At 43.0% G+C, this 60,948-nt stretch overlaps 1 protein-coding gene across 1 annotated transcript; it reads left to right on the plus strand.

Moving 5' to 3' along the window:
- Positions 1 to 18,196: 18,196 nt before the first annotated feature.
- Positions 18,197 to 60,397, plus strand: LOC116904573 (ovostatin homolog). Its single transcript, XM_032907372.1, has 35 exons — positions 18,197 to 18,261; positions 18,586 to 18,769; positions 19,248 to 19,404; positions 20,860 to 20,912; positions 21,514 to 21,534; positions 23,468 to 23,636; positions 24,278 to 24,362; positions 28,107 to 28,224; positions 29,214 to 29,325; positions 29,586 to 29,695; positions 29,997 to 30,155; positions 31,068 to 31,295; positions 32,114 to 32,168; positions 32,907 to 33,052; positions 33,599 to 33,748; positions 38,236 to 38,406; positions 39,108 to 39,261; positions 40,358 to 40,460; positions 40,923 to 41,151; positions 41,794 to 41,923; positions 44,206 to 44,324; positions 45,004 to 45,055; positions 46,030 to 46,113; positions 47,017 to 47,193; positions 48,734 to 48,815; positions 49,572 to 49,728; positions 52,178 to 52,252; positions 53,572 to 53,737; positions 54,450 to 54,661; positions 55,768 to 55,977; positions 56,905 to 57,029; positions 57,618 to 57,708; positions 58,042 to 58,110; positions 59,414 to 59,513; positions 60,345 to 60,397. The coding sequence occupies exons 1-35, from the start codon at positions 18,197 to 18,199 to the stop codon at positions 60,395 to 60,397; spliced, it is 4,371 nt and encodes a 1,456-aa protein (XP_032763263.1).
- Positions 60,398 to 60,948: the final 551 nt, after the last annotated feature.

Raw genomic sequence — 60,948 nt, forward strand, 5'->3', positions numbered from 1 at the left:
TCGAGGTCTTCAACCGTACCCCCAAATTCACCGTTAGGATGTCTTTTAGAGAATTTCAAAACTTCAAAATTAACACCTCACCTGAGGACATCAAAATTGATACACCTATGCAGTAATGTCTGGTCCCAGTATTCATTAGATAATGTTCAAAATGGCCTCATAATGGCACGCCTTTTTCACTGAATGAACTTTCTCAAATAGAAAGCAGACTGGGTTCCTATACCTCTAATTCATCCACTTTTATTAAAGAGTTCCACTACATTACCCAATCTTACAGTTTGACCTTTCATGATGTGCATATGGTCCTTACTAATAATTTACTTCCCGAGGAACACCGGCGAGTTTGGGAGCAGGACAGTCTTAAAACCAATGAATTTTGAAAAAACTACAAGAGGTCATCAAGGAAGAAACAGGAAAACCCATCCCAATCTTTACAACGCCTTACAAAGGCTTTATTGCAATACACTAATCTAGACTTGGAAAACCCAGAAGGTAAACAACTTCTGATGACCTATTTCTTTTCCCAAAGCTACCCCGACATAAGGGACAAACTTAAAAAGCTGGAGAGGGGGTCGATAACCCCGAAGGCAGAAATTTTGGTGCTGATCTTCAAGGTGTACCATAGGAGAGATGGGAAGGTTTGCAGACAAAAGCACCATATGCTGGTAACGGCTGTCTGACCAGTCTCAGCCACTGCCCGGAACTCCTGGTCTTCTAAGGCTAAGGGACCACCAGGCTCCTGCCAAAAATGTGGTCAAGAAGGTCACTGGGCGAGGGCTTGCCCTAACTTCTGAAAACCAAGGGGTCCATGTCCTAGATGCTATCAAGAGGGACACTGGGCTGTCGATTGCCCTCATGTTGTGCAGGACAGGGAGACATCATGCCCAGATAACCCTCCAGAGGATCTTCTAGGCTTGGCTATGGATGACTGAAGGGGCCTGAGTTCCCCGGACCTGACCACTGCCATCACCAGCAGGGAGCCATCATGGTATGTGGGTAGCCCATCTCCTTCCTCTTGGACACCGGGGCCACTTACTCCTAACGGCGTTTTGGGGACCCATTTCTTTCTCCCCTTTCCCCATTGTCAGGGTAAGGGGCAACCTAACCTTTCTCACCAAACCTTACTGCTTATTACATTTTTAGGGGTTCACCTCTCACCCATTCCTTTTTGGTGGTGCCGACATGCCCTGTCCCCTTATTGGGAAGGGATCTTCTAGCTAAGTTGGAAGCCTTTATTTCCTCTGCTCCACCCATTTGCCTAAACCCAAGCTCGCCTGCACTCCTCTGCTTCTAGCCAGCCAACCTACTAACACAGACATGCTGCTTCCTTTACCAGCTTCTCAGGTAGACCTCCCTGAGTCTGGGAGGTCCAGAACCCTCTGTTGCTAAACAGTCTTTCCAAATAGGATCTGGAAACTGTCTTATCTGTCTTTTTTGTGGTGACATCCAGGACACTTTCTACAGGACAAATTCTTCCTTCTGCTCCACAAGATGCTAATCTTAAAGAATGTTCATGTTGTTAACTCATGTTGTTATCTCTCTTGTAAACTTATAAGTTACAGGAAACCCTCTCAGACCTACTGTTGTCGTTAAAATCTCCTTGTTGTTAAATATGGGCCCTCGCCTGTCCAGATAGAGCATACCAAACCAACACAGTTCCACGTGAAGAGATTTAATGGGAGAACGAGACAAGGAGAAGGAGCGAGAGAAAGAGGAGAAAGAGAAGGAGGGCAGAAGAAGTCTGCCTTTTATTTGGAATGTGAGATAGTTACTCCCAGGTGGAGGTGGGAATTAAACTAAAGGAATACTGGGAACGTACGGCTGTTGCCGTGGCAACAGTGACCAACTGGTGTCGCTGTTGGAGGTAAAGACAATTCATGATACCAACATACTTCCCTTTTTCTTAGCATAAAAAGAAGTGGGGGAAGGGAAGGGGAAGCTGATGGTGAAAGGGAGATAGGGGCACCGTGTCTCTTAGGCTACTTCCTACTGTCTTGGGGTGTCATCAATGTCGGGGTACAGCTGACTTTCACCATCAGGCTCCTCTTGGTAAATGTTCGCATCCGGCCCCTCAGTGGACAGCAGCTGGTAATCCTGTAACAGGAACTGATTAGTAGTTTGATTAGAAATGTTTTGGGGGGGGGGATTTAGCTCAGGGGGAGGGGCTTACCAAGGAAGCGCAAAGGCCCTGGGTTCGGGCCCCAACACCAAAAAAAAAAAAAAAAAAAAAAAAAAAAAAAAAAAAAAGAAATGTTTTGTATCTGTCGTTGAAGGAATGTAGAGACAAGATTAATGTGGCAGGGAGTGAATAGTAACTCCAGAAAGATGACTAGAAAGGGTGTTACAAAAGGGAGTCTCCACTTCCATATAGGGTTTTCGAAAGTCCAGGAACTGGAGGCCTCACGTTCCTTGAAATTCTGCATGTCCGATTGAAGCTCATGGGTTTTATTTCTCACTATCCCTAATTGGTTGCCGTAGAAACAGCATTCTTCTTGGAGGAACAGGCAAAGACCACTTTCCTTGGCTGTCAGGACATCCAACCCCCATCAGTTCTGAAGCATCACAGCTGCTAAAGAATCAATCTGTTTCTGTATGTAAGCATGGTTTCAGACACTTTCTGAAAACCGTTGTCAAGCTCGTAAGTGAACTTATCATATTGGGTCATGGAAGTAGTTATCCCTGCAACCCCAGTGCCAGCAGCACCTATGGCTATTCCTGCGGTGACCAAGAGTGGCACGACCTGAACTGCCCTCTTATGTTGGGCAGCTATCATACCTACTACTGGGATTGGCAGGGCTCGTTTCCCTGGGTTACCCCTAGTTCAGGGAAAAGGAACACCAACGTGCAAACTCTTGACCAGGTAGGCAATGATATACCTGGGTGCCACGGAGGATTGACGTGTTTTGGACTGCAGGGCATTGTGGCAGAAATGGGGCATCAAGGGTTATGGTTCTATTGCAGTCTAGGGAGCCTAGCGCTCCTACAGAATGTGTCCCAGAGGTTTTAAAGCAGTTTGCCACACCAAAAAGAGAAATAGAGGAAAGGTATGGAGTTGTGGTGACATCAGAGTCAGGGCAGCTGACAAAGGGGGAGGTAAAGTTATCGGGTTGTATCACTGGAAAAGCTGTAAGTGGCCACTGTGAGTTAGTTCCTCGGAGACACATAGCCAGCAATCTTTGAAGCTACCGTGTCAGGTGACATTAAAGAGTTGGTATGCCGAGGTCAAGGTCTGGAGCAAAAGGTGGAATGACAGGTTGGTGTCATTTATGCGGGGGGGAGGATGTTAAAGAGGTAAGAACTTCAGAGGAGTGTTTGATTACCTCCCATACCTTCCTGATATCTAGAGGTTGGACAGTTGAGACATATTTTCTCTGAATGTGGATAGTGCTTATTGGAGTCCCTGCTTGATTTTTCTGGTAGAGCTTACCAACAACTCCTGTCTCCCACCTGGGATTCCATGGATCTCCTAGGTAGAAGAAAAGTGTCTTGCGTCGTTGATAGAAGTGATTGGTCCGTGATCTTAGCATATGTATTTGATAAGACCAATGGGGCAGCCCCCGTATGTGTCTGGCCATGTTTTACAATCATCTTTTGTCTGGTCAAAGAGAAAGCAAGACAAGAGATCATAATATTTAGATGGGATAACTGATACAGGGATGACAGCAATGTGGATCGGTTCCTGGCACCCGACCATGGAGCAGTTTCCAGACCCTATTTGGAAGACTGTTTGTTATCTGTGGGAGTTTCTTGAACCTCAAATTTCCAGATGTATGGCCTACTCTGGATAGAAACAAGCAGCAAGGAGAGGATGAGAAGCCCATGTCTAGTCCAGTGGTGTTGAACACAGCTGGTGAAGTAGAGTCTCATTTTCTGGAGTTGGGGACAAGGTGGGTCTCAATGTCTTCTGGAGCTTAACAGAGCATGGTCCTTTAGGTTCGATGTGTATGAAGAATGTTTAGGAGAAGGGGTAAAAGGTTTGAGATGGGAAAGGTGGACCCAATGAGGGAGTCCCTCCAATTTGGCAGCTGTAGATGTCACGAGAATCACCTTAAAAGGGCCCTGCCATTTAGGGGAGAGGGGTGAGGGCTGATGATGGGGGGGATAGCAGAACTTGATCTCCAATGTTGATAAGCAGTGGACAAGGGACAGCATGTGGCCAAGGTAGATGGTAGTCAGCAAAGTTCCATAGGAGAGAACGAAGGTGGCAAAGCAATGGGGAAAGTAGATGATCTGGGAGGGGAGAGCATTTAGGTGAAAAGCCAGGGGTTAGGACTGGGAGTCCATACATGAGTTCAAAAAGTGAGACTTGGAGAGGTCACTTAGGGAGAGCTCTTTGTCTGAAGAGAGCCAGAGGTAAGAGTTTTACCAAGTCTAGATGGAGATCCTGTGACAGCTTGACAAGAGTAGTTTTTAAAGAGCGGCTAGTTCTTTCTACCTTTCCTGATGATTGAGGGTGCTAGGGAATGTGGAAATGCCGGGAGGTGTCTAGGGCTTTAGCCAGAATTTGAGAGATTTGGGAGGTAGACTCAGGACCATTGTCTCATAGGAGGGAGGCTGGGATACCAAATCGGGGGATGATCTCTTGGAGGAGGAGATCAGAAACTGTCTGAGCCCTTTTGTTAGTTGTGGGAAATGCCTCTACGCACCCCGAGATGGTGTCTACCAAGACCAGGAGGTACTTGGTACATTTGACAGTGGGCATGTGGGTGAAGTCAAGTTGCCAGTAGGTTCCAGGAAAGGAGCCTCTGTCCTGGTGGGTAGAGAAGGGGACACTATGATACCTTGAGTTGGAGTCTGACACCTGACAGAATTTGCAAGAAGCAGTGATCGATTTTAAGAAACTTAAGTCCTCAGGAGTAGGCTGTAGGTGGGTCTTAACAAAATAGGACAGCGCTCGGCTGTTAGGATGAAAGTGTTGGCGAAGACAGGACAGAGATTAGCCAGTGTTGGGGGGTGAAAGTGGGGTTGTCAGTTGTAGTGTAAGAATTCCCTGGGAAGGATGAGACGAGTCTAGGCCCCTAAGGGCTGTAGCTCTAACTGCCTCATCGGCTCAGTTGTTTCCCTTGGAGACAACAGAGTCATCCGTCTGGTGGGATCTGCAGTGAACGATCCCAATAGCTGTGGGGAGGTGGAAGGCCTTTAGCATGGCCATAATTTGGTTCACATTAGTTACTGATCCTCCTTTACTGTAAGTAACCCACGCTCCTTCCAGATAGCCGCATGGGACAGGAAGATATGGAAAGCATATTTGGAATCTGTGTAGATGTTAAGGGGTTGTCCCTGTGCCAGTTGAAAGGCACGGGTAAGGGCCTAATAGTTCAGCCTGTTGATTGGTAGTGTGAGCAGAGAGGGCCTGCGCCTCTACCACCTCTGAGTCTGACACTATGGTGTAGCCAGCTTTTCTGCCCCCCACCCCCACCTCTCATGGACCAAATAGATTCCACCCAGATAAGTACATCTGCCTAAAGTTCCCACTTATGACCTATTCCAAATGGTGGGATTCCTCTGGGTTTCAAATGTACATCTAAGAAAAGAAAAATTGTCTTTCTCCCAAATGCTACCTATAATAATTGTGTGTGTGTGTGTGTGTGTGTGTGTGTGTGTGTGTGTGTGTGTGTTCCAGCATCTTGTCAAGTCCAGGCGCTTACTACACCCAGGACAGCTCCAGAGAAGCGACCTCAGATGATCCAATCTCCTCTCACAGACACAGATGCTTCTATTGGACCTGTCCCTTCTGACCTATCCTCAGATGGTTCCACAGACCCTGGACAACAAGGAAACAGCCAACTCTAAGACCAGACAAACATCCCATACCCACTTCTCTTGGTTCCTTAGAGACATGTCGCCCTAAAGTAAGCAGGAAGTAGTCAGAGATCACAACGACCCTATTCCTGCTCCACCATCGCCTTTCTAATTCTTTTTTCTTTTTTTTTTTAATTAAAAAAAATGAGGAAATGTTGGTATTCTGTCTAAGCTCCACCCCCACAGCTATCTGGCAATAGCCAGGTATGTTCCGCCCCACAGTTGCCTGGCAACAGCCAGCTGTGCCTGACTATATAAGGGGCTGCTTGCCCAGTCCTCATTCTCTTTGTTCTTCTCTTCCCTGCTCTTGTCCTCTTCCCTGTCCCATCTCTTCACATCCCCCACTTTCCTCCACATGCCCATGGCTGGCCTCTTTACTTCTCCCCCTTCTACTCTTCTTCTCTCATTAAGCCTTTCCACGTGGAACCATGTCGGTTTGGTGTTTTTTGTCCAGGTGTGGGCCGAGATTTAAACCCCAACAGTGAGTGATTACTAAATGAATGTATTCCAGTATAGAAATCTAGTGTTTTCTAAAGCAAATTATGTATCTTCCAATACACACATGGATGATAAGATACTGATAGGAATTTGAAATGTCCCAGCTATACAAGATGGACCCAAGCTCAGAGTCCCTGCAGTGCACTGGGCCAAACATCCTTCTTACTTGCAGTATCCAAATGTAATGCGTGGAGAGCTGGTGAAACCCTCTGTGAACATGTATGGTTGATACAGGCACAGCCATGCCAAGGACGTCAATGCCTCAGGCATGGGAATGGCAAGGGTTTCCCCTGGTCCCTGTGCCAGTGTTGCCAGTGTATACAGAAACTGTGGCTGACGGCTCTCTTTTCCAGAAGTTTTACAGTCTGAATCTGCTCCCCTACAGAGACTCCCCTACAGAGACCTCCTACAGAGATTAATTAAACCCGCTCCTTCAGCTGTAGACAAGAAAGCCACTTCCTCCTCCACTCAAATGCACAAGATACTGAGTTTCCAGGTCACTGCTTATTGCATGTCCAACAGGTCACATGCTACATGATCTCAGCCTTTTAGCACGTGTGTGTGTGTGTGTGTGTGTGTGTGTGTGTGTGTGTGTGTGTGTGTGTGTGTATCTGTGTGTCTGTGTGTCTATCTATCCTTTCTTTATTCCTTTATTACCCCAATCATGTCAATCCCTAAAGCCATGCCTGCAAGTACTGCTTGGATCACGGGAGAAGGGAACTCTATGGTCAATTTAACAAGTGCAGTCCCAGAGAATGAGAAGCAGGGCAAGGCTGTATGGTAACCTAAAGAAACGCCAAGTCAAATAGAAAACGGCAACTGGGTTACGTAGTTAGTGAATCATTTCCTACGGAAATCATTTTGAACTTTTCTCTACTTGTGCTTCTTCTTCCAAATTGTAAAATTCTTAAATTGCTTCTTAAACTTTTTTAAGAAGATGTCTTTAATTTTTGCATATGTGACTGTTTTACCTGCGTGTGTGTGCCTGGCACCCTAAGAGGACAGAAAAGGCCTTGGAACCCCTGGGAATGTAGCGACAGACAATTGTATGCCACCATGCAGGTGCTGAGGCTCGAAGCTCGGCCCTCTGGAAGGAGACAATCAGTACTCGTAACCCATCTGTCCAGCTCCTGCCTCCTGTCTCAGAGTGACTTGAAATTTATGCTGTATTAGCAAATTTACTTTGGCAATGACTTTCAGGACTCAGATCGGAAGTCGCCTTGTCTAATACAGACTCGAGGGCTGGAAGCTTCAGTAGTTTTGTTTGTCAGCAGTGAGCACAGGGAAGAGAACTTAAATGGCCTTAGTTGTCTATCCAGTCCTTTCCTCAGCGCACACACATCCCCTGAGGCTTTCGGCAAACACTGATTTCAAAGCTGCAAAGAGGCCTGAGGCCTGAGGCAGCCAGCTTCTCACCGCCCAGACTGCAGGACTGGGAACTACAATTTTAATAGAGACTTTATAGCCCATCCAACTAGTGTAAACTAGATAACACTAAAAATCCTGACAGGGACAAGTGGCTCTTTTAGTCTTTGGTGTTGGTCCGTGGAATTAAGTCACATAACAACAGGCTGTTGTTGTCTCTGAAATGTAGAAGAGAAGTCGAGGACCCCAGACACACGAGAGACTGATCTTGAATGTAATACTCAAAAGGTGAGGTTTATTACGGAGATCTCCGGACCAACACGTATCTCACACAGGAGACAGAGGTGTCTACCCCGAGTGGCTGGGAGAAGGGCTTTTTAAAGGAAGAGGCTGTGAGCCCCAGGCGATGGGGGACATCAAAGGGAAATGCCAAAGATACCACAAGTTACAGGATTGTCCCGTGGTTTTATGGCCCCAGGAGATGAGGGGACACCAAAAGGTTTTATGGCCCCCTGGTTCCTGGAACAGAGCTACTAAATCAAGAGAAAGGTCAGGTCCTCAGGTCCTCATTGTTCTGAGAGCAAAGCTTAACTCCTGTCCTTTTGTCAGAGTTGATGAAGCATCTGCATCTGAAACACATCTGGTTAGGCTTCGGCCAGCCAGTGGTTTCCTGGAATGCTCTCTGCAGGACACAAAGGCTGGAGGGCACAATGGGGGCTTGAACAAACATCACAGGGGCAGAACAGAACCCATTACTCATTTACTCACGAAACGTCAGTGAGTCTATATCAGTTCTCCTGTATTTTTAACAATCTATCTTCCTGAGTCAGATCCTATTGCTGAGTTTTGAGCTAGTTTATTTTTAGCTAATTTAAAACCCTATCTCTCAAGAGCAGTGAGGTCCCAAAGTCACTGGGTCTGGGGGCTTAACAGAATTATCAAGACAGAAGGGAAGTCACACATTTCTTGACTGTATTTACCTTGATCCTTGTATTAGCCCAAGTGTGAATATTCTTATCTGAGCCCACTTCCTTGAGTCCAATGACAGGCACTTGCCAAACTGTCTATGAGCGGCACCAAAAGCTCTCCACAATCTATTATAGCACAAATAAACAGAACAGAACATAAAAGACTTAAAAAGGAAACCATCTTCTTGCATTGAAAAAACTTGTTTAGTAAATAATAAATAGAAATACTAAACGCTACATTTAGAAACACTGAACTTGTGTGCATGGGTGCGTGCATGTAGGTGGGATGCTGGGGCTCAAACCCAGGGCCTTGGGTGTGCACAACAAACCTACCACTGAGTTATACCTCTATTCTGGTTTGTTAAAACTGTCTCCCTGTGAAACAGAGGCTGGTCTCGAACTCCTGTGCCTTCTGGCTTTGCCTTCCACTAGGACTGGAGCTTCAAGCCTCACACATACTAGACAGGCGCCTACCACTTGGCTCCATCCCCCAATCTTGACCGGATTGTAGGTACATATACTCAGGCCTGGCCTTAATCAATGTGTCATTTATGGAAAATGTGGACATTGAAACCAATGCTAGGAGGGCATTTAAAACACCAAGGAGAGAAAAGTAAACTTGCACTTGTTATTAAATAAAATAAATTGACCCAAAGGCCCAGAACTCTGCCCCCGCTTCCCAGAACAGGTGATATACTTTGGCATTAATATCCCAGGAAGAAAAGATTCTTTCTTCATAAGGAGTTAAGCAACAGCCTTGACTTCGGGAACCTCCCAAAGAGCGCTCCCTGGGCTCGTGATGGTCACATTTACAACTTGGCTATGTTATTAGAACAAAGAGCCCTTCTTCTCAAAGTCCCCATTCTTGCCCGTGTGTCGAACGATCATTGTGCTTTTGAAGCCTCTTTTGAGCTGTGTAATGAAACCACTCTTCACTCTGAGGGAATTGTCAAGAGGCCCCAGAACAAGTGTGTCCTCCCTGAGCAAACAACAGCTTTTCCAAGGTGTCAATCCAAGGAACAGGCAAAGCTCTGTACAGTGAAGGGATCGCAAGGAGAAACTGAGCATGTGAACAGAAGAGGGGACAATGAAGCCATGGCCCCACCAGACAGGCCAAGAACAGTACTTCCATGCTTTCTCCGGGTTCCGCCCTAGTGTATGTGTGGCAGGTTGACACTGGCCAGACTCCTTCACGTGGCTGAGCCCTGCTGTCCACGTTCTGTAGTGCGTTAGAACACCAGCTGATTCAAGAACCAGTGTATTCTGTGAGCTTTGTTTTGAATTGTATTGGAAACTATTAGAGGCTGATACTCTAATAAAAAAAAACAACAACAACAACAAAAAAAAACCAACCAATGTTGGAGAGTATGAACCAGGCTGTGGTGGTGCCATATTTAATCTCAGCATTGGAAGTCAGAGCAGGCATCTCTGTGAGTTTGAGGCCAGCCTGGTTGGTAGAGCAAGTTCCTGAAAAGTCAGGGTTACTTGGAGAAACCTTGTCTTGATAGATATAGATAGAGATAGATAGATAGATAGATAGATAGATAGATAGATAGATAGATAGATAGATAGATAGATGGATGGATGGATGGATGGATGGATGGATGGATGGATGGATGGACGGATGGATGGACGGACGGACGGACGGACAGACGGACATATGGACAGACAGACAGACTGATAGATGATAGAGAGAGATTGAAAGCCACAAGGTATTCATTTACTGAGCAGATGTACTAAGTTGTCTTTTTAGGTTTTTACAGAAATTATATCACTCCATAGTTTTCTCTTTAAAAGAAAGTTAGTATAACTCAGTGTTGTTCTGATATGAAATAACCCCGTTTACTGTGCCTGAACCCTTACTGCCAGAAACTCTGACTTCCGGGTACTTTCAGTAATTATTTTCTGTTAAAATGCATTTAACTCTCAGAGAGCTGACACTTTGGCCACTACGATCAGGTCCATTTATAAATGACAGAATGAGATTCTTTACAGGGCGCAGAACGGAATCTATGCGGTCCTAGGCCTAACACCACTATGTCCCACCTAACCAGAATTAGCCAGGTATTTCTTTGAACATGTAAGGGTGTTTCTCTTTTGGAGAGATAGCTGCGAACTTATCTCTAAGATAACTACACAATACAATAATATAACATAAATCTTGGAAAATCGACAAAAGATGCCTAACTTGTAACTTCCCCAAGTTAAGAAAAAAGACATCTTTTAAAGAAAGGCCAGGAGGAGGGCTGAGTGGATAAAGGGCTTATTGGTGGGACACAGGGAGAGAAGATGGCGCTTCTCTGAAGGACATGTGAGTTCTTCCTCATTCTTTTTTTTTTTTTTTTTTTTTCCGAGCTGGGGACCGATACCAGGGCCTTGTGCTTCCTAGTCAAGCGCTCTACCACTGAGCTAAATTCCCAACCCCCTCGTTCTCAACGAGGAAACATTTTAATTGGTGTCCGAACAAAGCTGCCTGTCCCTCCTTCCACTTGGGCCAACTCCAATCAACTGGAGACCACAGAGAGCAAAAAGGCCAAGTTCTGCGTGACTTTGGAGCTAAGACCTCAGGTTTTGTCTGCCTTGCTCTCGAATAAAAGCATTGCTAGTGTTGGGTCTGAGCAGAAATTACACCATTGGCCACCATGCTCCTCCTCCGCCCACTGAGCCCAGAATGGGACAGGGTACCAGCCCTTGGGATTCCATCTCTTCACTGCGGGTCTTGGGATTACCCCTCTTCTTCCTTCAAATAAGTCACCAACCAAGCAAACAAACAAAATCACACCAACAGAGAGGGCGTGGCTGCTACTCTCTTACCTCAAACGACTTCAGCGGAGTCAAGTTGCTGTTGGTGAAAAGAAAACCAACGTGAGGTTGCCATTTTGTGTCTCAGTTTGCTCCCTGCCTCCTGCTTCTTGTACACGCTAGCCATTTAGCTGTCTGGATTCCTTGCACCTGCAAGATTTGCTCATGAGAGTCTGAACACGCGTTCACCTCCGCTGTCTTTCCTCCCTGCCGCTGACCTCGCCGGAACCACTCTGCATCCACCCTGCTCCACACCTTGCGTTTAAAATGCCTCAGGCTAGGTTGAAAAGTCTCAAAGAGGAAACGATATACGTTTATTAATTAATGATCGCATACTCGCAGCCTTCGACAACGAACGGCAGATTATTTTACAGGAATTATCCCGCTAGGCTTTACCCTTGCCCAGTAAATTACCTGGAGGACTTTCAAGGCAATATTAATGGGTTAGGCACTGGTAAGAAGCCAAAGATAAGAGGAACTAGCGGCTCTGTGTTAATCAGAACTTTACGATCAACAGCAAAAGGATTGTAGAGCCACTGAATCTGATGGTAAATGATGTCTTATCTTGTCATCAGCTGTCATGGCGGTGTGACTATACATACTTATATTTACCTTCACAGAAATAATGTCAGAATCAGGTGGAAATTACGATGAGGCAAACCGGATGTAAGGAAACACCTTGAAAATCCATCTGGGGCGGAACAACAAAGCTTCGCTCCCTTACACACACCAGTGCTGTGGCGCGGGGATAGAACAGTGTGGTGGAAAGACCGGTGTGTACAACACAAGTCACGGTTAAATATAACCTTCCAGATATCACCACAGAAATCACAGTGAACTCGGCAACCCGCCCAAGGGGTTGCCCGGCCGATTTGACATTGCCCAGTCCTTCGAGGATAGGCCTGACCTACCCAGCTAAGGATATTACAATTAATTTTAGGGTTTTTTTTTTTTTTTATGTTGCAAGAAAGAGAAACGATATTCACAAAATAGGGCACAACTTCTCAGTACCTCTCTCATCCTTCAAAGTATTAAAACTTAGATTTATAATCGGGGAGCTGATTGTAGACATAGGAAGAGTCTAATTCGGGGGAGGGGACCCCTCTCATCTTTTATTACAGAGCGGAGAGAGGAAAGTTGCACCTTCAAATTTAACACTCGGGCTCCAAGTTGGGCTTGTTTGTGGCCTATCAACTCCGTTATATTATTTTCCTTATTTCCACCCAATCTCAATTCCTGGAGTTCATACCTCTAATTAATTTTGAGCCCACAAATAAATCCACGCTCCGTGGGTGGCTGAGGTTCCTAGTTCTGCTGAGTCTGTGTTTCCTCCAGTTTAAGTCCTCAGCTTCTTGCGGAAGGAGGATGGTTTAACTGCTCGCTACGTTTTTATGACTCACCCACATCATCTCTCCAACTTGTGTCTCCATCGCTCCAAGTGCTCGGTATTTCCTCCAGCGTAAAGCCAGAAGTTAAAATGTCTCCACTGGTGGTGGCGGGGGAGGGCGGAGGGACGGGGAGGTTGGGGGTGTCTCCCTTCTCAGAGGAGAAGGGGAAGGGTAGAGAGAGGAGCTGTGTGTGAGGGGGGGACTGGGAGGGGGGCTGGGATGGGAATGCAATGTGAATAAATAAATTAATAGAGAAAATATGTCTCCACTGATGGATTGTTGGTCATCTTCAATAAAGAGTCCATTTCACATTTGTTTGTCTGCCTGGGTGGGGTGACATTTAAGGATAGTGGACCCTTGTCAAGTGGAAAGATTAGAAATGAGCTTTTGTGTATGGAAGCTGGCCCGTACTTGGCTCTGCAGACTAGCCAGGTGGAGGTATTGACTTGACCTTCTTAGGAACACCCGTTTCTCCCCCCCACTTACCTCTTTTCAATCACTTGTCCACCGTCGCACATTGTACCTGGAAAAATTCTTGGCCAACAATGGTGAAGTGACACAAGAATTAAGTATCTGAGAACAGAGGGGCACCTCGACTTGTAAAACAACTTATTGTTCAAGGAGGAAAAGACAAGTTCCCTTTCAAAGGATTGCCACATCCGGACTGAGTAATTTCGTTTAGTTCAAGGCATAATTAGCTGAATATAGGTTACTGGTCTTGAGTAATCTTTGAGTTGTGTTGACTTTACCATTTCAGAAAGGCAAACTTGAAGTTCAAGATGTTCTCAGAAATGCCAGAATAAACCTAACATCTATTCTCCCTCTTAAAATGGACCATGATTAATTATGGTCTTAAAGCAGGTCATGCCAGGACCACTCGTGGTGCTCTGCTCACATTCAGAGTGGCCAGGGAAACAAGCACATGCTGCCCCGGGCCTGCGCAGCAGTTGGCAGCACAGACTTCCCCATTCAGAAACTGAATGGCTGCACCTTGCAACCCCATCGATGCCCACAAGGCTAACATCACCCGCATGCTGTGCAGGTCCTGAACCTTTGTCTAGCTGTTCTCACAGCACATGCCTTGTTGTTCAGGAGGCCTTCTGACAATAACGCCACCTCCCACTTCCTCTATACAGACCCTCAATCCCGCCTTCATACCAGTCGGACTTTCTTCCCTCTTCAAATCTGAATCAGAGCAGCTTCAAGTCTAAGATTTGGGGTAAGATCCAAAGTCACCGCCCAGGCCCTTCTCTTTATAACTGTTGTCGAGCAGTTCCTGTGGTTTTTGAGTGTGTTCCCCCCACCATTCTAAGTCCACCTCCCTAGTCTGTGTGGAACGCAGGGCTTGTTTTCCTTATGACTTTCCTTCCTTGTCTCCTCTAACAAGGCCTCACCGTGTGTAACCCGACTTGGCCTTGATTTTTCTCTCCTACCTGCAACATTCCTAGTCACGTTATCACTTCCAATCCCTGAGGCCTCAAAACCTCCTTAGGCTCCTTTGTAGTCCTCTCGTTCACAGAGCTAACTCGATTCCACAGAACACCAATCGCAGCTCCAAAATAAACTGTCTGTTGTGTCCACTGGCATTGGTGTCTATATTTGTGTCTTCCTCTGAGCAGACTGCAAGCTATTCTTAGGAAGCATTGGATACTGTTCACTGGGTTGTCACCGTACAATGGCGTGTCCCCGAGACCCTTAGAACACACATTCTCCACACCCTGGACTTATTTCTCTGCTTCATTGCTTATGCTGGGATAGTAATAGTATTGTTACTGCATATGTTACTGCATAGTAATCATATAGTATTATTATGATAGCATTATTCTGATATAGTATTGTTACTGCATATGTTACTGCATAATAATCATATAGTATTATTATTATGATAGCATTCTGTGATAGTATTGATACTGCATAGTAATCATATAGTATTATTATTACGATAGTATTATGCTGTGATATCACAATAGTAGTCTGTCTGATTAGCCATTAAATCTTGGTCTTTCTGGTAAGATGATTGCTTCAGCCACTTACATTTACCTCTTCCTGTCTACCACCTACCATAACGCTAGTAGTAGTTATGCATTCAGTTAAGCACCCTGGGTAAGTATACTGATGAACACCAATGACCTGCATGGTACTGAATCTATCAAGGGACAGAAATTCCTGTTACTGTCCTCAGTAATTATGGACTCATGGCCAATACTTCTAAAACAAAAGACAGGCTGGGAAGAGACCCATAAAACAGATTTACTGGATAGAAGTTTTAGAAACGTCAACACAACGGCCCTGACCTATTCATTTTCGTGCAAAATTGTGATTGGTCCAATTGTATGTGACCTTGTGATAATGGAAGAGAGGATCCCAGCTAAGCCTGTCTGTTGTAGTTCTACTTTTGTCTCTGGGTGGTGTTCCTGGCCTCTGAGAACGAAGCAGGGCCCCTAGAATGAGATCCTTAGATCTACTATCAGCTGAGGAGGATCAGGGAAGTTTTGTTTTTGTTTTTAATAAGCAATGATTAGTCAGTGTTGCATTGCTACCAAAAAATGCCAGGGGCAGCTAATTTTGTAAAGAGAATGGACCTATTTAGTTCTGAACTTAAGAGTTTCAAAGTCCGTTGGTTTAACCATTGGTGATATTCGGCACACAAAGGCTCAAGTGCTTGTGTGTGAACGATCTTAGATCTCCAAACAGGAAATCAAAGAGAGAAACTTCAGAGTCTCCCACTAGGCCTTACCCTGCAAAGGGTCCTCCATCTCCCAACAGCACCATCTTGTGGACCAAGCATTTGTTACAACAGACCCTTGGGGGACGCTGCTAAGATTCAAGCCACCTCTGAGGAAATGTCTCAGGCTGTAGGGTGGTCTTTGGGGAAGAGGGACTCATTTCTATGACTTCCTTCAAGAGACAGGAATCCCTAATTTTTATGGCCCTCCTTGGTGAGAAAATAGAAGGCAGGAGACAGTCCTTCAGGAAGACATCTTAGGGCCTGAGAAGTCCAGAGTGCGGTCCTTCAGAACATAGACTGTTGAGACTCAACATGATATCTGGTTTTGTTCCTTTTCTTGCTCAGCTTCTAGCTCAACAGAACCCACTGAGAATACAAGCAGATGGTGTATCGCTCTCTCCTGTGTTTATTGTAGGTAGAATAAAGGCCAGGTAGAACTACCTCTCTCCCTCTTCTTTCTCTCCTTCCTTCCTTATGCTCTTTCTTGGTTCTCTCCGGCTTTCTCTACTCTTTCCTTCTATCTTTATTTCTTCCTTAGTATTTTATTTATTATGCCCCTACATTCAGAAACTTGAACCCTATTTATAAGTGGCTTTCTTCTATAATGGATAATGGCTGCTTCCACAATGTGTGATGGTTATGGCTTTAGAACTTATTTCCACCAAAGTATTATATTCAATTAATGTAGTTCTGATACGTATTTAGCATTATACTTTAATATATGTGTATTTACACATTATTCAGTCAAGTTAATTAACATTACCATCTCTGTGGCTGAATAATATCACATTATATGTCAATATATAAATAGGTAGACAGACCAATCCAACACCAATGGATTCTTTGACTTCACATGTCTTGATGTCTGTGAAAGGGGTTGTAATAAACATGAGATATAATTATCTCTTTGTTATAACCCCTTCGTTCCCTTTACATATATGCCCAGTATTAGAGTTGTTAGGTCATGTGATAATTCTATTTTCATATTTTCAAGAAAACGAAAGGACAATTTCCATAATGATGATGTCATTCTGCATGTACCTCTAATCTCTCTCTCTCTCTCTCTCTCTCTCTCTCTCTCTCTCTCTCTCTCTGTGTGTGTGTGTGTGTGTGTGTGTGTGTGTGTGTGTGTGTGTGTGCATGTTGATCGTAGCTGCCATGGTTGGAGCAGATTTCTCATCATGGTTTTATTTTATTTTACTGGTATGTATATAGGTGTTTTTCTTCATGCGTGTCTGTGCCTGATGGCTTCAGAGGCAGGAAGAAGGCACTGGGTCTTCTGACGGTTGTCAGCCTCCATGCGGTTGCTGGAATCAAACCGGGTTCTCTAGAAGAGCTTCCATTTGAGCTTTTCTATATACTTAGCCACAATTTACACATGTACCCCTAGGGAATGCTAGTCAGATAACTTTCCATTTTAAAATCCAATTGTCATTTTTTACTACTCAATAAAGTTCCCTATATATTTTCAGTATCAACTCCCGCCCCATCAGATAAGTAGTTTCTACAGATTGAAGCCAGTTTCTGCCTTTCCTACCCAGTCTAACATTCCTCGGTGCCCATGAACTCGCCTTTTCACTACTCGAAGTTAAAAAAAAAACTAAGAAAAACAAAAACAAAAAAACAAAGGAAAGTCATTGAAAATGGGAGAGTTGCCATACTGGAGAGCTGATGGATATCTACCAGATTCAACTGGGTGTGGTGGCTCTTGTCAGCAATTTCAGCACTGGGAAGATCACTCTGGGTTCAAGGGTAGCCTGTGCTTCACAGGGAGTTCCAGAATATCAGCAGGTGCTACAGAGTGAGACCCTGTCTATTATGACCCTGTCATTATGATGATGATGATGATGATGACGACGACAACAGCAGCAACAATAGAAAAAAAGCTGATTTCAGCATTTAGTTGGCATGAACTTACAATTAGGTTGTTGTACTTTACGGCTGATAATTATTTTATTGCCAGTGGCGCTTGTGTTTTTACATTTTCTCTAAATTTCTCATGATATTGGAAGAGACAGTGAACACGGTGTATGAACCTCACTAAGAAAGCCATGCTAAATATTGACTACAAACCAACATTTTAACATTGAATTCTATATCATAAAATTATAAAAGAAAAACAACACACTTAACTACCCAGAGAATGAGTCTGTATTGCAAGGCGTGATCCCCTGAACACAGTTTTCTTCTGAGAATCGCTATCAAGAAAGGTTTTACAGAGATATCCTCTTCCGAGAGTCACTCCCTCAGCACGCTGCACTGCTGTTACCGTCAGCCCTGTGTAGAGAATCCAAATCAGATGGACTCCTACGTGTCACCCAACTACTTTCTTTGTTTTTCTCTTCTTCCTGTCCGACTTGCACTGCCGACTCCAGCCAGGCCAGCATCCAGCAAACTTTAGCAGGAAGTTACACATAAATCGATACCCCCTGGCGAGGTAACCCGAGAGGCGATCTGAAGTGATCACTCTCAGGATCCTTGCTCCAAAAGGTAATTGATCTTCCATTCCGTGAGACTATAAAAGCAACGTCAGGCAGACTAAGCAAGAGGAGGGGAAGAGCGAGGAACACCTAGGTAGCTGACTTCTAGTGAGAGGAGGGAAAAGGCAGATTCTTCTGAAGTTACCCTCCAGGCGCTGAGACGACATGGTGCCTACCATCTTGCTCAGTGCCCTCCTGCTTCATCTCACTGACGTTGTGGCTTCAGAACCGTAAGGGAATTCCAAACTCTCTGTATCGAAGTACTGACAATATCATTTTGTTAAATGGATTCCACCTTAAAAATCTACTTGGTTCGTTATTCTATTTCACCCTCAGCAGCCGAGTGCTGGGCTAACCTCTAAGTGTTGAGAAAATGCCAGAGTGGTTACTATTTTGTTAAGTCACCATGGTGTGCATCCAGTTTACGGTTATCCTGCCTGTAAAAAAAAAAAATGCACAGTTGGGGGAATCCTTCAATAGCTCAAGCTGCTGTGGGTGGGTGTAAAGAAGTCTCTAGACTTGTTTGCAAAGTGCCGGCTCTTCTCTCTGTGCAGGCGATACCTCCTGTGGGTTTCTGCTGTGGTACAGCGGTTTTCCTCAGAAAAAGCCTGCCTTCACCTTGTAAACCTCAACGAGTCTGTGTCCTTGAGCATCATCCTAGAGTATGCCGGAGTCAACACTACTATTTTTGACCAGCGTGTGAAAGAGGGGGACTTCTATGCTTGTGCAAATTTCAAAGTGAGGCACCAAACTCAATGCCGCAGGAATATGAACCTGTTCTCTTAAGGTTTCTTTTCAATGATAAATCTTAATTTTGTGTGATTCGCAAAATCTACGGGGTCTGTGAAAATTTTCAAGAGAAGCAAGAAACAAAGGGGAAACTTCTGATGTGCAGCATACCTTGCCGCTGTTGTTGGCAATTTTCTGCTATAGGAAATGAGACGACTGCTGTTTTAGACAGTGAACATGCCTCACAGAGCCTAAAAGGAAATGGGGTTGGGGGGGTTAAAGGGTAGAGGGCTCTGGCTCAGGGAGACATAAAAGAAATAGACACCAGGAAGATCAACCTGAGTCTATTAGAAAAGACTCATCTACGGAGCTAGCAATCGCAGCAGAGAGCCTTTGCTGGGAAGTGATGGGCACACAAGGCTTTGTCTGTCTCTCCGTCTAAATGAAGACACACAGTCTTCCCCTCTCTGCTCTTCATCACAAACAGGTGTCTCACGTGTCCCCGGAGCAGCTGGCCTTTGTGACACTACTTGTTCAGCAAAACACTCTTATAATCTCTGAGAGAAGAGCTGTAGCAGTCGCTGCCGAGGAGAACGCCACTTTTGTGCAGACAGACACACCGGTCCACAAACCTGGAGACACGGGTAAGTCACTTTAAAAAATGCTTCCTACGAGGTGACGTGCAAAACAGAATAAAGCTTGTCTTTAACACCACTGACTGCTGCATTCTCATAATTCCTATAGTCACAGTGCCATTAGATCCGGGAGCTTGTGTCTGGCTTCATAAGACTGTGCGTTCTTTGATTGCACACAAGTCCTACTGACGAGGCTTCACGGTACAGTGGTTGGCAGAATGCAAAGTTGTAATTGTTTGATCTAAACCAGTGATCCATTACATACCCATTGGACAAGCTCATTAATTCTCCTTTTCAAGCCAATTCTTTGAGTGAAGGTAATGAAAGTTTCTTTGGACTTTCAGGGAAGCAATGAGAGTCATTGTTAAAAAAAAAAAGAAAAGAAAAGAAAATAGTGCCAATAACAGCAAAGACCTCACCAGCAACATTTAGGAATTCTACTGTTCTATTTTTATGTCGATTGTTATTACACAAGAAAGTCAGCCAGAGCCTTTCTGCTTTCTTAATTATTGTTCTAAGCAGAATGTAGCACAAAGAATACCAAGCTATAATTCAAAGACTCTTGCTTCAAAGCTTAGCTCTGTTGAGCAGTGATTGACTTTTTGAGATATACTTTCTTCATTTGCAAAACAAAAGGGTTAGAGATGAAACCACCTGTCCCTGTATCCTGATTCATATTGCATATTTCTAAGATTTAATAAAAAACAGAACTGAACGTGGAGTTTATTTTGGCTTACACAATAGACATTTATTTCTGGCAGCTGAAGCACTCACAGATGTGAAAGTGCCGGGGCTGGTTTCCTCCAAGGATTCTCTGCCGTGCTCTGACTGATGTGACTGTGTCTGGGGCAGGGGAGTTCCTCCAAGGAGTCTCTACTGTACTCTAAACAGCAGGCTTATATAGGCTTCTTTCCTTTTTCTTTTATAATTAATTTTAAGTCAGCCCACAAGGCAGTGCATTTCATTATGCTATTTTCCCATTTAATATTACAAAGATAATGCCTAATATTCCCTTTCCTGATATTACTAAGGTATTAGAATACGCTGTACATTTTAAAGAGCTAACATTTGTCTTTTGTAGTTCTGCTAAAATACTTTAATTTTGCTAGTACCATTTTCAAGGAAAATTATACTTATCCATTCCCACAAATGTCTTACATTTATGTCTTTATGGATAAGTCTTCACTAATTCTATTCCAAGATATCTCAGTTTTATAGGGTAAAAGCTTCTAATGTCAGCTTGGGGGACAACAAGAATCATCAACAGAGGGATAACAAGTACAAAAATAGATTTTTCCCCAGTGGACTCCTAACCTGAAAGGGTCAGATCAGAGGTTGGGGGAAAGGAATGTGGTATCCTGTGATGGACAGGCAATTACTTAGGAATATATCTTAAAGTGATCATCCCCATAAGGTGGGGCTCACAAGAAAAACCACTTTACAGCTGTCCTCTCTTTTCCTTAGTTCACTTTCGCGTTGTGACACTGAACACCTGGCTGAAGCCTGTTGATGACTTGGTGAGTCCATAACTTCTAAAGGTACAACGAGATTGAAATCTAGTCATCAAATCCATTGCTGTACAGAGCACCTTCCCGGAATGTAAGCCAGCATCCGTCAGATACCTGCACACCCATACTTATTCCTGTGCTAGTCACGATCACCGAGGTATGGAGCCAGCCTGATGTCCATCGGCAGATAGGTGGACAAAGCAAATGTGGTGTGCATAATGGAGTTTTATTTGACCATAAAGAATGAAAGTTTTCCAGTTGCAGAAAAAAAATAAATGGAACTAGAGGTCATGGTATTAGATCAAATTAGTCAAACCCAAAAGATAAAGACCATGTTTTCTTTCATATTTAGGAACACACACACACACACACACACACACACACACACACACACACACACGGAAGCAAAAGGAGAGGTGGGGTGGACAGGAGAGGGTACTATGAAGTGAAAATGAGCACGACACAATGATATATATGTATGGAAGTATCATAACAAAGACCATTGCTTTATACACTAGCTAAAAGAATTAATTAAAAATAAATCTTGGAACTGATACTATTTAGCGAAAGAATGTCTCACTAAAATATTAATCTGTGTTTTTCCTTTCAGTACCCTTTGATCACCGTTCAGGTAAGGCATCTACTTTCTGTATCCAGTTTAAAAAAAAAACATTCAGATTAGGAATGGGGTGCTTCTAATTTTCAGTTTTATATAAGTGAAAATTAAGATGATTAAAGCAAACAGAACAGAAATCTGCATCTGAAGACAATTAGATGTATGATTAAAATGTAATTTGGAGAGCTCTGAAGATACCTGGGAATCCTGATTTCTTGTCCATGAATCCTTAAGAATAATGTGCTGACAATTGCAGACTCCTTTGTTTTTCCCACTGTATGTTATAATTGTAGATCATACCATTCTACGTCAAATCAAACACTCATCATTTTTTTTTTTTGCCAAACTAAAGTCGTCTTTATTGTGAAATCTAAGGTAGCTGAAACCATAGAAACAAATGCTTGCCGGGGGTGAGCAGTGGAGGAAGTGGTATTGCGGTCAAGATGTCCAGAACACTCATCATTTAATTGGTTGTATTTACAGCTTACTTGTAAATAACAACAGATCTCAGCACCTGTAGTTTTGCCTCTATATACAGTGTGGGCTACCAATATTAGCTAATTTTAGGGGTATGGGAGCCAGGTTCATAATTCACAGTCAGATGGGCAAACACAAGGTACTCATAAACTTCCTGCTGTCCTACGGTGTGGGTGCTTTAAACTTTTCATATTGAAGTGAACCGCTCACCCCTAGTGACATGAATTTCAGGTGAGCTGTCTCAGGTTCTCTACCTTACCCAATAGTTTGCTTTCACATCTGACCCAGGTAACATTGTGTTCTCACAAAGCTTCACTCTGGCTTAGACGAATAAAAGTTGACCATTCCCAAGTCACAATGTGTCCGTGTGGGCACTCTGAACAGCATCAGTACAGGGTGAAGTGTTTTTAGCCACCTTGTAAAACGGCTCTTTGGGGAAGAATTTATTCTGCCCTGTGACATCCACTCACGCCTAAGCCAGCGTGGGGTCTCATGAGCAGCTTAACAGAAAGGAGGTCCAGGATATTAGGTTTTCTAAACATTATAGGAGAGTAAAACAAAGCACCTTAAAACTTTTGAAATGGCAGTAAGTAACTATTTTGTTTCCTTACACAATCTGTTAAACAAGATCTTTTGAATCAAATCTTTTAAACACCATCTCTTTAATCGGAGTGTAAAATATTTAAGTGAACTTGTGTGTGTGGCAATGGGCTGAAAGCAAATGAAGGTTACCTTCTGACAGCTGTGCCTGCTTTTTAAAAATCACAGAAATCCCACTTAGGTGCTATTGCATAACCCATGATCAACATAGAAAGGGACCAAGTGGAAATCTGTGACAACCATTTTTAATTAAATGACATATTGCTTTAATTACATCATACATGGGTGCATGGGTATTTTGCCTGCATGTACGTATTTGCACCATATGCATGCAGGGCCTGCAGAGGCCAGAAGAAGGCCTCAGATTCCCTGGAACTAGAGTTACATATAGTTGGGAGCCACCATGAAGGTGCAGGGAATAGAACCTAGGTCTTCTAGAAGGATAACAAGTGTTCTTAACCTCTGAGCCATCTCTCAGGCTGCCCCACTGTGACAATCACTTTAAATGTTTGTTAGAATGAGTGTTCTCTTGTACACTCATTAGTCTGAATCTACTCTGCTTTGGGGAACACTATTTTGAAGTAATTATGTTGAATTTTTAATTCTTTGATTGTGCTACTCTGCTCTGGAAAGATAAAAACCAAAGGTATCAGTTATAAATTATTTTTCCATGAATAATAGTTTTAAGAATGTATCGATTGGACTTGAACAATGTTGCAGTAGTTACACTGTTTCAGTGTTGAGGTCATTAGTTAAGTATTATAACAGTTCACTCTATTTCCGGTAATTATGGAGAATACCCAGAATAAAATGGAAAGGGGAATTTTCACAGACAACCTCTGACTGTCATTCTTCATTCACTGTTTTCAAGAATCCCCAAGGCAATGTGATTTTTCAATGGATAAACGTGACCACTTTCAGAAACATCACCCAGCTCTCATTCCAACTGACTCCAGAGCCAGTATTGGGGGATTACATGATCGTCATAAAAAAACAATCAGGAATGACGGTGGTGGATCATTTCACCGTTAACCAAGATGGTAACCAAGTACTGTTTCTGATTCTCCTACACACAAGTTCAAAGTAACAGAACACAACGCTTTAGACACAGGTGTAGGAACTGAGCTCCAGTTGGGTCTCTGCTGTCTGCCCTTCTGTTTCATCCTGGGTCCTCTCTATGCCTCATTCTGGGCCCAGGTCTTACTCTGATCCTTGCCCACTCCTTCCCTCACCTAAGAAATTATCTCATTTTCTGAAATTCCGGTAGTCTCCTAGAAAAGATCTAAGAGATTAAAATATAACAATGGGTGATTTTTTTAGGCTAAATAAATAAATACACCAGCTACTACCACCACTATCACCATCACCACCACCACCACCACCACCACCACCACCACCACCACCACCAACACCACCACCACCACCACTACCACCACCACTACCACCACCACCACCACCACAACCACCACCACTACCACCACTACCACCACCACCACCAGCAGCAGCAGCAACAACAACAACAACAGAAACAATAAACTGACCTTTAATGAGGGACTTTCACAGATACATGGAAACAGTTTGCTACAGTTGCTGTAGCTTTGCTTTCCAACTTTGTCAGCTGACCTGTGGGTTTTTTGTTGGTTTGTTTGTTTGTTTGTTTGTTTGTATGTTTTGTTTTCAGTATTGCCCAGATTTGAAGTTGAGCTTACTGCACCAGGGACCATAACTATCGCAGACAATCAGTTTCCAGTGGTTATGTGTGCAAAGTAAGTGGATATTCATTTATCCCCCCAGGGTAAAATCACCTTAAGCTTCACCATAGAACTTTATTTATACACCTATATTAAAATTATTGTAGATATTTTGAAATGTTAGAAAATTATAAAGAAAAACATAGTAACAAAACTCCAGTGCGTTCTACCAATCGCTAACACATTGTAGCTGATTTCCACCTTGTGCTTTCTGAAATTTTTCTCTGGTTATATTTATTCTTTTCTGCCCATTCTATCTAATATTTAAAAATGTGTGACTCCACATTTTTCTAGCCTTTCTATCAATTCCAATTCCATACCTTGTAAGTGAATCTTCTTAGGAAAATAGGGGTTTTACTTACTGTTCTATGATATAACATGTAATCTATCACATTGTGCTTCTAGTAATTGGTACATTTGTAGTAGAGCTCTTCTGTCAAACTGTATAGTAGCCTGATTTAGAACTGGATTGTTTACTTAAGAAACATTTCCCTAAGGGGAATTGCCAAGTCAAAACATAGATTCTTTTAGTCTTTAAAATGCCATGTTGCTCCCCCTAACTCCAGACACTGTTATGAAGGGACTGGCTTCATTAGACCATCATCTAGTGTTCTCACTTAAAACCAGAAAATATATTATAATATATTGTGTTATAATATATTATATAATTATATAAATTATAACATTATAATTTAGTTTGAATTTATCTGAGTCCCTTAACATAAAAACATCCTACCTGATCTCGGCAGCATTTATCTTCTATTTGGAAAATTATTTCTGATGCCCTTTATCCTTTTTGTGAAATCTTTTCCTTTTTTGTGTTTTTTTCTTTTTTTTATTGGATATATTTCTTTATTTACATTTCAAATGTTATTCCCTGTCCCAGTTTCCTGCCCATAAGCCCCCATCCACTCCTCCTTTCTCGTAAGAGTGTCCCATGCATACCACTTACCACCCATGCACACCCTTTACCACCACTACCCCCGACATTCCCCTGCACTGGGGGTCCAGCCTTGGCAGGACCAAGGGCTTCCCCTTCCACTGGTGCCCAACAAGGCTATTCTCTGCTACATATGCAGCTGGAGCCCTGCATCAATCCATGTATAGTCTCTTGGTAGTGGTTTAGTCCCTGGAAGCTCTGGTTGGTTGGCATTGTTGTTCTTATGGAGTTGCAGGCCCCTTCAGCTCTTTCAATCCTTGCTCTAATTCCTCCAATGGGGGTCCTGTTCTCAGTTCAGTGGTTTGCTGCTAGCATTGACCTCTGCATTGGACATGCTCTGGTTGTATGTCTCAGGAGAGATCTATATCTGGTTCCTGTCAGCATGCACTTCTTAGCTTCATCAATCTTATCTAGTTTTGGTGGTTGTATATATATGGGCCACATGTGGAGCAGGCTCTGAATGGCCTTGTGATATCTTTCCAAAAATGTGTAACAATAATTTGAAACAGATACTATTTACTAGGGGACAGCTACAAAAATTATTCTCACGATGCCATGAGATAGGAGCTGTTATCATCTCAGTTTTATAGAGAACGATCAGCTGTAAGAACTGGGACAACACCAGGCGTGTGGGTCTTCTGAGTGGACAGTTATTCCTGGGCAGCTTGGTGCCGTCCTTGACAAACAACTGTTGAGAGCTGTGGGATGCCTTAACAGACGACATTAAAACACTGACCTTTGAATATTTCTTAATATACGGAAGCAGCAGTCTGTAAAGGGTTACCTGGGAAACGTGACCGGAGGCGGGGGGGGGGTCTTCATGATCTCCCTGAGAATCTTGAAATCAGTCTGTCTCTCTTAGAGAAGGATCAGACATTTCTCTGAGTTTCAGCGTAGAGTAGCTGAATGTGTCCAATATATTTGAGATCATAGATAATCTGTGTTGAAACGCTGGGATAGATAATATAAAGATGAAGAAATCCAAGATCCAAAACTGGTTTCATTAGAGAACATTTCTACAAACCAAGAACCCACATTATCATTAAATGCACTAAAAAAAAAAAAAAAAAAAAAAAAAGCAACCAAACTGAACACTGGAGAGCCCACTGTCTTTTCTTGGGTTATCCTGAAAACACATGCAGACCAAATGCTAACACAGTCTATTCTGACTTCTTGAAACCTCCTTAACATAGGTGCCAGAGGGATGAATAAGAAGCCAGCACCTTAACTGGACAGATGGCTCAGTGGTTAAGAGCACTGGCTGTTCTTCCAGAGGTCCTGAGTTCAATTCCCAGCAACCACATGGTGGCTCACAGCCATCCATAGTGGAATCTGATGCCCTCTTCTGGTATTCAGGTGTACATGCAGACAGAGCACCTGTACATAATATGTGACGTTATGTGGCGTTAGTAGTTTTGATGTGGTCTGAGTGTCTGACAGTGCAACCGCTGAGGTGAAGAGTGCTAGGTCAGCTGCCCACACTTTCCTCTCGCCTGCAGATTTAGTTTGGAACCGTTAGAAAAAGAAAAAGCAGTGGCAAGCCAGATTATATCAGCAATCTCAGGAATGAGTAGGTTTTTAAGAGTGAAGACAGGGGGTTGGGGATTTGGCTCAGTGGTAGAGTGCTTGCCTAGGGAAGCGCAAGGCCCTGGGTTCGGTCCCCAGCTCCAAAAAAAAAAAGAATTAAAAAAAAAAGAGTGAAGACAGAATATTGACACATAATTATCTCATCATCTACTAAAAGTCACCCAGATCACAAGAGAAGGACATTCTGTCTCAAACAAAGATGGTGACCTACACTCCAAAGCCGTATGCTAACCTGTAAAGAATCTTACTTTATAAACAAAAGCCATTGGGAAGAGCACTGTTAGCCCAGCATTGGTCTGGCCTCTATTTCACCTGTGTTAAAAATCAAAACTTGTGGATGGTTTTAGTGACATAGGCTGGTTTGAAATCTCACAAACACAGAGCACGTTAGCAGAACGGATGGCGCAAACATGGCGGAAGTGAATGACTTTGACCTTCGCTTCCCGGAAATGCAATGTGGAGAAGTGAGTTACTTCTCAGTTTTGTAACCAAAATTACTAGAGGAAAAAAATGAGTTAAATGTTGCATTAAGCATAGGACCAACACCAGTGCTGGACAGTTATTGAAAGAGCATTGTACTCTTCGAGCTTAAAACACTCCATTTTATTATACGCAAATTTTGCACTTGTCCCTAACTTTATAAATAAAGTCAAAATAATCCTCAAATTATAAAAACAAACGAAGAACATAATGCCTGGTTTTGCCTTTGGACTTTAAGAAAAAAAGGTAGTGTGCTTTAGCAGGAGAAAAACTGTGAATGCAATGTTGGCGCCTGCATACACTCTTGATGTCAACACATCTAATGCGTTTTTATGTTAGATGGCAGTAAAATAAGAATAAGTTTTAAAATACTGGTCTGGAAAGACTTCAACATCCAGAATCATCAAGTTTTACCTATGTACACATGCATTTACTAACAAAACCAGCTCATTTTCCAACACTTGTAACAAATTACGTATATCTCAAAGTTTTGCTCATTAAGTTTTTCTCCACTGATATATTGATCATCTAAAATTGAATGAAACTGAACTTCGTTTTCTTTTTTAAACCAGCCAGATCCTCTTCATAAATTAAATGTCTAATTTCACCTGAACTCTGTGGGAGAAAATAGCCCTAAAGGCAGTTAGATGGAAACACCCGGTTTCCAGACTTCATATACGATTTCTGGTGAGGCCGGTAATTGTCACTACGATGTTGCCCATCTGTAATCACAGTGCTCCTTTTCCCACTAGGTACATCTATGGCCAACCTGTGCGTGGAAAAGCCCAGATCAAAGTGTGCAGAGAGCTCTTCTCCCCGGGGTATTGTGAGAGCAACGAGAATGAAATCTGCGAGCAGTTCACTCTGCAGGTGCAGACCACGGGCTTACTCCAGAGGGAACTCCTCACTGGCACTTAAGGCCATCTCTAAAAAGGACTCCCAGCACTGTTATTGTGTGGCTAGTGGGGGTGAGAGCTAAGTCAGGGGAAGAACATGAAGATCATGTTTCACCCAGTTCCTCGACTTCTGGGTGCTTTTGCCCGTAGGAGTTTAGACCTGCAGAGTTGCTCATCGGCTTCCTAAGTTCTGTACTATCTGGGTGGTCTCCACAGTCTTTCCTTGGAGAATCCTTCCTCACACAGCTCATTCAGAGACACCGCAACCCAGAATGCTCTGTGTTCGTTGTTCCAGACTTCCGGTCTCCTTCATTCTAAATCCCAGCTATGAACGCCTCACCTAGTCTACTGGGCTTTATCTTTATGAATATTTTTTCTGTGTCTATAAGTCACTGGTTTTAATTTTATCTTTTTAAATTCTCTTTTAAGGGTTTTTTTTTAATTCACACATATGCCTTCATGATACCTAGTGCAAGTCATAGCTTCGAGGTCCAAAGGAATGAGCGTGTCCTTGCGATGTTTAAAATTTGAAGTTAGTGCATCTTTCTTATTTTAAATATAACTAAATCTACAGATTTCTAGTTATTGTTGTAAGTAGCGAAAACGTACTTTTTCCCTATTTCAAATAGCAGATCTTAACAGCTGCAGACTTCAACGTGCTTCGTCTAAGAGCGTTGGTCCGTCTGTTGTTAGTGTTTCTCCAAGGGCTTAAATTCTTATTCTCAGGATATCGTTAGTTTTGTCCGCAGCCTTTAACTGTTTCATGCCTACCCTGCTTTCAGGAGAAGCATAGATATCCCCTTCTCTGATGGAAGTCTCCCGGCTTTAACTCTTTTTTTTTCTTCCATTCAATAACTCAGCGAGGGGAAATCTGGGTACACAGGGGCGGAAGGTACCGGTGCTAAAGTCCCATGAGCCTCTTGGGTCCCTAACTTTTCCATTCCACCTCTGCTTATTTTTCAGCTGAAAGATGGCTGTGCTTCTTACATTGTGAGTACGAAAGTCTTCCAGCTGTACCGCTCTGGGTTGTTCATGACGTTGAATATTAACGGAGTGATTACAGAATCTGGAACAGGTAACGATGGTATCTTACGGGCAACTTCCTCCCACTGAGGGGAAAAATATGAGGTTAGCAACATCAATTATTAATTACGAATTAGTTGTCCGTCACTATGGTAAAATGAAGCCTCTTTAAAGGTGGCCTTTGTGGGGAGTGGAGGGACTGAATCCGTGTCCTCACAGATCTTGAGGATACCAGGATGCATGCCCCGCCCTGAGGGTGTTGGTTCAAATAGTGAATTTCTTCCTGACGCTCTGTTTCATCATTTCTTACAGGTGTGCAGATCAGTAAGACACACTCAGTTTTTATCACCTCAGTGCTTGGCACTGTCAGCTTTGAGAACATGGACTCTTTCTACAGGAGAGGGATCCCTTATTTTGGAACTGTAGGTTTGATGGGTACTTTTAAAGAAACGTCTCTGGTTTTCTCCGTTCATCCCTTGAAGTCTTCTAGACACTTTCATTCTAGGGTCGCAAGCCAATTTTAATATCATTATGATGTCTGGTTGGTATGCTTGGAAAGTTCTAGGGCTAACAGAAACCAATGTGTAAGGCAGCAGCTTCTCCTGCTTTATGTGTAAACACATATGTGAAATTTCTGTTAAATCGCTATCATGAATTAAAAATTCCTTGTAGAAATTCAGAGTTTCATGTTCTAAGAATATTAACACTTCTGCTTTTCTACAGCTTAAATTTTCTGGCCCCAATAACACACCGATGGTGAACAAGCTTTTGCAACTGGAGCTCGATGGCAAACCTCTAGGGAATTACACCACAGATGAGAAGGGGGAAGCTCAATTTTCCATTAACACTTCAGAGATATTCGAGGCACAGATGAGCTTAAAAGTAAGACATCCAAGGGCTGGCAGAGACTGTCAAGAATCCCATTGTAGCCCCAATGCTAGGGACCTGGAACATAGAAGGATCTTAGATAGTAGCATCTTTTCTGTGACTTGCTTGCCCATTCAGTAGTCAGTGAGAGCAGAGTTCAGAAGATGAGATGCTACCACTCTCTCACAGCGACTATCGTGACCAGTATGTCTTCTGTGGAAGTAGACATAGAATGTAAGAAAATCCGGCCTTCTCCCTTACATCACCCTGTACATAGAGATTTCTTTTCTGAGCCTTCCACAGAAGTTCGCAGTTAGACAGTTTGTCATGGCTTGCGTGCAGGTGAAGGATACAGAACTTAGCTCTAAGTTTCTGACTGTAATTAAAAGCAAAAATCCAAAGTATGCCTGTCATTGTAGCACTCAGGACGCTGAGACAGGAGGATCTTGAGTTGCAGGTCATACTGGGATACATAGCCAATCACTCTCCTCACAAACACACATACCCCAGCTCACACACACAGAATAAAAAACATAACAATTCACTCTCAGTCCAGTCAGACAGTTTCCTAACAAGGTCACTGTGTATGCATATATATATATATATATATATATATGTATATGTGCATATATATATACAAATATACATATACATATATATATAAAAGAGAGAATGATATTATTATCTCACTTTGTGCGAGTCAGTTCTCTCTTTCCCACCACAATGGTCCTGAGAATCAAACTTGGGTGGTGAGGCTTGGTGGTAAGCGCCCCCACATGGTGAGCTGCCCCACCAGCCTCCGCCATAACAGCTGTGAGCTAGGTTCCTTCCTGGTTGGAAGAGATGACCAGTCTTGTGTTGGGTAGCAATCCCTGTCTTAGAGGTGCCCATTGTTCTAAAGCCTTTCCTTTGCTTCTGTCCTGCCAGGCCACATATGTCCGACCTAGAAGCTGCCATCGTTCCAGCTGGTTGGACCCTGAGTATTTGGATGCCTACTTCTCAGCCTCACGCTTTTACTCCCAGACCAGCAGCTTCATGAAGATCATTCTCGAGCCAAAGCCGCTTCCGTGTGACCAAGAGCAGATGGTCTCAGTGCTTTACTCCCTAAACCCCGAGGTTTACAAGGAGGCCTCAAAAGTGACCTTCTTCTATTTGGTAAGCTTCAGCTGGTGGATCTGTCTAATCCGCACAGCACAGTTTAGGGGATGTCACCTGTCAGACCTTGTCAATCTAAGTGAGCTCCACCTACCCACTTTGCTGTTGAATACCCCTGGCTCCATGAAGAACACAGAAACATGCTTGCAAAATGATCCCAGCCAATCTGAGCTCCCCTTAGACTGAGGCATTTGCTTCTTCAGTCGTTCCGTTGTACTTCACATCAGACGTTTATGACCGTGTGTGAAGGGTTAAATAATGTAGAAAGCTCAAAAGGATGAGTAGAAAAGGAATCTGTTCTCATTCCCTCTCGCAGAGGCTCCCGGGAGAGTGAAAACAGACTTGGAAATTAAGGCATTCCTACTTCCACCCCTCCACTCTCTCCTAGTCCCCAAGTACACGTGTCCTCCTTGAACACATTGTCCAGACGCTCTAAGCTCTGGTGTTCTCAGCTGTATATTCCTAACTCGAAACATTAGTGGGATCATTTAGACTCACAAAAGTGGAACAGTAAGTAGGCCTGAGGCACTGACAGAGTTCCATGCATGTGGAGTCATCTAGTCGGCCTTACAGGCATTAACAGCATGAACCAAATGGGTAGATAACAGGCAGGCGAAGTTGCTACCTTTCACGTGTATTAGATGGCTTCACAGAGCTTTGAGTTTTTCCCCTGTTCTGGCCCAATATGTGTGAATCCACTTAATATTCATTTGTGGAAGCTACCTTGTTACAGGACAGAATGGGCACCAGATTAGCCTGTGAGGACATGGTATGATGTAAGTTCAATGCTCACACTGGGTCTTCTCTGTCTGGCACAGGTGATGGTGAGAGGAAGCATCTTCCTCAGTGGACAGACAGAAGTCAGAGTTCAAGGTGGATACGATGCCCTTGCTTTGGAATACATGCCTTATCTCCGTGCTTTCTCCAAGTTAGGATGAGCCCTTGTTACCACGAGCAGTTGGAGGGCAGTAGGTAGCATGGCCTGAGGGAACACTGAGTAGTTTGAATTTCTACCTTTCTATCACTGCTCTAGTTCGCTTTCTATCGCTGTGATAAACACTAGCCAAAAGCAACTTCAGGAAGAAATTTAGGTCACGGAGGGAAGTCGGGAGCAGGAATTCAAGGCAGGAACCTGGAGGCAGGAACTGGAGCAGAAACCGTGGAGGAGCACTGCTAACTGGCTTGCTCTCGATGGCTTGCCCAGCTTGCTTTCTTATATGCCCTAAGTCCTCCTGTCCAGGAGTGGCACAACCCACAGACAAGGCCACATCCATCATTAGTCAAGAAAAGGCCCTGATAGACATGCCTACGGGCCAATTAGATGAAGGAAGTTCCATAATTGAAGTTTCCTCTTCCCAGCTGACTCTAGTTGGTGTCAAGTTGACAAAACATACCTGGACCCATCAGTTAATCCTGTGCATCATAGAAAAGTGATGTCTAAGGCAGTCCTACGTAGTATCTTCATCTGTGTATAAGTCCCCACTTCGCCTGCATCTGAGCAAGGCCCGGCTCTATTTTTCTATCCACATGCCATTTCCCTTCATCTAAGCCAACCCAGAGAGACAATCGAGCGCCAGGACTGTGTCATCTGTGACCTTCCTGTTTCCACAGCCCGGAATGGAAACTTCTCCTTCCCAATCATCGTCAGTGCTGATCTGGCGCCAGCAGCTGACCTGTTTGTCTACACCTTCCACCCCAGCGGGGAAATCGTCGCAGATAGTGTCAAGCTCCAGACTGAGAAGTGCTTTAAAAACAAGGTGATGTTTCCCTTACCAGCAGGGTGGCCATTTTGCTTCCTGCTACCTCCTTTTTAAGGTTCGTTCTTACATAAACTTGTTTATTTGGTGTGTATGTGTGTGCCCATGCACACATGTATGCATGCGTGCCCTTGAGGTGAATGTGTTAAGAGCAGAGGACAGTTTGCAGAACTCCATTCTCTCCTGCCACCATGCGGGTTGGATAGACCTTCAACTGTCAGCCCTGATAGCAAGCATTCTCAACCACTGTGCTGTCCTCCAGCCCTGTCTCTATCTGCGCCCCCTCCCCTCCAATCGTCACACAGTAATCTTACAGTTAAATTACTGAAGAATGAGAGTCACAAAGAATTGTCTTGCTGACGCCTGGTCATTGGAAGCTAGGGGATTTGGGGAGAGTGAAAAATATTCCCACAAGGAGCTGAGAATAGGCAGGAAAATGTACGTACAGAAGTCAGTCAGGATTTGTTTGGGAAAGGCTGGATTTATTCAAGTTTTCTTCACGTGTAATTGGCTCTACCCCTCATTATTTTCCTTTCTCCACTTCAGGTTAGCATAAAGTTCTCAAAGGAGCAGGACCTACCCGGCTCTAACACCAGCCTTCATCTTCAAGCGGCCCCTGGCTCCTTCTGTGCCCTGCGAGCGGTGGACAAAAGTGCCCTTCTACTGAACCACGAACAAGAAATGACACCAGAGAGTGTAAGCAGCATTGTTTCTCGGTGTTCCCGAGCTGTGTGGCTGCAAGCCCTGCCCTTCCTCGCATGCTTTTATTTGAGATGGAACATGTTGAAAGCATCAAGCCTTTGTTTCATCCTCAGTCATTAGCATGGGTTATTAACTAAGTGAGTTGTCTGCTTGGCATTCACAGCAGTACAGAACTCTATACATAATTATAAGGGTTAAGAATTCTATATGTCACTTGACCTTTTTCCCTTACTGTTTTTAATATTCTTCCTTTGTTTTGTGCATTTGGCGTTTTGACTGTTATGTGACAGGAGGAATTACTTTTCTGGTCCAATCTATTTGGAGTTCTGTAGGCTTCTTGTATGTTTATGGGCATCTCTTTCTTTAGGTTGGGGAAGTTTTCTTCTATGATTTTGTTGAAGATGTTTCCTGGCCTTTTAAGTTGGGAGCCTTCACTCTCTTCTATACCTATTATCCTTATGTTTGATCTTCTTATTGTGTCCTGGATTTCCTGGATATTTGAGGATAGGAGCTTTTTCCGTTTTATATTATCTTTGACAGTTGTGTCAATGTTTTCAAAAAAAGAAGTGGGTAATATAATAATAAATTTCAGCTTTTTGTGATGTTCAAAAAAAGAATTCTAAAACAATATGATATTTTAAAATCATAGTGAGGGCCTTTTGGTTTTTTGTTTTGTTTTGTTTTGTTTTTGTTTTTGTTTTTTGTTTTTTTTTTAAGTTGGTCTCTATGTTCTTTGACAATGCCCAATTATGTTTTTGACATTAACTAATCTACTGGCCCAGGATGACCCAGGCCTGACTTTACTTTTTTTGTACCAGCCTTGCAAACTGATTTTTTTTTTCAGAAAGCCCTCATTCCTTGAATATGAGATATTTATCTAGTTCATCTTTTTTTTAATAAAATATATCCAGTTGACATGTGATCTCTGTTCAAGAGACACAAGACACTGCCCTTATCCTGGACTACATTTCTTTTTAGTCTGTGTATTTCTTGGTTTTACAGTCCACTGGGTTTTCTTTTCCTATGTCAGTCCAACAGTTTGAATGACAGAGATTAATTTTTGGTAGGAATCAGCTCCTTTGACAGGTACCCCAACTTTATGTATCTCAACTCTGGGGCCACTTGCACTTCTAGTTGATTTTCAATATCCACCTTCTAACTTCTCTGGCTCAAGGAGAGAAAGCTAACTGGTATTTTTACTGAAATTACATGGAATTTACAAATTCACCTCTGTGCTGCCCCCTAATGGGGGAAGATTCCAATTGGAAATTTTAAAATGGCTTTTTAAAAAATAATTTTTCCAAGTATAATTTTTCTGTTACTCATGAATTACATTTTAAACATTTTTCTTATGTAAACTTTTTATTTGTTCACAAGTGTGTCATAATAACTCTGTTGCTGTTGTAAACAAGGCTTTCTTCCACTATTTATTCTATTGTTATTCCTGAACCCAGCAGCTGTTTTGCACAATAATTTACATTTTGCTAACTTGCTAAATTCCTTGGTTAGTTGAATTATATTTTTCACTGATTCTCTGTTTCCATGTATTACAATGTTGCCATCAAATAGAAAGTTTTCTTTTCCTTAGCCTCCCTTCCCTCCCCCTCCCCCTTCCTCCCTCTCACCTCCCTCCTCCCTCCTTCCCTTTCTTGCTCTCTTCCTTCCTCCATCCCTGTCTGTCCTCCTTCCCCTTCCTTCCTTCCTCCCTGCCTTCCTTCATCCCTATCTCTCCTCCCTCCCCTCCCACTTGCTCCCTTCCTTTTCATTCCATGCCTCTGTTTTCTCCTTGCCTGATTGCAGTGCAGAACCGCACTGTGGAACAGTGGCCTCCTTGCCTTGTCCTAGCCTTAGTAGAAAGAGAGGAACGTGAGCTCCTGGTGACCTGCGAATAACAGTCTCGTAACCACTTCCTGTGCTTGTTTTATAAAAGTTGGCTCTTTAAGTACTGTCTCTCGATTGGTGCTAGCTCTGCTACATTTCTTAAGAGATTAAGATTTATTAGTTTATGTATATGAATGCTTTGTCTGCATATACGTCTATGCATGCTGGAAATCGAAGCCAGGTTCTCTGGAAGAGCAGAGGCTCCTAACCTGCCTCTGCCTCTAAGTGCTGAAATTAAAGGTCTAAGCCTCATCATAGCAATGAAATTTTATTATAGTGACTTTCTCAAGAATAATATAGCTTCACTTTTTTCTTGTTTAACCTTGAAACCCAGCCAGTCATTCTAAGTAATAGCCAGGGACCCTGGCCAGTGACCAGCTCCACAGTCAGTAGTCTTGACCGTTCCCTTCCTCTCACTGTAAAGTTGCATCCTTCCTTCCTTGGAAGAGCACATCCTGCTTACAGCCGCGTTTCTCTATTGCCCCCTGAGCTATCCCACTTTCCAGACATCTTTCAGTGACATAAATAGTGTATTCTCTGCTAGCTTCCTCAGTAGGGCACAAGAATTCCATCACATCTTCATACTTAGAATCGTTTTTCTAAAGCCTCGATATAGAAGATGAGTGAACACCTGTAATGTCAGCGCTTGGGAGGTACAGGCAGGAGGATCAGGAGTGGAGAGCCAACCTCAGCTGCTTGAGACCTGTTTTTAAAAAAACAAAATAAAATAAAACAAAACAAAACAAAAAACCCCAAAAAACAAAAACAGGGCTGAAGCAATGGCTCAGTGGTGAAGAGCACTGGCTGTTCTTCCAGAGGTTCTGAGTTCAATTCCCAGAAATTGCATGGTGACTCATAGCCATCTGTAATCGGATCCAATGCCTTCTTCCAGTGTGTCTGAATTAATTGAATAAATAAATATTTTTAAAAACCAAAGCTAACAACAAACAAAACCTTTTAAAAGTAAAGAACAATGACTTGATACATGGAAGACAGGTTATGGGACTATTAAATTTGGGACTTGTGTTTTTCTTGAAAACCCTGCTCCTTTGTACCTTACTGTGAACATTTTTTAAAGGAATTATGATGTCAGACTAACTTAGTCTCTCTGGGAGGCCATTTGACCTTCTTGTTTGGAAGCCTTGGAGGGTTTTTTCCTCCTTTATATTTAAACTAAGATATCTCTCAGGATTCATTGTGTGGGAGAAAAATCCAAAGCTTAGTCTGCACTATAACTTAAAAATTAAGCCTTTTGACTTCTTCCCTTTCTTAAAAAATTTCATCCACGTTAGCTCATTTTCACACGCTCTCAAACTCTCAAGTTTGCCTGTGACCTGCTTCGATTCTTTCTCTTTTTTTCTTTGTTTTCCATTTCTCTTCTAGAAGCTGGGTGTGCTGGGTGTGGTGATCACATCTATAATCTCTTTCCCTGGGGGGCAGATACAGGGAAATCAGGAGTTCAAAGCCAAGAGCCCCTGCCTCAACAAACAAACAAACAATGGCTGGTTCCTGTCTGTCATTTTTCTCTTGGGGTCTTTACCCCTTAGAGTTCATTTCTGATGTGTTCTTCTTCGGAGTTCGTTCTCAATCATTTCTTCCTTGGATTTGCCCATTTTCATACTTTCTTCGTTGAATTTCCGATTCATGATCTCTTTAAATACCGTGCATGTCCATTTGCGAAGACTCCCTTTACTCCGAATTATCTGAGCAATGCTTTCCCCTTGTTAGTTGATTAATTGGCCTGAGGAGTTTCATTAACTAAAGTGTGTCCTCTGTTTGATCCTTTCCCATCTTCCCCTCCCTCAAGCACCATCTCCAAGGGTCCGGAATCTCCTCCATTGACACCGTTCCCCCCACACCAGGCATGTGTTTGAGTGAACGGAAGCCACCCCTCCATTTCAAGCTCTTCCCTCTCACTGGGAGCTGATGTGTCAGGAGAAGATGGTTCCTATTTTAACAGGAGTTGTTGGAGTGTTTTTACATGGAATGAATTTGGTTTGTTTTTCTTCTAATGCCTTCATGTCATTCTCCTCCTGTGCATGCTAAGCTTTCCTTCAGTTTTACATATTCTCAACTTTTCTAGCAGTCTCTGAGAACATGGTGCCCATGAATCTACCAACAACGGAAAAGATTCCAGGAAGATTCACTGTCCCTTCTAACTGTAAAAGTATAAGTTGTTGATCTCACTCCTGGTTTACTTTTTGATTGGTTGCACCCAGTACTGGGCATCGTAAGAACAGTTCCCTATGAATATATAAAGTATTTTGCCACTTGTTCATTAATACGTAGATCCAGGCAGCTGACGTCATCCTCCGGGTCTAGAAACTCCACTACTATAACTTCAGACAGTTATCTGTGTGCTAGGCTTTGGAACAGCCGGGAGTTCTCCACGACCTTTCTTATTTGCTATCCCAAAAACCTACCCTATGAGCCAGAAGAGTTTGTGAATAACATTGACTACACAAAACAATATTGGTCTCCTCATTTGAATTTTTGGAAAGGTGACTCGGCAGTAAACGGTTGTGACACAAACTTTTCCCAATCTTATAATTATGCAAGGAGGGCTTCAAGTCACCGAGGACCGTGTACTCATCTCCTAGGTATACAACATGATCCCGTACGTCCATCAATATGGTTATTTCTACAATGGTCTCAACTTGGATGATGAGAGAGCCGACCCATGCATCCCTCAGAAGGACTTGTTCCACAATGGGCTGTATTATAAACCTACAAGCAATGTTTGGGATGGAGACCTCTCTAATCTTGTCAGGGTAAGATCACAGAGGAGTCTGTAAAACATTTCTTCTTGTAGCTTTAGTGGTCGTAACCCCGTCTCTCTCACACTATAGATTCTTTCTATACCGTGCTGACAGCATACTCTTTTAAAAAGAGATGTTAATCCTGTTGGCTTTTTTTTTTTTTTTTGCATTTTGCTAAAACTAAGTTATATAGCTAGAATCATGGAACCCCTGAGGAGATGGTATTCAATTTCTTGCAATATATCTTATGTGTCAATAGTTAAGCCAAGAAGATAACTTATATTCTTTATTCCACATAATTGGACACTGACGACTACACGTGCTCAGGGGCCATGCAAGCATCTTTATGATCAGAATCACTGTGAATGAAGAAGAGGACACTGAATCAGACAGGCTTTAGTTCAAGTCCCAGTTCTGCTGATTAACACACGTGAACTGTATAGACATGCATGTGCATGTGAGCATGCATGTTTGCTGTTAAGACAGTGATGGTGCTGATTTCTTGTATTCCCTTAAGCATAAATGGAAAAAATGGAAATATTAGCCCATTAATAATAAGAAAAATAGTGGTTATCAGAGATTCTATGTCTGTGATCCTGAATCCTGGCTGCACAGAAAATACGCATAGTTATTGTGTAATTATTATGACTGTAGCCCTCTCATAATTCACTCTAGAAAGGAATGTATAATTTTTTTGTGTCTTCCTCTGAAAGAATATGGCTCTGAAAATCTTTACGAATATCCGTTACCGGAAACCGGAAGTGTGTTCATACCAGGAAAACCAGCCTTTGCTGAGGACATTCAATGACCCAAATGAACGGATAATGATGTACGGTGGTGGTGGTGGCGCACCAGCTGCTTCTGCCTGTGGGTAATCTAGAGCTTCCCGTCGGAGTGGTATTCAATAGAAGTCTTTGGATTGAGAGTTTGTACGATTAAAAACCATGCAAAACAAGGGCTTATAGATGATTTAGGATGATTCAAAGCAAGAGCTAGACTTTCTGCAGTTCAACGAGACAGGCTGGAAATATTTTTGGTGATAAAGAATAATTAGCTTCTAATATAAAAGGAGGTTCAGGTTTTGGTTTGTTTTTTTTTTTTTTAATTTTTGTTTGTTTCTTAAGACGAGGTCTTACCCTGTAGCCCAGGTTGGCCTCAAACTTGTTATGTAGCCAAGGATGACCTTAAACGACTGATTAACCCGACTCCACCTCTCAAATACTGGGTCTGAGAGCATATGTCACGTGCCCAGCTCAATGGTTACTATTTTGGTGTAAAAACACCAACTAAGCACATCGCATGTAGCCTATAGGGCACTCCTATAGAGGAATGTGTTCTGGAGAATTCCAAGTATTAATGGCGCAAAAAAAGTAAGCAAAAATAATGCCAGTGAGCAGAGTTGGTCAAGGGTCAGTGAGGACATTTAAAATTCATCCAGACTTGGCTGTAGGTGATGTGCTGTTTGTTTGTTGTAGCTTTTAAACAAATATTGAAATTTGAGCACCGAAATAGTGATACCTGGATTGAGATTTGAATTTCTCAGCAATTAAGAGCTCACTCATCTAAAGGGAGTGGGAGATGGCTCGCTGGGTAATCTGCTTGCTGTGCAGTCGTGAGGACCTGAGTTTGGTCCCTAGTCCCCACAGAAATGCCAGGCATGCCAGTGCACACCTGTTGTTACCCTAGTTCTCAGGAGCAGCGACAGGTAGTCTCCGGGGGTCATCGGCTGGCCAGTCTAGTTGACATGTCAAGGTGCAGGCTCAGTGAGACCCTGCTTCAAAAATTAAGACGGAAAAGCAAATAAGGAAGACACCTGAAATCCACCATGGCCTCACAGGTGGTCACACATCATGCACATGCGCACATACATAGCTGAACTAGGCATGTGGTACTAAGGCACAGCACATACATTCGCTCTTTCTGCACAGGACACTTCTTTACATCTTTCTCCCTCTCATTTTAGTTCATGACGCTCCTGACAGCATCAGCCATGCAAAAGCGGCCATCAAAGAGACAGTCAGGACAAACTTCCCCAAGACCTGGCTGTGGAACCTCATCAGCGTGGAGTGAGTTTTATTTTCCCACACTTCTTAGTTTTTTATCTTAAACGTATTTCTCCCCTTTGTGTCTCTATCTCTATTTTTTTTCTTCTGATTTGTTAACTTTCATTCCTGGGCAATAAAGTAGGGAAGTATTTGTTGTTTACAAAACATCGTTCATCTCTTCGTCCCAATACGAGTTTGATCATTAGTTTGCTTGTTTGTTTCAGTAAAGCATTACTTTCCCACCAAGATCTTCACTTCTATAAATTTTATGCAGGTAGCATATGCTACCTCAATTTCTTTAAAAAAGGTATTCATAGAAATATGCATTGCTGTGGTTCTATTCTACAGACATCGGATGAGGGCTATGTATCTAGTGCCTTACCTAAACATTTTCCAACCTTCAATCACTTTATTTGTGTGTGCTCTGCATGATATCGGGTTCCCACTCACAGGATGTGTGTCACCAACAGCCTGTCTTCTCAGTTCCTCAGGCTCAACAAACGTTTCGTTCCTTGTCCCTGATACCATCACCCAGTGGCAGGCCAGCGCCTTCTGTGTCAACGGCAATGCTGGGTTTGGCATTTCACCCAAAGTGTCCCTACAAATCTCCCAGCCCTTCTTCATGGAAGTTACCTCACCCTTTTCTGTTGTTCGAAGTGAACAGAGTGACCTCGTTGTCACTGTCTTCAACTACCGGACTACATGTGTAGAGGTAGGCCACGTCCTTTGATCAGGAAACAAAAATCCAGCAAAGATAAATTATTTATTATTCTTTACACTAAATATCACCATAGTCTCTCTATTAACAAATAAAAACACATACTCCAAGGACGTCATTTCTTTGTATAATCTTGAGAAATAATTATTGAGATTTTTAATTTTATTTTCTATATGGTATTGTTTTACCTACATGTATGTGCACCACATGCATTTCTGAGACCCGCAGATATCAGGAAAGGACATTAGATGCCTTGAACTGTAGTTATACAGAATTGTGAGCCCCCACATGGGTGCCAGGAACTGAACCCTGGTCCTCTGCAACAGCACCCAGTGCTCTTAACTGCCGAGCAAACTCTGTGACCCCAGAAACAATTGTTTTAGATCACAACAATGACGTGAAACTTTAGTGAGAATAAGATTTTCTGATGCACAGTCTACCATTCTGTGAGTTCGTGACCGAGTCCTCATGCATCTTTTCAGTTCACTACATTAAAATAGGGAGGGTCTTCTTGAGATGACGCACGGCAACTTCTTCTTTGAAGACAACAAAGAAACCATTGTGCAATAAGTCGTAGAATCTAAATCAAAGGGGGGATTTAAAATGCCACCCCTGTGGCCATTATTCCCTTTTTAGATTTCCGTTCAGTTAGAAGCATCTGAGAATTATGAAGCAAGCATCAACACCCAGAGTAACACTGACAGTGAGGTCCTGCCGGCTGGAGAACAGAAAACGTATGTCTGGACCGTTACACCAAAGACACTGGGTAAGCAGATGTGCCACTCTCTCATGGACTGACTACATTTTAGCAACCTCTGTTTTCCTTAGATTTTTCCAAAACACATAACTTTCTTTGCCATCGTATTTTAGCTGCCTTAATTCATTTCTCTATATTCAAAATTCTTATCACGCAGTTTCTTTATTTAGAGAAGATTTTGTTTTATTTCTGTGCATGTGCCTGTTATATGTATTTGTCACCATGCACATGCAGGCACCCATGGAATCCAGAAGAGGGTGCTCCATTGGAACCTAAATTATAGATGGTTTTGAGTTACGTGTCATTAGTGCTGGAAACCAAACCCAGGTCTTCTGTAAGAGCAGCAAGTGCTCTTAAACACTGAGCCCACTTGCCAGCCCTACAGCTCCTTATTATCAATACTCTGTGGAACAGAACTCCATTCATTCACATAGAAATTATAATGAGATTAAGCCATGGCACAAACACTAATTTGTGTGATTTGTCAACTCCATACATCATATATCTCAAATGAAGATCATGTTTTTTTATTATTATTATTATTATTATTATTATTATTATTATTAACCATTCCATACATTTACATCTCAAATGATATCCCCCTTCCAGGCCACCCCTCCACAACCCCCCATCCCACCTCTGCCATCTCCCCCCTCCCCTTTGCCTCTATGAGGGTGCTCCCCCACCCACCATCTCCCACCCCACTGCTCCAGCATTCCCCTACACTGGGGCATCAGACTTCCACAGGACCAAGGGCCTTCCCTCCCATTGACATCAGACAAGACCACCCTCTGCTACATATATATCTAGAACCAAGGATCCCTCCCTGTATACTCCTTGGTTGGTGGAGACCATGTTTCTTTAATGCTACCCCAGTTGGTCCTCCATCACGATCATCAGTTATGAGAGTAACTAAAATTTTGTTTTTTAACTAAACAGACCAACAGATACCAAAAATACCAATCAGTGGGTGAGGATCAAATACTGAGAACTTTGCTTTAGTGCCTGGCCATTTAGAAAAGTAACTTTAGAAGGCTATGGCTGCTGATATAAAAGAAGGAGAAAGTTTAAAAGTTTAGTGAACCAGAAACTTTTTAAAACTATTTAATACTTACTAAAAGTATTTTATTTCACATCCTTTATTCATTGGATTATTACATCAGTGAGAAATATGAGATTCTTTTAAAAAAATTCAGTTGTGATAGTGATTTACCTCAGACCATTTTTCTGTTACACTCAAACTTTCTTAATTTTTATGCACTGTACCATCTTCAAATCTCTTACTCTGGAAAGCGAGGAAGAATCCTGCACTCACTGTTGCATTTTTGTGGTGTTCAAAGGCTCTGCAAAGCAAAGAAAGAAATAAGCAAAACCCACAACAAAGAAACAGGAACAATACATTGGTTGTGTCTACAGCCCACAGATGATATTACGCCTTGCCGATAAGCTTTACCAATCCTCCAATGTCTGTAAACAGGGACCCAGCAGATCAGTTTTGATTACATACTGTGATACCACAGAAATTGAAATCAACAAATTCCTTGCCAGCACTCAGTTTATATCTGGTGGCCCTTGTGCTGTATTATATTTTACTATTTCTCTTTGATCGTAGGAAACATTAGAAACCCCAGTTATTATCAGGTGCACTGGTGTTTCTCTTTGATCCTGAGAAATATTAAGAACCAGGAAGGTTGTTGCACACCTTTAGTTCCAGCCCTCAGGAGGCAGATCTCTGTGAACTCTAGGCCTGGTCTATATAGTGAGTCTAGGCTAGCCAGGGCTACACTGTGACACACTATCTCAGAAAAAAAAAAAAAAAAGGAAGGAGAAGGGAGGGGAAGGGGAGAAGGGAGGACAAGGGAAGGGAAAAGGAAAGGGAGGGGAGGGGAAAGGAGGGGAAGGGGAAGGGAGGGGAAGGGAAAGGGAGGGGAAGGGAAAGGGAGGGGAAGGGAAAGGGAGGGGAGGGAAGGGAAGGGAAGGGAACCTGCAGCTTTTTGGTGTTATATTGTTCAATGTCATTCTGTAAACAATGTCAAAGTGGTGGTACAGGTTTATAAGATGTTATCTTTCTTAAAATTTGTTAGTTCTAAGGGAGTGACTGACTAGCTTACTGCAGGGAATCCTGAAAGACGTAGAACAAGACAGGAGAAGAAGCAGATAGTTTGATCTAAACTTTCATGTGATGGTAAAAGTTGACTCATCCCATTCAAGGCCTGATTGACCAACCTGACTTACCTCCCCCTGGAGAAGGAGTCACTATCCTGTAGCTTATGCTTGGCAATGTTTTCCAGGTAAAGTGAATATCACTGTAGTGGCTACATCCAAACAGAGTAGTGCCTGCCCAAATGATGCCCGTGAGGAGCAAGATGTCAACTGGAAGGACACTGTAGTCAAAACCTTACTGGTAGAGGTATGTAAGTGTGAAATACAAAGTTCTCTCTACCGGGAAACAGTGTCTAAGAGATAAACTAAAACATGGTTCTTGAAAATGCTTCATTGACTTTGGGCACAAACCTTCCAAGTTGAACAAATTGCATTATCATGCACACATCCTTTCTTTAATGAGTATCAGCCCTGGCTGGGCATGTGGCTCAAAGGGTAAGTACATTCCTAGCTTGTGCAAAGACCTGGGTTCTGCTCTCGGTATCCCCAAACTCAGGTAACAAATGAAGCCTCACCAAGGACGATGAACCCCCTTGAAACATGCTTTCTTTTTCTTGAGCTGCAGCAGCCTGTAGCTGTCCCCAACTGCCATCCTTTCTAACTGACCCTCAAGTCCAAGAGAAAAATCCTCATCTCCCTCTACATTTTGATCAGTTCCTGTCATCCTCAATAAACAACCATTGGAGCGGTTGAAAGTGTCACTCAGTGACAAGGGTTATCCTTGCACAACCTACAGGAGCAGAAGGCCTGAGGGGTCTGTAGTGTTCAGAGACGTCTACCTAGGAAGGACAGGGACAAAGAATGGCTCACAAGAACAACCATGAGCCAGCCGTACCTGTGAGAACCGATGTTTGTTTTCTTTTCCTTTATGTGGAAAAAATGATCCAACTCATTATTTTGTTCTTGTTTTGTTTACTTCCTAACAGCCTGAAGGTATTGAAAAAGAATCAACCCAAAGTTTCCTTATCTGCCCAAAAGGTAAGAGGGCTCTCCCGGCGATCACTTGGTTCTCGAGAAAGTTGTAAGCATGGCAGGTGCACTTTCTCAGCCTATGCATGAGCCACAAGACACGAGCCATGAGCCCAGTTGCCATGTGGATACATTTTTAACTTCCTCTTGCAGACTTCACGTCCCATTTTGTCTTTGTTGTATAGTTTTTAGCAAACAAAAACGTATGTGTATGAAATGTCCATCTAATGAGATAAGTCCTCTCCTACCTACCTTTTCCATCTTCTATGTTTCGGTCTCTTTGTTCATATAATTGTCTCACAGTCTTGGCCAATGGGAAACTCAGGATTTTGTTAGATAACACCAACACAGTGGTTGCTCTTATACTCTTGGTATGAAATAGTCTGTAAGATTCACTACTGACCCTCAGTGACCTGATTTGTGGCCATCATGAGTATTGTTTGAGTCAGTTGGTGGTAGCCTGACCTTCAAGTTTACTCACCCTTTGAGCATCCCTTCTGTAAGCTATGAGTCTTGTATCTTCATATTTTTCCATGCACAATTTAAGAACCAAACTGATAGAAAATTGAGACCACTGTCTAAAACGAAGTATACATCAATTTCTGGGTGTATTGATATTTTAAACTAGCTCAAAATCTGTTTAGTATTTTAATTCTTCATTACATTCATTTATGTGTGTGCACACGCAGGCATGTGTATCTGTGTGTGCTTGTGTATATGAGTGTACATGTGTAGACCACTGGGGAATGGAAGTCAAAGGACAACTTGCAGGAGTTGCTTCTCTCCTCCTACCATTGGGTTCCCGGAATTGAACTCAGATCATCAGGGTTGGTGGGACATGCTGTTACCCTCTGCGCCATCTCACTGGCCCAAAGTCGCAATTTCATTTCACCTAATAAGTAAAACTAACTGACGGCCTGCTGCTGCTGCTGTGACTTGGGGAAGGGAGTCTTTGCAGTGTTTGCATGGGTATGTCCTTTCAGGTACCAAAGCCTCAAAGCAAATAACTCTGGAATTGCCAAACGATGTAGTGGAAGGATCAGCCAGATCTTTTGTCACCGTTGTGGGTGAGTTTATAGACTTCTGTGTCTAGTGGTTTTGAAATCATATTTGAGGTGGTCTCTAAAAAGTCCTAACACAACAGAATGGAGATGTTTTCATGAGCTCTCAAGGGAGGGAGTGTGTGTAGACCGTCCTTTCTCTCTGTTCCCATGTGAGATCTGAAGGCATGAAGCTTTCAGACCTGCATCTCTATGAATACTTGCACTGGTGGGTAGTGGCAGATGCTCGGGAAACAGGAGAACCTGTTCTAACCTGTACATATGAATGCCTCTTGGAGATTATGATATGTTGTGATACTGAGAATTGACAGTAAAAAGACAGAGATGTTCCCTAAAGTCAAGTGATTTGTCTATCATCAACATGCAAGCCTGTAGAAGAGGGATGGGTTATAGTTTATATTTCATCAGGCCAGTATCTTAAAACACAAATCAGAAGCAAGCCAACAAATGAGCACACTTCCATGCTTCCTCTTTGCTCTCTGAATGAGATTTTTCTGTGCTCTGGAAATGATCTTATCCCCAGAGCCTCTCTAATTCTGCACTTCAGAACCACCTCCCTCAGGAGTCCCTCTAGGAAACTTGGTTTGCTTACATGTTTTATTTATTTTAAATTATGTATATAGGGGGCAGTATATTGACATAAGCGTAGTGTCCACAAAGGCTGGAGACAGTGATTTCCCCAGAAATGGAGTTAGAGGCAGTCGGGAGCCTTCCAATGTGGATGGTGGAAAACAAACTTGGGTCTGCTTCTGGAGCATCAAGGGTTCTTAGCCACTGAGCCACCTCTCCAGACTCCCATTTACCCATTTTAGAGTGAACTTTAAATAATTTCCTGTCCCCATAGTACCCTGTGGTTGTTACTAGTTGTTAGCATAGTGTAAGGGCCTGACTCTCCGTTTCTGCCTTTAGGAGACATTCTGGGAGTCGCAATGCAGAATCTGGAGAGCCTTCTCCAGACACCCTATGGCTGCGGTGAACAGAACATTGCCCAGCTGGCATCTGACATTTATATACTTGACTACCTCAATGCTACCAAACAGCTAACAGAAGAGGTCAGATCCAAGGCTCTTCTTCTCTTATCTAAAGGTGAGAGGGCTGAGCAGTTTCCACCCACAAAGGGGAAATCAATTGCAACCAATATTGAAATATGATCAGTCTTACTCTAGTGAGACAAAAGTGGAACTTTAGGTCCTCTGAGTCCTAGCCGTATGTTCTTTAAAATCTCTGTTCATTATTTAGCCTCCTAAATAGAACTGTGGTTTCAAATTGTGAACTTATCTTTATCTTTAAATTTTCCTTATTCATACATGCAGACAAAATGTGGTCATACCCACCCCTATGTCTCTCCTTCTTACCCTCCCCTACACGCCCCCTCCAAATTTTGTGTCTTTTATTATTATAACCCACCAAGTCCAGATAACACAGCACAGTACATATGTGCATGGTATAGAGGCCTCTCCTAGAATGGGAGTGGGCTCCCAGCGGCCATACCCTCAATAAACAATGGGTTTCCCACCTGCTGCAAACACTCACTACCAACAGCTCCTTAGCATAGAACTGAGCCTGGGGATCATCTACCCCATCTATGCCAGGATTTTGACTGGCTTGATCTTCTGTAGGACTTGAATAGGCAACCACAGCTCATATGAGCTCACAGTTGTAATGGCCGTGCCATGCTCTGAAGATGGCATTCCACAGTACACACACCCCTCCCCCATCATCGGGCTGTTGCATTCTTCCTGTCTCCTCCTCTGAGATGTCCCCTGGACCTTGACAGTCACGAAATTAATATCAATGAACTCGTTTGTAAATGGGTCATAGTTACCATACCATCTTGTTAATGAACAAGATGTTGCTGGGAGCAATGGCTGAAAACGAGTCACTTGTCAGCCCGTAGACTGACTTGGCTGCGTTCCAATGCAGTGATGTGATTGAAGGTGAATGCAGAAAGATGCATACAAGCGACATTAAAATGGGATATTGGGGACAAGTCCAGGAGGAAATGCATTTTGGGTTTTCTTCTTAGGAAAGTAAAACTGAGTGAAGTAAAATAACCTTAAGGGAAGGTGCTGAGTGCTAAGTGCAGTTCAGAGCCATAACCTTAAGGGAAGGTGCTGATTGCTAAGTGCAGCTCAGAGCCATAACCTTAAGGGAAGGTGCTGATTGCTAAGTGCAGCTCAGAGCCATAACCTTAAGGGAAGGTGCTGATTGCTAAGTTCAGAGCCATAACCTTAAGGGAAGGTGCTGATTGCTAAGTGCAGTTCAGAGCCATAACCTTAAGGGAAGGTGCTGATTGCTAAGTGCAGTTCAGAGCCATAACCTTAAGGGAAGGTGCTGATTGCTAAGTGCAGTTCAGAGCCATAACCTTAAGGGAAGGTGCTGATTGCTAAGTGCAGTTCAGAGCCATAACCTTAAGGGAAGGTGCTGATTGCTAGGTGCAGTGTGGAGCCAGCATTTAAGTAAGGCATTTTCTCTCTACACAGAGCTAGACAACCTGGAGTTTCAGGGACCCAAACTGAAGTGTCCACAGTAGCCCAGTCCAGGCCTTGTGATTTGCCCAATGTGCTCCAGGCTTTTCCTTCTCTCCCAGGCTGAAAGACTCTGTTCTTACTCTGTTGTGTTTTAGGTTACCAGAAACACTTGTCTTTCAAAAATTATGATGGCTCATACGATGTGTTCTGCCATAACAACCAGGAAGGAAGTGTCTGGTGAGAGATTAAAACTTTGTTTCCCCCAAGAGGGGCGCCTCTTCTCTGAGGAGAAGGAGAGAGAGCAATGAGGGGAGGGATTTGTAAGAATGAGACTGGGAAGAGAGGAGGGAGGGGAGTGTGATTGGGATGTAAAGTGAATTTAAAAAAAGAATTCAGGAAAAAAACCCTTTGTTTTCAATAGCATAAGTTATTTTCTAAACAGGACTTGCAAGAAGGTGAGAGCAGCTTGTGCTCAGGGAGGGGTTTTCCAGCCAAGTGGGTTTTAAAGTGGTTTTACAGAGAAAATAAAACCCAAAAATGTATTCTTTTCAGTCTGATGCAACAATATTCCCACAGTCTCACGCAACCTGCTTAGCTGTCTGGTCACTTAGTGACGGCTTTCTGTGGTGACACAGCTCATCAGCTCCATGACAAGTGTCACATCTTACTCTGCGCCTCCCAGTCTTGTTTAGATACTGGAAAGGGAAACCAGAAGACCCCATAGCATTCTAGATCATACCAGAGCTGTTTCTGGGCATGTGTAATCAAATGAACTACACAGTCAGACCTTGAGTGGCCAAGATCCACCTGCTCTGTTTTCTACCAATTTGCTGTTTACCATATTTTATGGACCCCAGTGAAAGGGCCACCATCAGTCAAGACTAGTAACTGTCAACATTAGACACGTATGAATGCTTTACCAAAGGGAACAGTGCTGGTGAACCTGTAGCGATGACATCTTCACTCTGTTTGCTTTGATGGTCCCCATTGCAGGCTCAGTGCCCTTTCTTTCAAGACCTTTGAGAAAATGAAGGAATATATTTTCATCGAAGAGACGGTCCCCAAACAGACCTTGATCTGGCTTGTGAAGAAGCAGAAATCAAACGGATGCTTTAGAAAGAATGAGAATCTTGTCAACAATGCTCAGGAGGTATGGGACTCAAGGTGGCTTTCTACCCCGGTTTCTCTGTGTCACCTGCCTCTTCTGCCTTCCCTCCTCTGGAATGCATCATTCTTGTGAATGCCATGCCTTCCGAGTCAGCTGTAGTCACAGGTCTCTCTTGTGTGTGTCCTCTCCGCGAGCATCCGTCCCGCTTTGTGAATGTTTGACCAGAGCCTAGGCAGAAGCCTGCATATGTCTTTTGTTGAGTCAGGTTCCACAATCATTAAACTGGGAGAAAGGAGGGAAAAGGACTCAGCAGGGAAAGAAAGAACCTGGGAATGTGGAGTCAGACAATTCATTAAAGGGGGGCGGAGTTGAGTGTATGAGGAATTTCTTTCCACACCTTAGTCCTGAGGTTTAAATCAAGGTCTCGGGTAGAAAATGCAGCTCAGGCTGGAGAGATGGCTCAGTGGTTAAGAGCACTGACTGCTCTTCCAGAGGTCCTGAGTTCAATTCCCAACAACCACATGGTGGCTCACAGCCATCTGTAGTGGGATCTGATGCCCTCTTCTGGTGTGTCTGAAGATAGCAACGGTGTACTCATATAACTAAGACAAATAAATCTTAAAAAAAGAAAAGAAAATGCAGCTCAGCTCATAGAGTGCGTCGACACAGAAACGCAGCTCCTACCGCAAAGAAAACAAGAGATAATTTATCCTGAAATCAAGCATGAAGGACCATGTTCCAGGAACACAGATGTAGGTTGCTCCAGTTCCATGTTCCAATTTTGTTTGTTTAAGTTTTTTTTTTAAAGTAATGGAACAAAGAAAGTCATAACTCTGAGAACTTTTCAAATACATTGCTTAGTAGACGGTCAGAGCAAAGCAGGAGGAACTGAACCCTGGGACTCAGAAGCTAGCTGTTGACCCTCTTAGCCTTTTATTGGTGGAAACTAGGGATTTGTTAAATTAATACATTCCCAAAGGTTTTGTCTGTTAGTCACAAGATCTGGAGTCAGACACAGAGGTGATCAAGGAAGGGCTACTTAGGAGGCTAAAGATAGTTGAACTAGTTCTGGACCTGCAACATTCCAACCCCTCTATGACCACTGAGGTCTTTCACCTTCCTTCTGTCTCACCCATCAACAAAGTAGCTCTTTGCTTTGTTCAAATTAATACCAAATCAGCCACATGAACTGCTTAGAATGCAAGCCAAATACCAGGCCACAGAATACTGTGCACAACATACGTATATTTAAAATTGAATGTTAATGATTCTCGTCAGATAGCATGACTACTATTAACCTAACTTAAATACTATATGTTAGTGTTTTTGTGACAAAGGTTGCGTGTTCAAGCCTTTTCCCCAGTTAGTCTCCATTCGGAAACATGGTGGTTGTTTCATGGTTTGCTCTCCTTTTTAAAAAAAAAAAAAATTGGATATTTCTTTATTTTCATTTCAAATGTTATTCCCTTTCCCGGTTTCCTGTCCATAAGTCCCCTATCCCTTTCCCATCCCCTTCTTCTATAAGAGTGTTCCCCTCCCCATCCACCCCCTCCTCCCGTCTGCCCCTGACATTCCCTTACACTGGGGGTCCAACCTTGGCAGGACCAAGGGCTTCTCCTTCCATTGGTGCCCAACCAGGCCATCCTCTGCTACCTATGCAGTTGAAGCCATGGGTTAGTCCATGAATATAGTCTTTGGGTTGTGGTTTAGTCCCTGGAAGCTCTGGTCGGTTGGCATTGCTGTTTTTATGGGGTTGTAAGCCCCTTCAGCTCTTTCAGTTCTTTCTCTAATTCCTTCAACAGGGATCCCATTCTCAGTTCAGTGGTTTGCTGCTAGCATTTGCCTCTGTATTTGACATGCTCTGGATGTGTCTCTCAGGAGAGATCTATATCTGGTCCCTTTCAGCATGCACTTAATAGCTTCATCAATCTTATCTAGTCTTGGTGGCTGTATATATGTGGGCCACATGTGGGGCAGGCTCTGAATGGCCATTCCTTCAGTCTCTGCTCTAAACTTTGTCTCTGTTTCCCCTCCTATGGATAGTTTTGTTCTCCCTTTTAAGAAGGAGTGAAGTATCCACATTTTGGTCATCCTTCTTCTTGAGCTTCCTGTGGTCTGTGGCTTGCATCTTGGGTAATTTGAGCTTTTGGGCTAATATCCACTTAGCAGTGAGTGCATACCATGTGTGTTTTTCTGTGATTGGGTTACCTCACTCAGGATGATATTTTCCAGTTCCATCCATTTGCCTATGAATTTCATGATGTCATTGCTTTTAATAGCTGAGTAGTACTCCACTGTGTAGATGTACCACATTTTCTGTATCCATTCCTCTGTTGAAGGGCATCTGGGTTCTTTCCAGCTTCTGGCTATTATAAAGAGGGCTGCTATGACCATAGTGGAGTATGTGTCTTTGTTGTATGTTGGAGCAGCTTTTGGGTATACGCCCAGGAGACGTGCTCTCCTAAATGGCTCACTGTCCCTTTGTTCTCAGGACAGTGACGAGGATGACATCGCGCTTACTGCATACGTCGTCGGGGCGTTCCTTGAAGGTGGACTCAATTCCAGTGTACGGATTCTCATCATCTGTGGCTTCACTCTGCTAATGCATCTTAGTTGGAGTCTAGAATCAGAATGAAATCCTTAGACAGCATAAGATACCAGAACAACATTTAATTCATTACGATCCTTTGAACTGATGATGTTCAAAAGTCTTTTGATTCACCGACACTTTTGATGGCTAGAATTGTGGTTTTCCCCCAGGTTGGGTACACTCGTGGAAAAACTCAGTTTTTCTTGTGGTGTAGGTTATTTATGTGTTCCCTGAAGTGCGGCTAGGAACTTCAGCTTATGAACCTCTGCTCCAGTGGGCATGACGGCACACACAGCGTTAGTGGTAATTCTGGTGTTCAGGAAATCATGGCAAATTGATCATGGCATCTGAGGCCACTCCTGTTCATTATAGCCAGACCCAGACTCAAAAGTAAAAGCAGCGTCACTGAAGAAGGATGTCTGCTCTCAGCAAAGCCACAGTGGAAAAGTTTGTTTCCAAGACACTGAAGCGCTTTTTTCAATAATAATAATTTGGTAAATGGGCTTTCCATTTGCCAATTCTGCTCCTAAGAGAGAAAATTTCCAGGGTCATTAGCATATTTTCAAATGCAAAACTCTATTTAAAGCATGAAAGTAATATTTTAGGTCTAAAAAATACAACTGCGTGTGATCTGGGCAGTTAGCTCAGTTACTAAAGCACTTGCCTCGCATGCATGAGGACCTGAGTTCGGCTCCTAGAACCCATGAACAAGTGTAGGAAGCCTGGTAGATGGAAGCAAGTGCCTATCATCCTGTTACTAAGGAGACAGAGAAAAGAGGATCTTGGGACTTGCTGGCCAGCGAGGCTAATGTAATTAGTGAGCCCCAGCTAAAGCCAGACATCTCTAATGAGGTAACTTGTGGTCTTCAGATTGCCACCTAAATCTGTCCTCTGGCCACCATGACACATGCATATACACATGGTTGTGCACACACACACACACACACACACACACATAATTACATGTTTTGTGACATGAAAGAAGTTTATATTATATCTAAAATACTGCTGATCTGATATTAAAGCACCTCGCTCCTTAAATTTTGTTTTCCCCTCCGAAAATAGTAGTCCAAATGGTATGCTGTATGTGGTTTTAAAATTATAGTGTGTGAATCTATACGATAGGTTTATATGTAAAAATAAAACATGTGAGTATGTATGATGGGTTTGGATGTGAAATGTGCTTCAGGGATATAGCATACACATCATAAACAGAAGTTAGCGTAAGTACTCAGCAAACTCCCGAAATGTTGAGGTGTTACTTACAAGCATATCTTTCCCCCACCCCCAACTAGTTTCCTGCCCTCCGCAATGGTCTCTATTGCCTGGAAGAAGCATTTTCCAGTAGTGTCACCGATGACCACACTCAAGCTATCATGGCTTATGTGTTCACATTAGCTGGGAAGGAACAGCAAGTGAAGTCCTTACTCCCAATCCTGGATCGGTCTGCTACAAAAACGAGTAAGTCTTATTACCAATTTCTCTTCGCTAGTGGGCAAAAGTCCCGAGATCAAAGTACAGAGCCTACTGAGAGATCGGGGGTCGAACCCTCCCTCCACCAAGTGCTTCGGCGTCTCCGGAACACGTCAGCAACTGTCTTCAAAGATTGCCAGATATTTAACTTTTTCTCAAACACCTGAAGGAAAGGAAATTAAGCATGCTGCAGATCATAATTACCTCTGAGACGACTTAACACCCTAAGGAGATGCCATATTTATTTCCCAAGATGTCATAGAGAAAAACCACAGACTTGAATCCCAGAAAGTTTTTTCTCTCTAGAGGGTAGACATGTAAGATCCTGAGAGCAGGAAGTATGGGCTCTTTGCCCGAAGTGGATGGCTTCTTCCTCTGCCTTCCCGTGTGTATCTCTGTGTGTGGACACCCTTGGCTCCCTTTTATTTGTCCATATTTCATCTCCTCATAATCATCATCAAATTGGATCATGTACCACCTTAGAAAACTCATTTTAACCTTATCACCTCTTGAAAGGTCTTATCCTGAAATCTGATCAAGGCTTCAGTACATTCGTTTAAAATTCAGGCCACAACAGGAATCCAAAGAATAGAGCCTGTCTATATGTTACCCCTCTGAGTGAGTAACTTATAGGAGCTTGCTTTAAGGACTTGTGGAAATTCTTTGTATAGAGGCTGATTTTTTTCCCCCACTTTCTCAGATAATATGATATACTGGGAGAAAGACAAGAAACCCGAGGCAGACAGCTCTCCGTCATTCATTCCTTCCGCACTTTCTGGTGAGACAGAGAAGACGTGCTATGTGCTGTTGGCTGTCCTTTCCCAGGACCCTCCAGACCTCGATTATGCCAGCCAGATTGTGCAGTGGCTTGCCCAGTGGATGAACTCCCATGGGGGCTTCTCTGCCGTGCAGGTGATTGGCTGATACAGGGTGAATGTGCTTAACTCGGAAAATGATTAACGTTCAAGATGATAATAATCGTCACGATAACAGAGCTTCTGAGATGAAGAGTATTCGATATCCTTTTTGAGGATTGAGGCATTTTGCTTTGTGTCTATGAATGCTTTGCATGTGTCTACATCTCTCCATCGAATCCCCTTGATGTGGAGTTAGAGACGCTTGTCAGCCACCACAGGGATACTGAGAATCACACCTAGGTTTTCCGCAAGAGCAACGGTGCTCCTAACCACCGAGCTGTATCTCCAGCTCGAACATTTCATATTCCGAATCAAATTCAGAATTCTTTAGCCCGATGATTACTCATGGCTCGTTCTTGTGTTTCAGACACTCTTGCGAGGAGACTCTATCTTAGGTGATAAATGAGAGATTCCCTTTAAAGAATGTAGGCCAAGTGTGTCTCCATTGCACAGTGGAAAGCAGAGTGAAGGTCTAGAAGAGATTTTCTTCATAAGAACAGAGTCTAGGTACTGCAGGTATCTGATGGTACAATGGTCAAAGCACATGTCAACTAGGAAGAGAGATTTCTCTGTGCTTCTGTGGTCTCTGCATCAGAGAAAACAAAAATGGGAACAGAAAATAAGAAAACGAATAGCCAGGAAGCCACAGGCGATCCCTTCCCTAACAGGGAGAATTGAAAGTCAGGGGAACTAGAGTTTCATTTAATGAGGACAATGTCCTTTTCTCTCCTCCTTTAAGGCTCTGTCCTTGTGAGATGGCAGGGTGATGAAATTCCAAAGACCCCTTTTCTGGATTTTGTCTCTCTTTGAGGATAAGGGGACAGAAGTGTGGTCATCACACTGTGTGATACCTTCACTGTCTGACTAGATTTGACATGATATCAACAGTGGAGATGGTGATTTATTAAAAAAAAAATTTCGGAAAACTAAAATCCAATTAATTTGCTGAAGACAATGACCTGGCAGCAACTCCCACCGCTGAGCCTTCTTTGGTGTTCGCAGCATTGATTCTTGTCCTATTGGTAGCTTTAGGAATGTTTGTGGGGACTGACAAAAAGTTTGTCATCAACAATGGCTGACCTGTACCACTGTTCTGTTCAGGACACCACAGTGTGCCTTCTCGCCCTGACCCGATACATGAAGTTAACCGGCTCTAACCCTCAAAACACCATCACCCTGAGCACGGAAGAGTCTGAGGAGGTTTTCCACGTTAACAGAGATAACCGCCTTCTGGTACAGCACTCAAAAGTATCCAAGGGCCACAGACAATACACGGTGGATGTAGAAGGAGACGGATGCTCGTTCATCCAGGTAATGAAGCCTTCCTCGCCGAGAGAACTGAGCCTGTCTATAAGAATCCAGACCACTGTTCAGCTATGCGTGATGTGTTCTGTCACTTTGACTCTTCCTGGTTCCTGCTTCTCTCACATTCTTCTAGCAACAGCAGAAAATGCAAGATACGTTATAGAGAAGCTAATTCACATTTTTTAAATTATTTTTAAAGTTAACATTTAGGGACTGGAGAGATGATTCTGTGGTTAAGAACACTGGCCACTCTCTAGAGGATCAGGGTTCAATTCCGAACATCCACATGGTGACCACAACTCCAGTTCCAGGAGATCTGATATTCTCTTCTGGCCTCTGTCAGCACTGAACACCACAAAACACCCACACACATAGAATAAAATAACAAATCTTTATAAAGTAGTAAAGTTGGTATACAGAGTAATATGTTTCCTAATAGCATTTTCATGGATGTTTTATTCGTCTTTCTTCCTTATTCCCATCACCCCCTTTACCCTCTTTGTTGAAGGCCCATCCCATCAATATCCCCTTTCTGCTTTCATGCCATAAGCACCTCATTATCTCCACAAATAAAAGCTCTTTTTTCCATTTCATGATTCTCTTTCTAATTCCCCCCACTCTTTCCCCACAACACACACACACACACACACACACACACACACACACACACACAAAAACATAGACACACACACATGTACAAGTATATATATATACACATTAAACATTTTGAGTAATTAAATTTGTCATACTGCTGATAGAGAGTATTCTGCCTTCATCCAATTATGTCATCACACTGTCCCCCATAAACACTTCACTGATCTTGGTTCCCTGATGATAGATAGCTCTATAAAGCACATTGAATATGGAGTTAAAGAGATAGCAGGTTCTTCAGTTTTTACTACGGGATGATTCTCAAGATGCTATCCTTCCCAGGCTACCCTCAGGTACAATGTGCCCCTTCCTAAGGAGGCCTCGGGGTTTTCCCTTTCTGTGAAAACTAGAAAGAGCAACTCTTCAGATGAACTCCAGACCAAGTTTGACCTCACGGTGACCCTCACGTAAGTGTAACGTTTTAATATCCACTCCCAGGTCAGAGAACTCGATCAAAGAGTTATTTCAAATAGGACTGAAGAAAACCAAACCTGAATGACAGTGACCACAGTGAGTCCCAGGTTGACAGGTGATCTACACCACGGCCACATCACTGTCTTTTTAGATACTGGCTTATTAGACATCTTCGGCAATGTCTACGTGTGTGTGATTCACACTCCTCAGCTACAACCTGAGAGCTGTTGCCTTGCTGACCGATTAAGAGTGTGGAAGCTCTCCTTGGGTGTTGGGCAAATCTAAAGCTGACAGGAACGGACATGACGTAAACAAGGACGGTTCTGTCTGTAGTTCTGACTTTGTGGGATTCGGGAAGGCTTTGTGTTCACAGAAGTCATGATCAGAGACAGGTGATGCCGCCTCGCCCACCCAGCCTCTCGACCACTGTCCCTCGGCTGTGACTGCACTCATGGCCGAGGATGAAGTCTGCCAGCTCTCCAGACTTCAGGCTTATTAGCGCACCTGCCCACCTGCCAGCCTCACTGAGAGAGCTGGTGTTCCTAAACCCACGTAGAGATGTGTTTGCTTTTTCATTTCAGGTATACTGGAGCTCACGAAAGCTCCGGTATAGTCCTCGTGGATGTGAGGATGCTCTCTGGCTTTACTCCTGTCTTCTCATCTATCGAGGAGGTAAGTAAGAGTAGCCCTGTTTCCCAACACAGAGAAAGTGAGAGTGCATAAAAGATAAACTGAATAATGGAATTCTTCATCTAAGCGCATTTCTTCGGGGTTGACGTTTGTATTTTGTCTGTACTGGAACAGGAGGAATGATGTTTTTATTCTGCAGAAATGTAATCGTTAGGCCCACTCTTCATCGTGTGTTTTTTTGCCCAGTTCCCTTGTATTCTCACTGAAACACTGAGGTACAAAGGGAACTTTCCCTAAACAGACAGCATAGTGCTCACCTCTAGAGGGGAACTCAGGTGTTCTGATCCTCAACTCTTCTTGTCAATCTCCTCAAAGCTTAAATTCAATGGTCAAGTGATGAAGACGGACATAAAGAACGGCCATGTTCTTTTCTACTTGAAAAACGTAAGTTCGACAACAATAGCTTGTTTTTTTCTTCCCTGACTTTGCTTCTGAGTTTTGTTTCATGGCTTTGTCTTCTGAGGGGGTGTTTGAAACCTTCTATTTATTAGGGACATGTGTGAAAGACTTTACTGTCTTAATGAGACACTGAAGATAGGCTGTGATCTACCTCACTAATCATACCCTTTCTATTAACAAGTTATTTTGTGTGAGCCATGGTTGCCTGACTCCTGTTTAGAAACGTCTTTAATCCTTACAGAATGTGATGTAGTCAGTTACAGAGATGAATAATTCTTCTACAGCTTGAACGCCAATGGAGAATGCATGATTTTTTTATTGCTTAAACCGTACATAGTCAAAGTATATACTGTGACATTTTGACATACAAATGTGAGTTGATTATTACAAACAAGCCACTAACAATCCTCTCTTCATAAAATTACCTTTTTAGCATAATATTTTAAATGTGGTCTTATTTAATTTCACACACATATACAGGGTATTCTGACAATATTCATTCTTCATCCCCTGCATCTCCTTCTCCCAGGACCCCCCCCACACACACACATACACACACACACACACACACACACACATGCTCCCAACCTCACGTCCTCTTTTAAGTAATCCACCAAATCTAATTAGTACTGCCCATATGCACATGAGTATGCGACCACCTACTGTGACGTGTTCAACCTATCAGAGGCAACACCCCAGAAGAAAACTGGCTCTCCCTGCCTAACAGACATCCATTGTCAATAGCAAGAGGTGTGCATCTGCCAAGTAGTTTCCTATCATTCCCCTGCCACGGTTTCAGTATCCATCAATCTGTTAGCAAACAGACATGGCTTATTTCCGTCCCTAGGCACGTGTGAGCAATGTTGAGGTGAGCATGGCAGTGCCCTTTCAAGATAATAATCCAGTTTCTCTTGGATGTATCCTCTCAAGTAGGCTTTCTGAATCGTGTCATAATTCTATTTTTATTTTGGGCATGAGAAACTCCAAACCGTGGTGTGACTTCCGAAGCATTCTTGCTATGCACACATCCTTCCCACTCACACCAACCTACTCTCTCTAGCATGTTTGAGTGCATGCCTTAATAAAGCACCCACGCACCTTAACCTAAGCAGTGAAGCTTAAATGTTTACATGATTTAATGTCAGCTAGCTCGTCGTTTTGCTGTCATATAAGCTAGCGGTGGACTTGGTGTCTAAATTATGTAGGTCACAAGCTCATGGAGTAAGTTTCTCAGTAACATTCTTTTTTCTCATCTACTAAGACTTGCTTATCATTCACTCCTTTATAGGTTCCCAAGGCAGCAACCAGCTTCACCTTCTCTATTGAGCAAACCAACCTTGTGGTCAACATCCAGCCAGCCCCGGTCACGGTCCACGGCTATGAAAAAGGTAAACAACCACATCACAGCCATTGAACATGTCTGTAACTCACTCTCTGAGCCACGGTACACCCCCAAACCACGATGGTTTCATGTTATAGGATAATTCTTTTATTATTTCATGATGTGGATTCTGACTGCGACAGTTCCCGGGGTATCTTTTTTTTTTTTTTTAGAATTGTTTATTTATTTTATGTATATGAGTACACTGTTGCTGTCTGCAGACACACCAGATGAGGGCATCAGGCCCCATTACAGATGGTTGTGAGCCACCATGTGGTTGCTGGGAATTGAACTCAGGACCTCTGGAAGAACAGTCAGTGCTCTTAACCTCTGAGCCATCTCTCCAGCCCGTTCCCGGGGTATCTTAACACTCAGAATCTCTTTTCTGTATTGTGCAAAGACTCATCCTTAACTTAAATATAAATGACTGCTAACCTTCCAAGCCTTTTCCATTATCATTGTTACTGAGTTAAAGATTTACTCTTGCATGATGCTTCTATGATTTCAACTTAAGAATGGAAGAGAAAACATTATAGGGAAAAATGTAATAGATTGTGCTTCAAAGCAGTGACTTGTGGAGACCATGACACATCCCTTGGGACTTGAGCTTGGTTAGTTTCTTGTTGGATGCCATTCAGAGTTTGTCAAGGAGTAGACAAACACCACCTGTCCTTTACTAATTTAAGGCGCCCTGTCATATGACTTCCTTTAGGGGAATCTAAGGCTCGTTAAATGGATGAGTGATTACTTCTCTTGAAAAATGACTGGAAAGATTCGGTTTAGTGTCTTACACACAGTTGGAGATCTGGTAAAGACAAATGCTCTTTTTATTTTCCAGATGAATATGCTTTTGATTCTTACAACATCAATAGCATTTCAGATTCCCAGTAAGACAAAGCAGCTCACAGAGAAAAAAGTAAGGACGTTGTACGGAAGATGCTTCTTAAAGCCGCTCATGTTTTTCTTAATAGCTTGGCAGGTTATAAATGTGTGTGTGTGTGTGTGTGTGTGTGTGTGTGTGTGTGTGTGTGTACACATGACTTATACATCAGCATGCATGTTTATAGAGCTGTTGGGGGGGGGAGAGATGTGTATTTACTGTTTAAAGTCTGCTTTAAATTGCAGGTGTGAGGCTATTTCTTTGAATATACTTTTCTCCTGTCACCATCCTAACAGAGAGCCTGACCAAGCACCTCTCACATCCTGAAGGATCTTCCATCACAGTGACTTCCTGTCAGCTTCACGTCCTTCCTTCTTTCCATTAAATGCATCATTTCAAGTCTGAGGCCACTGTTTTCTATTCTTTGTGGTTTTCATTACTGAAATCTCAGGGCTTCGAGTGCAACTGAATGATTTGCTTCATTTTTGTTTAAACTCAAGTTTGGGCATCTGAACTGTGCAGAACCGGAATCCCAAAGATGGAGAGAAATAGAAGTGGCGGT

The sequence above is a fragment of the Rattus rattus genome, chromosome 6 (assembly GCF_011064425.1).
Source record: "Rattus rattus isolate New Zealand chromosome 6, Rrattus_CSIRO_v1, whole genome shotgun sequence".
NCBI classification, from domain to species: domain Eukaryota; kingdom Metazoa; phylum Chordata; class Mammalia; order Rodentia; family Muridae; genus Rattus; species Rattus rattus.

Excerpts from the sequence above, each read along its gene's own strand:
- LOC116904573 (XM_032907372.1), top strand. The coding sequence starts at position 18,197 with ATGGTGCCTACCATCTTGCTCAGTGCCCTCCTGCTTCATCTCACTGAC. Across the intron at positions 31,296-32,113 it reads AAGTGACCTTCTTCTATTTG|GTGATGGTGAGAGGAAGCAT; the intron begins GTAAGCTTCAGC and ends TGTCTGGCACAG. Across the intron at positions 49,729-52,177 it reads TTGTCAACAATGCTCAGGAG|GACAGTGACGAGGATGACAT; the intron begins GTATGGGACTCA and ends CTTTGTTCTCAG.